General features: G+C 54.8%; 1 protein-coding gene and 1 long non-coding RNA gene across 2 annotated transcripts; one reads left to right on the forward strand and one right to left on the reverse strand.

Moving 5' to 3' along the window:
• Positions 1-19,189: 19,189 nt before the first annotated feature.
• SPTSSB (serine palmitoyltransferase small subunit B) lies at positions 19,190-41,003 on the reverse strand. The gene is made up of 2 exons (XM_068164270.1): positions 40,870-41,003; positions 19,190-21,726 (listed from the first exon to the last, which is right to left on the reverse strand). The coding sequence occupies exon 2, from the start codon at positions 21,693-21,695 to the stop codon at positions 21,453-21,455; it is 243 nt and encodes an 80-aa protein (XP_068020371.1). The 5' UTR covers positions 21,696-21,726; positions 40,870-41,003; the 3' UTR covers positions 19,190-21,452.
• Positions 41,004-41,706: 703 nt separating this feature from the next.
• On the forward strand, positions 41,707-45,467 carry LOC137454258 (uncharacterized). Its single transcript, XR_010990566.1, has 3 exons — positions 41,707-42,629; positions 43,452-43,571; positions 44,738-45,467. It is a non-coding gene; the product is annotated as an uncharacterized lncRNA (long non-coding RNA).
• The last annotated feature ends 18,796 nt before the right edge of the window (positions 45,468-64,263 follow it).

Genomic DNA, 64,263 nt, shown 5'->3' on the forward strand with positions numbered 1-64,263 from the left:
ACATCCAGACAGGGCTGGGAAGGCTCCAGAGAAGGAGACTCCACAACCTCTCTGGGCAGCCTGCTCCAGGCCTCTGGGACCCTCACAGGGAAGAAGTTCCTCCTCATGTTGAGCTGGATCCTCCTGTGCTGCAGTTTCCATCCATTGCCCCTTGTCCTATCCCAGGGTGCAGCTGAGCAGAGCCTCTCTGTGTCCCCTCCCTCCTGACCCCCAGTCTTCAGCTATTGATAGACATTGATCAGATTCTCTCTCAGCTTTCTCCTCTCCAGACTGAACAGCCCCAGGGCTCTCAGCCTCTCCTCCCCAGGCAGTGCTGCAGTCCCTTCAGCATCCTTGGAGCCCTCCCATGGACTCTCCCCAGCAGGTCTCTGTCCCTCCTGAACTGGGGAGCCCAGAGCTGGATGCAATATTCCAGGTGAGGTCTCAGCAGGGCAGAGACCATCCAGTCCAAGCCCACTGCTAAAGCAGGGGCACCCACAGCAGCTTGCCCAGGATCCCAAGGGCAGCAAGAGCTTGCAGAGGCAATTTAAAGTACCTTGGTGACTACAAAGGGCATGGTTCTGCTACTAACTGGCAGCAGACGGTGGCCGTGCCTTCAGCTGAGGCAGGGTTTGGTATGCAAACACCAAAATAAGTGCAGCTGAAAATGAATCTGCTGTGGAAACATCACTAGGATCAATTCTCCTCCCAGTGACTTCACAGAAGACCTGGCTCCCATTGCTAGCAGGCCTGCAAGGTGAGACTCCCCAGGTGAGAGCCTGGCATGCAGAGGGATTGTCTGGGTTCAGAAACCAGAGGAATCAAAGATGGAGAGATTCAGCAGGGCTTGAAAGCATAAACCACTTCCCAGCCCCTGTGCAGCAGCAGGGCTTCTGGAGAGCAGGGACATGAAACTTCAGCGTGGGGAAATGCTCTTTAAACACAATGTTTTAGCTCTTGATGGTGTGGTGGGATTTTATTTTATTTTATTTTATTTTATTTTATTTTATTTTATTTTATTTTATTTTATTTTATTTTATTTATTTTTATATTATTATTACTGTTATTATTGTTATTATTTTGGAGATTTTTCCCTTTAAAAAAAGTTATTCTTTTTCCCCTTTTTGAAAATTAATTTTCCTTTTAAAATAAACTATGTGATCTTTGGGTTTTGGTTTGGGGTTTTTTTAATTTTTTTTATATATACTCTTTTAAGTACAGGAAAGCTCTGGAGGGGCTGGAAGGTGTCCAGAGAAGGGCCACGAGGAGGAGCAGAGGGCTGGAGCTGCTCTGCTCTGGAGACAGCCTGAGAGAGTTGGGGTTGTGCAGGCTGGAGAGGAGAAGGCTCCCAGGAGACCTTCTGGTGGCCTTCCAGGATCTGCAGGGGGCTCCAAGCAAGCTGGGGAGGGACTTGTGAGAGTGTCAGGGAGGGATAGGACTGGGGGGGATGGAGCAAAACTAGAAGTGGGGAGATTGAGATTGGCTGTGAGGAAGTTGTTGGCCATGAGGGTGGTGAGAGCCTGGCCCAGGTTGCCCAGGGAGGTGGTGGAAGCCTCCTGCCTGGAGGTGTTTGCAGCCAGGCTGGCTGTGGCTGTGAGCAACCTGCTGTGGTGTGAGGTGTCCCTGGCCATGGCAGGGGGCTTGGAACTGGCTGAGCCTTGAGGTCCCTCCCAGCCCTGACAATTCATAGTATCATAGCATCAGTCAGGGTTGGAAGGGAGCACAAGGATCATCTAGTTCCAACCCCCCTGCCATGGGCAGGGACACCCCACACTAGATCAGGCTGGCCACAGCCTCGTCCAGCCTGGGCTTAAACACCTCCAGGGACAGGGCCCCAACCACCTCCCTGGACAACCCATTCCAGGGCTTCACCACTCTCATGGGGAAGAACTTCCTCCCCACCTCCAGCTTCATTCCATTCCCCCTAGTCCTGTCACTACCGGATATCCTGAGCAGTCACTCCCCAGCCTTCTTGTAGGCCCCCTTCAGATACTGGAAGGCCACAATTAGGTTGTCTCAGAGCCTTTTCTTCTCCAAACTGAACAGCCCCAACTCCCTCAGTCTGTCCTCACAGGAGAGGTGCTCCAGCCCTCTGCTCATCCTCCTGGCCCTTCTCTGGACACCTTCCAGCACCTCCAGATCCCTCTTGGAATAGGGGCTCCAGAACTGGAGGCAATACTCTGTGATTGTGTGTTCCACAGTAAGACTCCAGAGAGGTCTGCAAAGAAACTCACTTCTGAAGGAGTGCTGAGTAACAGTCTGTGAACACACAAGCAGCCCACTAAAGGAAAATGTGCCAAAGAAGTGAAAACAAGGCATACAGTTTGACAGCCTGTGATTTCCACCCCCACTCCCCTCCAGTCCCCAAAGCAACCAAACCAACTCTTCCTTTCCACCAGGATATCACCACATAACGCAAACCACGCCGGATGCCTCGATGCAGTTCAGCTCTGCTCCCCTCCGTCATAACTGTGAGCCTGCAGATGACAAATACGGATGTGCAAGCACAGCTTCACCTCCTGGCAGCTCCTCTTGCTCATAGGGAATGGGTGGGTGTAGTACACCACAGACAGAATCTAACCCAAACAGATTCAACTATTCTACTCTGCCCTGCTGAGACCTCACCTGCAATATTGCATCCAGCTCTGGGCTCCCCAGTTCAGGAGGGACAGGGATCTGCTGGAGAGAGTCCAAGGGAGGGCTCCAAGGATGCTGAAGGGACTGCAGCACTGCCTGGGGAGGAGAGGCTGAGAGCCCTGGGGCTGTTCAGTCTGGAGAGGAGAAGACTGAGAGGGATCTGATCAATGTCTATCAATAGCTGAGGGCTGGGGGTCAGGAGGGGGGTGACAGGGACAGGCTCTGCTCAGTTGCTACCTGGGATAGGACAAGGAGCAATGGATGGAAACTGCAGCACAGGAAGTTCCACCTCAGCATGAGGAGGAACTTCTTCCCTGTGAGGGTCCCAGAGGCCTGGAGCAGGCTGCCCAGAGAGGTTGTGGAGTCTCCTTCTCTGGAGCCTTCCCAGCTCTGTCTGGATGTGTTCCTGTGAGACCTGTGCTGGATTCTCTGCTCCTGCTCTGGCAGGGGGCTTGGACTGGCAGATCTCCAGAGGTCCCTTCCTACTCCTAACATCCTGTGAGACTGTGATATGTGACTCTGTGATCTCCAGAGGTCCCTTCTGACCCCCACTGTGCTGTGATTTGCATTTGATGAGCGACACTGAGCTGGTGTGAATGTTTATCCTTAGATTTGCCATTGATCTTTAGAGGAACAACTTAGGCTCCAAGCTCCCAAAGAAGAGGAAAGTGCCAGCACTCAGGGGCTGTGTGTGCTCTGTGGGGGAAGCAAGCACCCCATTTCAAACCACTTTGAACACAGGCTTGCTCGCTCTCTTACATGCAGACGAGTGGGCCCTTGAGTAAGTCGCTGCAGGAAAGCTCAAGTGCCGAGGCAAGGAAGGGCAGGAGGGGCTTTGTGCCAGCCACAGCACACAGAGCGACTGCGTTTGCAGTACACACCTGCAGAAACAGAAGCAGCTCACAGTGATGAATTGATGGCAAAGATGTTGCTGTGGTTAATGGAGCAGACACCTGAGGTCACTATTCCCTCACGGAAACTGGAGCCAGGAAAGGAGGTGACAAAGCTACCAGGGGACCTCCTGGGACCTCTCACCCACTTAGAGCTGCTCTGACCTTCCAACAAAGAGGTTTTGTTCTGCTCTGGGCTGCTGATTTCATTAGCTGTGCTGGTTTAAATGTAAACCCCTCAAGAGTTTAAGAGCAGAAGCCAGCAGGATGCTTTTCACTTGGTTTGCTTAACAGTCAGTGTAAAATAAATGTGGGATGTGGGCAGCACTGTGCACAGCTTCAGGGCCACTCACCAGCAGCCCAGAAATGCTCTCATTTAACTGTAGGAGCATTTGAACACCATTCAGCTGGATGGGAAGAGTTGTGCACTCACACTGAAGCACCTCCACGGGCTTGACTGGTGTCAGATTTAGTTTTTAACTCACAGCTTCCAAATTTGGGTCAGGATCCAGCTCCCAGCAGGGACCAGCCAACTGCTTTGCTGGCCAGGAGGTGTCTTCCCCAGTACGCATCAGGGACTCCTGCCTGCCCATTGGGTACCACTGTTGCTGGGTTGTGAGGCCCAGGAGGGAGGTCCACACATCCCCTCCGTGGGTGATTGCTCCTCCTGATGATACAGAACTGGGAGGAGTGGCTGACAGCCTGACAGGCTGTGCTACTGCTCAGGGAGAACTGGGCAGGCTGGAGAGCTGGGGAAGAGGAACCTCATGAAGCTCAGCAAGGGCAGGGGTAGGGTCCTGCACCTGGAGAGGAACAGCCTCCTCCTGTCCTGCAGCAGTACAGGTGACCTGCTGGGAAGCAGCTCCTTAGAGAAGGACCTGGGAGTGCTGGGCATCAAGAAGTTCACCATCAGCCAGCAGTGGTATCCAAGAAGACCAATGGTGTCCTGAAGAAGAGTGTGGCCAGCAGGCTGAGGGAGGTTCTTCTCTAACTGTACTCTGCCCTAGGGAAGCCAGAGTCCTAGGTGCACTTCTGGGCTCCCCAGTTCAAGAAAGACAGGGAACTGCTGGGGAGAGTCCAGGGGAGGCTGCAAAGCTGCTGAGGGGCCTGGAGCAGCTGTGGGAGGAGCAAAGGCTGAGAGCCCTGGGGCTGAGAGCCTGCAGAAGAGCAGCCCCAGAGGGCAGCTGAGCAATGCTCAGCAAGAGACAAAGGAGCTGTGGGGGGCAAGAGGCTGGGGCCAGGCTCTGCTCAGTGGTGCCTAGGGACAGGCCAAGGGGCAGTGGGCACAAAGTGGACCCCAGGAGGTTCCATGTGAAGAGGAGGAGAAAGTTGTTTGGTATGAGGGTGCTGGAGGCCTGGAGCAGGCTGCCCAGAGAGGTTGTGGAGTCTCCTGGTGTGGAGAGCTTCCAACCCCCCCTGGGCACTGTGCTGCTGGGCAAGCTGCTGTGGGTGCCCTGCTGGAGCAGGGGCTTGGACTGATGATCCCCAGAGGTCCTTTCCAACCCCTACCATCCTGTGATCTCCAGAGGTCCCTCCCAATCTGTACCATGCTGAGATTCTCTGCTGCTTCTCCCATGCAGCTTTGCATTTGCAGCCCCAGATTCCTCCCTGCCCCCTGTGAAGGTTTCATTCAGCCCTTGCCCAGTGTCCTGTGCCTTTGGCAAAGGGCTGTCCCTGCCCTTTATGGATTGCAGCCCCAGAGCTGCAAACTCACTTCACCAAAGCAGCACATGCTGAGCTGTGCTCCAGCGGAGGTACTGCTGTCTGCTGTGGTCTCAAGGTGTGATAACAATGGGAGGAACACCAATAGGTCGTTCCCCTGGGGCATGCCACACCGAGGGGCTGCTTTCTCTGAGATAATCTACCCTAAATTTACTGGGATAATGCTCCAGTTCTTTTCCAGCTCTTCAGTTCCTTGTGAGGAATCCAATTAGTAATCCAATTTATAGTACAAGCCACAAACATTATTACTGCTGAACCTCAGAGGCAGAAACAAAGGGAGCTGGGGAAAAAAAAACCACAACAAAACCCTTCCTTAAAGTAGCTTTGCAGCAGAGCCCAGCATGCTGGGGCACCTCTTGCAGCTGGTCAATGGATCCAACCTGGGCTCTGCACCAGCTGTGAGCTACAGCACAGGGCTCTGACCCAGAGAAAGGCCACGAGGAGGAGCAGAGGGCTGGAGCTGCTCTGCTCTGGAGACAGCCTGAGAGAGTTGGGGTTGTGCAGGCTGGAGAGGAGAAGGCTCCCAGGAGACCTTCTGGTGGCCTTCCAGGATCTGCAGGGGACTCCAAGAAAGCTGGGGAGGGACTTTTGAGGGTGTCAGGGAGGGATAGGACTGGGTGGGATGGAGCAAAACTAGAAGTGGGGAGATTCAGCTTGGATGTCAGGAAGAAGTTGTTGCCCGTGAGGGTGGTGAGAGCCTGGCACAGGTTGCCCAGGGAGGTGGTGGAAGCCTCCTGCCTGGAGGTGTTTGCAGCCAGGCTGGCTGTGGCTGTGAGCAACCTGCTGTGGTGTGAGGTGTCCCTGCCCATGGCAGGGGGCTTGGAACTGGCTGAGCCTTGAGGTCCCTTCCAGCCCTGACAATTCTGTGACTCTATGACTTGGGTTTCCTTTCAGCTGTGAAATACACCTGATGCTCTGCTGGTCTCCCTTCCTGAAGGAACAGCAGCTGGCAGGCAGGCTGTGCACACTGCTCAGCCTGGCAGTGTCAAAGCAGCTGGCAGTAACTGGGTGCTCAGTGTGCCAGAGATGGAGGTGCTGGTCTGGTTGTGGTGGGTTGAAATTTCCCCTCCAACATTAACTTTGCCAGAGCTGCTCAGCTGGAAGCAAGTGAAGCTGTATTTACAGGCAGAGCTGCACTCTACAGTGGAATGCAATGGATATATGCAAAATATCCAGGGGTTACAATAGCTACAGGGATTTACAAGTGATAAACAGCACAAGAACACCACTGGCCAAGGACCAGGGGAAGCTACCAGCTTCTCCCTCTCTGCCCTCCCCTTACCCCCTGTACAAAAGGGAGAAGAGACAGAAGCAGAGATGTTAACACCAAAACATAGAATCATAGAGTCATAGAATCAATAAGGTTGGAAAAGACCTCAGGGATCATCAAGTCCAACCTGTCACCCAGCACCTCATGACTACTAAACCATGGCTCCAAGTGCCACATCCAAGGCTTTTCTGAACACTTCCAGTGATGGGGACTCCACCACCTCCCTGGGCAGCACATCCCAGTGGCCAATCTCTCTTGCTGGGAGGAACTTTCTCCTCACCTCCAGCCTAAACCTCCCCTGGCACAGCTTGAGACTGTGTCCTCTTGTTCTGGGGCTGCGTGCCTGGGAGAAGAGACCAACCTCCACCTGGCTACAACCTCCCTTCAGGGAGTTGGAGAGAGCAAGAAGGTCTCCCCTGAGCCTCCTCTTCTCCAGGCTAAGCAACCCCAGCTCCCTCAGCCTCTCCTCACAGGGCTGTGCTCAAGGCCTCTCCCCAGCCTTGTTGCCCTTCTCTGGACACCTTCAAGTCTCTCAATGTCCTTCCTAACCTGAGGAGCCCAGAACTGGACACAGGACTCAAGGTGTGGCCTCAGCAGTGCTGAGCACAGGGCACAATGACCTCCCTGCTCCTGCTGGCCACACTCTTCCTGATGCAGGCCAGGATGCCCTTGGCCTTCTTGGCTCCCAGGGCACACTGCTGGCTCCTGTTCAGCTGGCTGTGCAACGCAAACAATGCAGAAGCAAGTTAGGACCTCTCCAGAGCCAAGAAGGGAGAAGAGAAGAAGAATTGCTTTGGGAACAAGAACATGTGATAGATATGTCTCCAAAGGGATTGTTTAGAATGATCTTTGTTTTCCCTTTCACACTCAAGGGTGATTTGGTTACATTTTACTACTTTTCTGCTCAAGATCTGTGAAAAAAATTTAAAGGCATAGCCCAAACCTACCACACTGGTGCAAACCCAGCCCTGCTGCTGCAGCTGCAGCCAGAGGATTCATGGTGTCATACAGGGGCTTAGGTTGGAAAAGAACCTTAGAGATCATCTGCTCCAAACCACTGCCACGGGCAGGGACACCTTCCACTAGCCCAATGCCTCCTCCAGCCTGATTCATGCAGCAGTTTGGCACTGAAAGGTCACCTCTGCTGTGGAGATTCCTGCAGCCTTTCACAAAGCACAGCTGGGGCTGTCCTGGGGGGACCAACAGGGGGACCAACAGATGATTTTTTTTCTGAGCAGCCTTTTCAAACCAAAATACCCCAAAGCACAGAGTTACTTGAACTGAGCTACTTGAACAAGGAGCCATCCTAGATTCAGGAATTAGGATCTTCTGGGGGGAGTGGCTGGCACCCCACCAGGCTGCTCAGGGAGATCTGGACAGGCTGCAGAGCTGGGCAGAGAGAGCCTCATGAAGTTCAACAAGGGCAGGGGTTGGGTCCTGCTCCTTGGGAGGAGCAACCTCAGGCACCAGTAAAGGTGAGGGGTGACCTCCTGGGAAGCAGCTGTGGGGAGAAGAACCTGGGAGGGCTGGGGGACAAGAAGTTCACCATGTGTCCTTGGGGTCAAAATGGCCAATAATGTCCTGGGTGCATGAAGAAGAGTGTGGTCAGCAGGTGGAGAGAGGTTCTTTTCCCCCTCTTCCCTGCCCTGGTAAAGCCACAGCTGGAGGACTGGGTCCAGGTCTGGGCTCCCCAGTCCAAGAGAGTCAGGGAACTGCTGGAGAGAGTCCAGGGGAGGCTGCAAAGCTGCTGAGGGGCCTGGAGCAGCTCTGTGAGGAGCAAAGGCTGAGAGCCCTGGGATTCCCTCTGAACAGGAGGAGAAATGTTTTTGGTGTGAGGGTGCTGAAGCCCTGGAGCAGGCCTCTCAGAGAGGTTGTGGAGTCTCCTTCTCTGGAGGGATTCCCTGGAGCACTTTCTGCAAACAGACCTGCTGAGCCTGCAGAAGAGCAGCCCCAGAGGGGAGCTGAGCAATGCTCAGCAAGAGACAAAGGTGTTGTGGGGGGCAAGAGGCTGGGGCCAGGCTCTGCTCAGTGGTGCCCAGGGACAGGCCAAGGGGCAGTGGGCACAAAGTGGAGCCCAGGAGGTTCCATGTGAAGAGGAGGAGAAAGTTGATTGGTGTGAGGGTGCTGGAGGCCTGGAGCAGGCTGCCCAGAGAGGTTGTGGAGTCTCCTGGTGTGGAGAGCTTCCAACCCCCCCTGGGCACTGTGCTGCTGGGCAAGCTGCTGTGGGTGCCCTACTTTGGCAGGGGCTTGGGACTGGGTGATCTCCAGAGGTCCCTTCAGCCCCCACCATGCTGAGATTTATTTATTCTGAATTACAAGGGAAGATCCTCTTCATGTCAGCTTCTGTCCTTCAGCAGCTCCTATCACCCATCCCATCTTTATCAGGCATCACAGCTTCTTGTTTCCTGATAACCACAGAAACCAAAGCTTTTACTTTCTCATCAGGGCTGCTTCAGCACCACAGCCTTTACCCTGCCTTATCAAAATGATATATTGGCAGAGAAACCCTTTGCTAATTGCTCCTCCCTTGCTTCATGATAGTTTGGGGTTCTGAGGTTGCAGATTTCTTCTCTCGGTGCTTTTCTTCTTTAAAGAGGGCTGGCAGATTTGGAATGGGATGGAATGGAATGGAATGGAATGGAATGGAATGGAATGGAATGGAATGGAATGGAATAGACCAGGTTGGAAGAGACCTTTGAGATCATCGAGTCCAACCTATCACCCAGCACCACCTAATCAACTCAACCATGGCACCAAGGGCCTCATCCAGGCTCTTCTCAAACACCTCCAGGGATGGGGACTCCACCACCTCCCTGGGCAGCACATCCCAGTGGCCAATTACTCTTTCTGGGAAGAACTTTCTCCTCACCTCCAGCCTAAACCTCCCCTGGCACAGCTTGAGACTGTGTCCTCTTGTTCTGATGCTGGCTGCCTGGGAGAAGAGACCAACCCCCACCTGGCTCCAACCTCCCTTCAGGGAGTTGGAGAGAGCAAGAAGGTCTCCCCTGAGCCTCCTCTTCTCCAGGCTAAGCAACCCCAGCTCCCTCAGCCTCTCCTCACAGGGCTGTGCTCCAGACCCCTCCCCAGCTTTCTTGCCCTTCTCTGGACACCTTCCAGCAGCTCAACATCTTTCCTAACCTGTGTCACCAGCACTTACCTGTCCCCCCTGTGCATGAAGCTCCCCCAGTTCCCACACACCCACTCACCCTGGCAGTTGATTTTACTGCATCTTTTCCTTTTTCAGTGTAAAAGATCAGGATGGGTCTTGCTATTCACTTCCTCCTTCTGCACCTGGGTTGAGGAACAGCTGTGTCAAAGATCTAATTTTAACCCAAGGCATGGCCTGGAGCCAGGAGGTGTTGGTTTGGTGCTGGTATGTTTGGTACCTGTACTGGGATGCACTGAACCTCAGCCTAAGAAATCATTCTTCTCTGAAGGTAAATATTTGCTCATCAGAACACGATAGGGATCTCAGAGGCCACTGCACAGGAGCTGTTTGCTTCCCACTTGCCTTTTGTACCCTTCCATGTCTGAGCTATAAACCTCTCATCACATTAGCTGAGACCTAGTGAGAGTGAACCAATACATGAAGACTGCATCAATGGGAAAGGCAAAGGTGGAAGGAGGAGGACAGGGAAGCCCTCCCACCCCAGGGCCCCACCAGACCACACTCCAATTGGTAGATGCCTAATGCTGGAGTGCTGAATCATAGACTCACAGAACTGCTGTGGCCAGAGAAGCCCTCTAAGATCATCCAGTCCAACCAGCAGCCCAACACCCCCATGGCCACTAAACCCTGTCCCCAAGTGCCATGGCCACAGGTTTCTGGAACACCTCCAGGGCTGGGGACTCCACCACCTCCCTGGGCAGCCTCTGCCAATCCCTGACCACTCCTGCAGGAAAGAAGTTTTTCCTAATCTCCAACCTGAACCTCTCCAGGCACAATTTCAGGCCATTTCCTCTGCTTCTATCACCTGATACGAGGGACAAGAGCCCAACTCCCACCTGCCTCCAGCCTTGTTTCAGGAAGCTGTAGAGAGCAGTGAGGTCTCCCCTCAGCCTCACAGAATCAGCCAGGTTGGAAAAGACCTCAGAGATCATCAAGTCCAACCTATGAGCTAATCCCTAACACCTCCTGACAACTAAACCATGGCTCCAAGTGCCACATCCAAGCCTTCTTTGAACACCTCCAGGGATGGGGACGCCAACACCTCCCTGGGCAGCACATCCCAGTGGCCAATCTCTCTCTCTGGGAAGAACTTTCTCCTCACCTCCAGCCTGAACTTCCTCTCCTGTTCTCCAGGCTGAACAACCCCAGGTCCCTCAGCTGCTCCTGGGAACTCCTGTTCTCTGCAAGTAGCAGGTTGGATAAATACAAGGGCAGTTGGATCTCTGCTCTCCTGTGGCTTGCATCAGCCCTTTCTGATGTTGCCTGCCTTTCCTAATTGCTCTCCCAGATGAATTCTCAGCAAGAGGTGTTGCAATGGTAGTGGGTTGAAGTTTGCCTTCCACCACTCCCATCCTGCTGGCACAGGCATGAGAGGGAGATCTGACACATGGCTATTAAAAGATGTCCCTGCAGGTGTTGCTCAGCTAGGAAGTTGCAAAAGCCTACTCTTCTCCAGGCTGCACAACCCCAGCTCCCTCAGCCTGGCCTCACAGCAGAGGGCTCCCAGCCTTCCCAGCATTGCTGTGTGACAGGCTTTAAATACCAAGGTCCTGGCTGCAGACAGCTCATTGCAAGTGGAAACTTCCAATGCTTGCAGCTCATCATTTATTTAAGAGCAGAGGCATTGCTGTAAAGGCCAACCTCAGTCATTTGAGTTTTGCTGGTGAAGGTTTCCTGGACAAACCCAGGCCAGGTGCCCAGGGCTGCTGCACTGAGATCCTTATGGCTGTGCCCAAGTCCTCAGCTCTTAGAACAGCCTACAGATGGATTTTAAAGACCACAATAATGCTGAGCAGAAAGCTGGCACTCAACTGGGTCTAGGGCTCTGAGGTGTTCTGGTGCCACCAAAATGGATCCTTGATCAGAGAATCACAGAATCTCAGAAGGGTTTGGGGCTCTGAGTTGTTTTGGTGTCACAAAAAGATACCTGGGATCAGAGAATCAGAGAATGGTTTGGGTGGGAAGGGACCGCTCAAGCTCCTCAATCCCAACCCCCCTGCAGCCAGCAGGGAGAGCTGCAGCTAGAGCAGGTTGCTCAGAGCCCCCAGCCAACCTCACCTGGGATGGTTCCAGCCAGGGGGCATCCCCCACCTCTCTGGGCACCCTGGGACAGGGTTTTACCATCCTCACTGAAAAAAACTTCTCTCATCTTCCCAGACCAAATCTCCCTCTCCCAGTTCAAACCATCCCCCCTTGTCCTGTCACATCAGGCCCTGCTCAAAAGTCTGTCCCCAGCTTTCTGCTCAGCTCCTTTCAGCACTGCAACACCACCAGAAGCTCTCCCTGGAGCCTTCTCTTCTCCAGGCTGCACAACCCCAACTCTCAGCCTGGCCTCACAGCAGAGGGCTTCCAGCCCTGCCAACATTGCTGTGGCCTCCTCTGGCCCTGCTCCACCAGGTCCCTGTCTGTGCTGAGGACTCCAGAGCTGCCCCAGCACTGCAGGGGAGGTCTCAGCAGAGGGGCAGAATCCCCTCCCTGCCCCTGCTGCCCACACTGCTCCTGAGAAAGAAGAACCTTTCAGATACCCAAATCCCCAGATTATTGGATGGCAAATGGGATGTGAAAGGCTTCTGTACAGCAAGCACTCAGCAGTTGCTGATGTTTCTCCACACCAAGCTGAGGCAGCATGGAGAGCTGGCCACAGTGCCAGCTCCCTGAGAGGAGGCTGCAGTTAGGTGGGGGTTGGTCTCCTCTCCCTAGTCTCAGGTGATAGGATGAGAGGAAATGGCCTGGAACTGTGCCAGGGGAGGCTTAGTTTGGAGATGAGGAAAAATGTCTTTGCTGGAAGAGTGGTCAGGGACTGGCAGATGCTGCCCAGGGAGGTGGTGGAGTCCCCAGCCCTGGAGGTGTTCAAGAAACCTGTGGCCATAGCACTTGGGGACAGGGTTTGGTGGCCATGGGAGTGCTGGGCTGCTGGTTGGACTGGATGATCTTAGAGGCCTTTTCCATCCAAAGCAGCTCTATGATTCCACCTAGGTGCACCTCAGCAGTGATCTAATGCTACATGAGTTCATCAAACTGTGCCTTCTGTTGTCACATGAGGAGAAATATTGGATGGGGAAGTAAAAAGTTTTCATCTGTGATGTGCAGCAGGCTTCTGGGAATCTGAGCATTCCTTACCCTGAGTGAAACACCTGGCATGGGCTGCACTTCCTCTGGGCAAGGCAGCAGGAAATGCAGAGCTGGCTGAGTCTGCTTGCTTTGCAGCATCTCTTTCCCCAGCTGTTACTCCATAGCTCAGCCTCCCTGCAGTCGGCAGCTAATTAGTGTGTGTGAGCTCGCAGGCTCCTCTCCTTGTGCAAGGGGTGGCTGTGCAGGATGCAAGGAACTGATAGAAGCTGCTTCCTCTGCCAGCCTGCTGGGTGAGGCTGTGCCTTGTCACCTTTTAATTACACTGCTGCAATCCCTTGCTGCTGTTACAGTGCCTGACTCCGAGCCTGGCCCCAGTTTGTTCTCCCATGCTCCAGGATGGACATTGCACCGCCATTCCCTGTTCCTCCTCATTTCTACTCTGACTATCCCCAGCTGAGAAGGATTCGTGGCATGTAAGTCATGCTGGAAGATGACCTTGAAATAATGAGAGATTTCTGATCCACCCCACCCTGATGAAGCAAAGAGAGGAGCAGTCAGGAAAAATAAGTGATCCAGCACCTCAGCTGATAGTGTCTGCTCCTGACACTGCCACAATTTGCCTTCCTCCCCTCCTCCCTCTTTGCTCAGTCAGGACATGACCATTTCCATGCAGATTTACTTTGCCCCACACAGTGTGGGTGGTTCCACTCTCCTCTCTGTCCTGCTGCTTGGCTTTTTTTTTCTCTCTAGCTTTAGCAGGTCTCAGCAGTAGGATCCATGTTTTCATGCAGAGCCTACTCCTGCATCTCTTTGCACTTTTAAACCTAGGCTAATGTGTCTGCTGCCCTGCTCTGAGCTGGCCCAGCAGCAGCTCTGCTCAGGCTGGGAGTGCCCAGCTCAGGCTCTGCTCACTCAGGTACTTGCTGAAGCTCAGGGCAGCTTGGCACAGCCAGGGGCTGCTGCTAGCAGGGAGAAGCTGAGGGGCAGAGCTCCTGCCAAGGCCTGGGGGGCACAGAGCCTCTGCCTCAGGCTTGCTGCTCTGCACACCAAGGGCACTGCCACAGCTCTGCCCCACCTTGGGGGACAGGAAGGCAGAGGGGGCAGCTGTGGGCAGGAGCAGACAGCAGAGGGGAGCCTCAAGTGCCCCCCAAGGCATTGCAGCCCCTGGATGGCATCTTCAGCAGCAAGCTGAGGGCTGCCCAGGCTCAAGCCTCTTCTTCCCTGGCTGCTGTCCCAGCAGGACTCTCTCCCTTCTGCCTTCCATCCCCATCCCTGTCTTCCTCACTCCAGCTCCAGAATCCAGCTCCTGAATCCGCTTCCCATCTGCTGCTGAGCCCAGGCTGGGACTTGCCCAGGGCCTGCCCCCAGCAGCAGTGGTGCCAGTGGTGCCATCCTTGCCCTCAGGGCTTGGCTTCCATCTTGCTTTGTGTCTCTGTGTCTCTATCCCATGGCATTGTTCTTCTTCCCATCCCAGCTGGGTTAGTTTCTTCCCCAGCCCATCAGCCTCTCTCCCTTCTTCCCTTTCTCTTCCCTTAGGGAAGGCAGAGGGGCTCCTGCAGAGCCTCTGGCACTCAGCTGGTGCCCAGCCCAGCCATGCTCCCTGACACAGTTGGTAATGGAAGGAGGCTATAGCTTATAGCAGGTCACATGAAGCACTTTCCACTGCCTGTTTCTCACTCAGAGCTTCTCCTTCTAGCCTAAAGGATGCCCCACTTTGGGGCTGCCTGTCCTGAAACAGCAGCATCAGCAGAGTTTATCTGCTCTTAGCTGTCCTGATGTAGCAACTACTGGAAGCAGCCTCTGAAATAAGGGTGGAGGAGAGACCATTTCTGAGTGTGAACTCTGAGAGTTAATTTTTACCTCCACCTCTGAATCACTGCCTCCCAGCTAGGGAGGTTCCTTGGCAGTCGCCTGGAGATGTTTGCATAACTTGGGCTCCTCAAATTGAAGTGAGTGTTGCTTACTCTGAGGAATAAATACCAATAAGGACAGAACTGATCAGGTCTTTATTCAGGCTGACTTTTCCTTCCTCTCTGTGAGAGCAGGGAGGAAAGAGGAGCCCATTTAATTTCATCATTTCATTTCATAATTTCATTTCATTTCATTTCATTTCATTTCATTTCATTTCATTTCATTTCATTTCATTGTTTCATTTCATTTCTCTCATCCCTCACACTTGGGATGAGCTCTGTGCTGTCACCGTGCACACAGCTTCAGCCTTTGGAGCTCAGGAGCTGTGACAGGCATCTGAGCTGCTTTGTCAGCTGACAAACACTGAGAGCTCACTGCACTGCCAATTCCCTGTCTAAGGAGGTTTATTCTACCACATTTTGGTGATTTCAACTCCCTTGAGTCCCTGGACTGCAACAGAGCTGCGTCCCCAGCCTGTGTTGATAGCAGGGAATCCCCAGACCTGCCTGTGGGGCCTTGCATTTGGACTTGTTGAACCCTGTGAGGCTGACACAGGTCTGCTTCTCAAGCTTGTCCAGATCCCTCTGAATGTTATCTCGTCCCTCAGGCTTGGCAGCTGCACCACTCAGCTTGGTGTCATTTGAGGTCTTGTGACAGAAAGAGTGAACCAGAAGAACCCAGAAACAACCCTGCTGGAGACGGAGCAGCTCATCCTGGAGGTCATCTCTATAGAATAGAATAGAATTAACCAGGTTGGAAAAGACCTCTGGATCACCAAGTCCAACCTATCACCCAGCATCATCCAATCAACTCAACCATGGCACCAAGGGCCTCATCCAGGCTCTTCTTAAACACCTCCAGGGATGGTGACTCCACCACATCCCTGGGCAGCACATCCCAGTGGCCAATCTCTCTTGCTGGGAAGAATTTCTTCCTAATAAGCAGCCTAAACCTCCCCTGGCACAGCTTGAGACTGTGTCCTCTTGTTCTGCTGCTGGCTGCCTGGGAGAAGAGACCAACCCCCACATGGCTACAACCTCTCTTCAGGGAGTTGTAGACAGCAAGAAGGTCTCCCCTGAGCCTCCTCTTCTCCAGGCTAAGCAACCCCAGCTCCCTCAGCCTCTCCTCACAGGGCTGTGCTCCAGACCCCTCCCCAGCTTTCTTGCCCTTCTCTGGACACCTTCCAGCAGCTCAACCTCCTTCCTAACCTGAGGAGCCCAGAACTGGACACAGGACTCAAGGTGTGGCCTCAGCAGTGCTGAGCACAGGGCACAAGGACTTCCCTGCTCCTGCTGGCCACCCTCTTCCTGATGCAGGCCAGGATGCCATTGGCCCTCTTGGCCTCCTGGGCACACTGCAGGCTCATGTTCAGCCTACTATCAAGCAGTACCCCCAGATGTGGTGGCCAGGCTGATCCCTACATTTCCTGTGCAAGCCAAGGGCCCTGGGAAGCTTTCTTTCCTAGTTTTGGAGGAAGGCTGCCTGCGGGGACTGCAGGGAGCACCTCTGGAGGTTCATGGTCTGGTCATGTGCATGTGCAGTCGCCCTGGGTAATGGATGTGGGAGCTGATCCATGAAATTGGGCAGCAAACCTCTGTGGCAGGAGAAATTGCTGGCTTTGATTAAAGGAAATTAAGAAAATGAATTTTTAACAGTGGAGGTATGTTGCTGGCCAGCTGAGCCCCCAGATGTCTCCATGCTTCATTAAATGATGCATTTGTACTTTCAGGGTGAATGCAGCTGGCACTGGGTCATCTCCCTTTCTGATTTGGCTTCATTTCTCACCCCTGGATTATTGCTGCCCTTTTATCACCATCCTTTCATTGAGATTTTGGGGTTTTTAGGTGTAAAAATTTCCAGCTGCTGTGCTCAGACTGAGCTACAATTAGCTTAGGGTAATAATGGAGCAATTAACTCCACTTACCCTGGAGTGATAGCGAGCTTGCCCTGCCAAGGTGGTGCATAAAGACTCATTTTGGTTGGAAAAGACCTGTTGGAGTGAGGCCAGAGGAGGCCACAGAGGTGATCCAAGGGCTGGAGCAGCTCTGCTGGGAGCACAGGCTGAGGGAGCTGGGGGTGTTCAGCCTGCAGAGGAGAAGGCTCCAGGGGCACCTCAGAGCTGCCTGCCAGGACCTGAAGGCATCCTGCAGGAAGGCTGCAGAGAGACTTTTGCTGAGGGGGTCTGGAGCCAGGCCAAGGGGCAATGGTTTGAAGCTGAGGCAGAGCAGGGTGAGAGTGGAGCTGAGGCAGAAGTTGTTGCTTGTGAGGGTGGTGAGAGTGTGGCCCAGGCTGGCCAGGGAGGCTGTGGCTGCCTCCTTGCTGGGGGTGTTTGAGGCCAGGCTGGCTGAGGCCTTGAGCAGCTGAGTGTAGCTGAGAGGTGTCCCTGGGCATGGTGGGGAGCTTGGAGCAGCTGAGCTCTGAGCTCCCTTCCAGCCTGAGCCATTCTAGGAGTCTATGATTAAAGATCATGGAGTCTAGATCATAAAGATCACACTACACCCTTCACCATGAGGTTGTTGCCCGTGTGCTCTGTGTACCAAGCTGGCTGCTGGTGGTTCTGGCAGCTCTCTCCCATGCGACCTTCCTCCTGAGGCTGGTTGCTGTTACAGCAAATGGTGCTGCCACATCAGAGTGCCAAACCCCCTCTTTCTGTCATGTGTGAACAGCTTCATCCTCAGGCAAAAGGATTTCAAGAGCTGGAGCAGAGCTCTCCTAAGCACTGGTGTGGTCTCAAGTTGCTAAATGTGGCACCCCACCTCCTCTCCCTTCCACCTCCATCTCTCCCTGATCTCCTCTGCTATGTGCCAACACTGCTGTGGACTCTCCTGCTGGAGCCCACGGATGTTGAGTATTAATTAGCTAGAGTTATCACAGCTTCTCTGCTAGGAAAAAGTGAAAAAGGTGGAAAAAATAATCAAAAAGGCTTTTTTAGCAACCAAGTCTAGATGAGAGGTGTCCCTGCCCATGGCAGGTTGGTTGGAGTAGATGATCTCTGAGGTGCCTTCCAACCTGAGCCATTCACAGACTCACATCTGGTTGGAAGAGACTTCCAAGCTCATCCAGTCCAACCATTGGCTCAGTTTAGGGTCAATCCTAAACCATGTCCCCAAGTGCCAGCTCCACAGCTGCTGGAACACCCCCAGGGATGGGGACTGCAGCACTGCCCTGGGCAGAGCATTCCAATGGCTGAGAGCCCTCTCTGGGAAGAAGTATTTCCTAGCATCCAGCCTGAACCTGCCCTGCTGCAGCCTGGAACCATTGCCTCTGCTCCTGTCCCTTGCCACCAAGGAGCAGAGGCTGTCCCCTCCTCACTCCAACCTCCTTGCAGGGAGCTGTAGAGAACAATGAGGTCTCCCTCAGCATCTTCTTCTCCAGCCTGAACACCCCCAGCTCCCTCAGCCCCTCCTCTAGCCCAGGGGCTCCGGGCCCTCCTCCAGCCTGGCTGCCCTGCTCTGGACAGGCTCCAGCCCCTCAATGTCCTTCCTGCAGGGAGGGCCCAGAGCTGAGCACAGCGCTCCAGGTGTGGCCTCCCCAGTGCTGAGCACAGGGGGATGGTCACCTCCTGGCCCTGCTGCCCACCCTGGTTCTAACACTGTGATTTCCAGCTCTCTCTTTCCCCCTGGTGAACACCTCTTGCACCAAAACTTTAACATTTAGTAGGAGCTGAAAACTGCACCACCACCACCACCACAAAGTGTTTTCATTGAAAGCAAGCTGCAGTGACCCTCCCAAAGAGAAACTAATGCTGTTTTCCTCCTTCCAAGCACCTCCCATGGAGATAAGAGGACTAATAAGGAAGGGAAGTGCTGTACAGGAATCCCACCATCAGATCCACCACTAAGAGTGGAAATTCCCTCTTCCTGGACAGAGCTGTTTGCTTGTGCTGTTTGCTTTAAAGTGAAATGTTTAAATAGCATTATCCTGGGGTGTGTGCTCCTCCAGATAGGAGACTTGCTCTTTACAGACTTCTAAGAAAGTACTTTTCCTCCTGCTCCTAAAGGCCAGCTGTGTCTGCTGCCATTGTCTGGCCCAGGCTGCCCAGGGAGGCTGTGGCTGCCTCCTTGCTGGGGGTGTTTGAGGCCAGGCTGGCTGAGGCCTTGAGCAGCTGAGTGGAGCTGAGAGGTGTCCCTGGGCATGGTGGGGAGCTTGGAGAAGATGAACTCTGAGCTCCCTTCCAGCCTCAGCCATTCTGTGATGCTATGACTCTGTTCACACAAGCACCCTTCCAAGACAAGTCTGTTGTCCCTCCAGACTAAACACCTGGACTCCGGCACAGGCTGCCCAGGGAGGCTGTGGCTGCTTCCTCCCTGGAGGTGCTCAGGGCCAGGCTGGATGAGGCCTTGAGCAACCTGGGCTGGGGGGAGGTGTCCCATGGCAGGGGGGTGGAGCTGGATGACCTTTAAGGTGTGTTCCAATCCCAAACCCTTCTATGACTCTCTGAAAACACAGGAAGAGCAGAGACAGGCACCAAAAATGTTGCTTCTGAAGAATAAAACTTTATTTTCTCTGCCCCCCCCCCCCTCCCTGCACCTCCCCCCCCCATGCACGTTCAGATCTCTTCAACCTTCAATACGTGCTGCTGCTTCCAAACAGTCTCCCTCTAAGCATGCAGGACCCCACTGCAGCTTGACAAAGAAGTTTGAATTCCTATCCCTGTGCAAACATCATGGGGAAGCTATTTACATTTTTGCACCCCTGCCTCCTAACAGCAGCAACAGCAGCTTTAAGGTTCATGCACTGGAGAGCTGTGCTTCGTGCCTTGGCTTTGGCCTCTGCTCCAGGAGCAGAGGGAAAAACCAAAGCCTGGTCCAAGAAGCTCCCCACAGGTGATTAAACCTAATTTCTGGGTTATAAAGGAGCTCTCTTCAAGCATGCTGACCTCCCTGCAGCCAGTCAGATGTCGCTTCCCCTCTGTATTCTGCGTCTTCAGCCCCTGGTGCAGATGTGCTCTGTGCTTGCCTTGGTGAGTGGGAGCAGACAGAAGCAGATGTCTTGGGTTTTATCAGGAGTGGCACTGAAGCAGAGCCAGGGCTGTTTCTGTCAGCTTCAGTGAACTGCCAGATTGCTTCCAGAATGGGTCTTTATCTTAGGTCATCTTAAAGAATACAGAAGAGAATTAACCAGGTTGGAAAAGACTTCCAAGATCACCAAGTCCAACCTATCACCCAGCACCACCCAATCAACTCAACTATGGCACTAAGGGCCTCATCCAGGCTCTTCTTAAACACCTCCAGTGATGGGGACTCTACCACCTCCCTGGGCAGCACATCCCAGTGGCCAATCTCTCTGTCTGTGAACTTCTTCCTAACATCCAGACTGAACCTCCCCTGGCACAGCTTGAGACTGTGTCCTCTTGTTCTGGTGCTGGTTGCCTGGGAGAAGAGACCAACCCCCACCTGGCTACAACCTCCTTTCAGGGAGTTGGAGAGAGCAAGAAGGTCTCCCCTGAGCCTCCTCTTCTCCAGGCTAAGCAACCCCAGCTCCCTCAGCCTCTCCTCACAGGGCTGTGCTCCAGACCCCTCCCCAGCTTTCTTGCCCTTCTCTGGACACCTTCAAGTGTCTCAATGTCCTTCTTGAACTGAGGAGCCCAGAGCTGGACACAGGACTCAAGGTGTGGCCTGAGCAGTGCTGAGCACAGGGCACAATGACCTCCCTGCTCCTGCTGGCCATCTTGGATGGACCACCTTTGGTAGGGACAATCTTTTGAGCAGGGCCTCTTGGGACAGGACAAGAGTGATTGGTTTAAACTAAACAAGGGAGATCCAGACTAGAGTGAAGAAAGAATGGTTTTATGCTGGGGGGTGGTGGCTCTGAATGAGGGACCTGGGGTTGTTCAGCCTGGAAGAAAGGAGACTGAGGGGAGTCCTTCTGGCTCTTTACAACTCCCTGAAAGGTGGGTGCAGCAGGTGGAGGTTGGTCTCTTGTCCCAAGCAACAAGTGACAGGGTGAGAGGACATGGCCTCAAGTTGTGAGAGGTTTAGGTTGGACATGTGGAACAATTTCTTCCCTCAAAGGGTTGTCAAGCCTTGGCCCAAGACCCTGGCCCAGGTTGAACACAGAGGTGGTAGAAGCCTCTTTCCTGGAACCATTTCAGGTCAGGATGGATGGGGCTGTGAGGAACCTGATGTCCCTGCTGACTACAGGGCAGTTGGACTGTATGACTTGGAAGGTCCCTTCCAACCCAAAGCATTCTGTGATTCTATGATCTAAGCTCAGATGGAGCAATCTGGATGCCGAAGACTGGCTTCAAGTTCACACTGCTGTTACTTTTGCTTCCAGTTTCTTTCCCCATCCATGAAGAGCCAGAAGTCAGTAAGAACTAGAAGTCAATAAGCAGAAGTCAATAAGCAACCAGCTACCAGCACTCAAAGCATGCTGCAATTTACTCATCTCCTTATCTTCTCTAACCTGAGTTGAAGCCATGATGCCACAGCACCCTCTGGGCAGAGCTTCTTTGTGTGTCATGAGCGTGGGACCTCTCCTCACAGCCGTCACACAAAGCCTTTGCTGTTTCATACATGCCAGTGGGATTCAATGAGGGTGCTGAAAGCAGGAGGTGGTTGAATATTAGATAAGTAGGTGGCATTCCAGGTGATGTGTTCCATTGTCAGACAGCAAAAGCTGGGCTGTGCTGAGCAGGGACTGCACAGCCAGCCGTCAGTGCTCAGCCATGGTGCAGAAGCAAGCCTGGTGCTGCAAGAGAGGATGGAGCCTCCAACCAGCTTCAGAATAAACACACCAAGCTGGAGGAGATGTTGCATTTCACAAGCTGCAAGAGCTGCTGGTGACTGCTGGGGAGAGTTCAGTCCACAATGGACCCTGTGCTCTCGGGCTGGCCTCCAAAGATCTGGGAGAAGAACTCAAAGGCCAGGCGGACGTGGATGGGGACGAAGACGTAAGCTGTGTACAGCACCATGGCGAAGACAGTCACGGTGATGGTGTGGAACATGGACCTCTCCCAGGGCTCCAGCACATAGCTGCAGGTGATCAGCAGGTACTGGAAGTACAGCCAATAGATATAGTCCTTCACACGCTTCACATCCATCGTCAGCTGCCAGGGGTGCTGAGGAGAGGACCTGTAGGGACAGAGACATCTGGGTTACAGCTGCAGTGGAAGGAGAGAATTGGAACTAAAATATGATGTGGTGGCCTTCATTTGGCAGAACCCCAGCATGGTGGGGGCTGAAGGGATCTCTGGAGATCATCCAGTCTAAGCCCCTGCTAAAGCAGGGCACCCACAGCAGCTTGCCCAGCAGCACAGTGCCTAGGGGGGGTTGGAAGCTCTCCACACCAGGAGACTCCACAACCTCTCTGGGCAGCCTGCTCCAGGCCTCTGGGACCCTCACACCAAACAACTTTCTCCTCCTCCTCACCTGGAACCTCCTGGGTTCCACTTTGTGCCCACTGCCCCTTGTCCTGTCCCTGGGGGCACCACTGAGCAGAGCCTGGCCCCAGCCTCTTGCCCCCCACAGCTCCTTTGTCTTTTGCTGAGCATTGCTCAGCTCCCCTCTGGGGCTGCTCTTCTGCAGGCTCTCAGCCCCAGGGCTCTCAGCCTTTGCTCCTCACAGAGCTGCTCCAGGCCCCTCAGCATCTCTGTAGCCTCCCCTGGACTCTCTCCAGCAGTTCCCTGTCTCTCTGGAACTGGGGAGCCCAGAAGTGAACCCAGTCATCCAACTGTGCCCTCACAGAGTAGAGGTGGGGGAGAACCTCCCTTCACCTGCTGGCCGCACTCTTCTAAGCACACTCCAAAACGACCTGGAAGGTCAGCTCACAGTACAAGGCACTACAGCAGGCTTTAGTCCTGCTGGAAAACCTTCCACCAGGTCATTTGGCTCTCCTCTTGCCCAAGATGCCAGGAACAGAGATGCTTGGGCATGTCACGTCCCTGCAGCCTTTGCTTCCCAGAGAGTTTAGGGCAAGAAATGTTTTGCCTCGAGCAACCAATACTGAAGGTAGCAGTGGAACATTTGCAGCCTGTGATTAAAATAATGAGGGGCCACTGCCCTAGGACAAATCTATTACAGGAGGCAGTGGTTTACTGCCTCTGGAGCCTGCCCAGCATCAGTCTGGAGGCATCTGGGTATGCACTGGAAGGAAGACAAATTACCAGCATAAAGGATCCCTGCTTTGCTTTGCCACAGCTTGGCTTGGCTTACTGAGGTGTACAATTCTTGCCCTGTGGATGCACTGTTAAGCACTCACACCATGGATCCTCTTTCTCCTTCTTGTTTCCTTCAGGTCACCAGAAGCAGCAGTTCAGCGTGCTGCAAATGGAGCATCCTGCCAGGGAAGATGCAGGCACTAAAAGGTGAGGCTTTGCCCCTTCTTCTTTGCAAGGCCAACCACTGCAGGGTGCCACAACTCAAGGCTCAGCAAGAGACAAAGGAGCTGTGGGGGGCAGGAGGCTGGGGCCAGGCTCTGCTCAGTGGTGCCCAGGGACAGGACAAGCGGCAGTGGGCACAAACTGGAACCCAGGAGGTTCCATGTGAAGAGGAGGAGAAAGTTGTTTGTTGTGAGGGTGCTGGAGGCCTGGAGCAGGCTGCCCAGAGAGGTTGTGGAGTCTCCTTGTGTGGAGAGCTTCCAACCCCACTTGGATGTGCTCCTGTGTGCCCTGCCCTGGGTACTCCTCCTCTGGCAGGTGGGTTGGACTGGGTGATCTCTGGAGGTCTCTTCCAACCCCTACCATTTTGTGATTCTGTGGTTGTTGAGAAGATGGCTGACTGCCTTTGCTCCCCACCTTCCTCATGCTTCTCTCCTCTGCTGCTGTTTCTCCTCCCATCCCTCAGGTTCCCCATCCAGACCTCTTTAACATCTGTTCCCCAGTAGCTCCTCAACTCTCAAGAACCCTGTGAATGCAACCTCACTCCTGGAAACCAGAGCAGTGAAACTACAGACAAAAATTGCTCTACTTGCCCCATCTTCCTCCCAGCCTTTCCTTTTCACCAGCCCCCCTGCTTCCTCCAACCATCAATACCTTCCCTAATACTTTTTCCACATTGTCCAACCATCAGTATTTTCCCTAAATACATTTCACCCCTCCTTCTCCCAAAGCTGTCTGTTTCCCTCACTTCCATCATCTCCCCAATCTACTACACCACACTTTGTAGGCCCTGCCATGGTTTTGAGGGGTGGATCATTATCATTTAACTTCTATCACAGCATGGCTCAGGCAGGAAGGGAGCTCAGAGCTCATCTGCTCCAAGCTCCCCACCATGCCCAGGGACACCTCTCAGCTACACTCAGCTGCTCAAGGCCTCAGCCAGCCTGGCCTCAAACACCCCCAGCAAGGAGGCAGCCACAGCCTCCCTGGCCAGCTTGGGCCACACTCTCACCACCCTCACAAGCAACAACTTCTGCCTCAGCTCCACTCTCACCCTGCTCTGCCTCAGCTTCAAACCATTCCCCCTTGGCCTGGCTCCAGACCCCCTCAGCAAAAGTCTCTCTGCAGCCTTCCTGCAGGATGCCTTCAGGTGCTGGCAGGCAGCTCTGAGGTGCCCCTGGAGCCTTCTCCTCTGCAGGCTGCACACCCCCAGCTCCCTCAGCCTGTGCTCCCAGCAGAGCTGCTCCAGCCCTTCGATCATCTCCGTGGCCTCCTCTGGCCTCTCTCCAGCAGCTCTGTGTCCTCCTTCTGCTGGGGACACCAGACCTGGAGGCAGGATTGGAGGTGAGGTCTGAGCAGAGCAGAGCCCAGGGGCAGAATCCCCTCCCCTGCCCTGCTGCCCACACTGCTCTGGCTGCAGCCCAGCACCCAGCTGCCTGCTGGGCTGTCAGTGACTGTCTTTACCGTAACAACTTCATTTGCAAGGCTACAGGTTGGGGACAAAGGTCCCACTGCTTTCTGTCCTGGTATGAATGGAAGTCAATTCCTTTCAGATCATTTATTTTAAGCCAGAACTGAAGGGAGGCCTTAGAGCCTTGTAAATAGTGCAAAGCCTGTAATAAAAGTGGCACAGCTGGCAATCTGTGACTCATGGGCAGCCAGAAGTGCCTCTGTCTCTGCCTGCTGCAGACAGAGCTGCATCTTTCAATGGAGAGGTTAAGCCTTTTGCTGTGCAAAGGCAAACAAGAAGGGCCCTCTCAGACTCTCCAGGATGATGGTGTTGGCACTGGGGTTATTCCTGTGCTAGGTCATCTCCCACCTTTCTTGTGTCAATACCTGCCAAGCCTGCCTGCCACATGGGGAAGTGCCAAGCTGCAGTGTTTAAGCTGCTTTGCTGCAGCTGTTTAAGGCCCCGAGGTTACCAGATGGGTGCTGCAGAGGTTTGGATGGAGAGATACAGAATACAGAATTAACCAGGTTGGAAAAGACCTCAAAGATCACCAAGTCCAACCTATCACCCAGCACCATCCAATCAACCAAACCACGGCACCAAGGGCCTCAACCAGGCTCTCCTTAAACACCTCCAGCAAAGGTGATTCCACCACCTCCCTGGGCAGCACATCCCAGTGGCCAATTACTCTTTCTGGGAAGAACTTTCTCCTCACCTCCAGCCTAAACCTCCCCTGGCACAGCCTGAGACTGTGTCCTCTTGTTCTGCTGCTGGCTGCCTGGGAGAAGAGACCAACCCCCACCTGGCTACAACCTCCCTTCAGGCAGTTGGAGAGAGCAAGAAGGTCTCCCCTGAGCCTCCACTTCTCCAGGCTAAGCAACCCCAGCTCCCTCAGCCTCTCCTCACAGGGCTGTGCTCCAGACCCCTCCCCAGCTTTCTTGCCCTTCTCTGGACACCTTCAAGTCTCTCAATGTCCTTCTTCAACTGAGGGGCCCAGAAGTGGACACAGGACTCAAGGTGTGGCCTAAGCAGTGCTGAGCACAGGGCACAATGACTTCCCTGCTCCTGCTGGCCACACTCTTCCTGATGCAGGCCAGGATGCCCTTGGCCTTCTTGGCCCCCTGGGCACACTGCTGGCTCCTGTTCAGCTGCTGTCCACCACTACCCCCAGGTCCCTCTCTGCCTGGCTGCTCTCAGCCACTCTGACCCCAGCCTGTAGCACTGCCTGGGGTTGCTGTGGCCAATGTGCAGAACTTGGCACTTGGATGTGTTCAATCTCATGCCATTGGGACCTGCCCATCTGTCCAGCCTGTCCAGGTCCCTCTGCAGAGCTCTCCTAGCCTCTAACAGATCAACTCCTGCCCCCAGCTTGGTGTCATCTGCAAACTTACTGATGATGGACTCCATCCCCTCCTCCAGATCATCAATAGATATTGAACAGGATGTGGCCCAGCACTGATCCCCAAGCCAATGTGCTAATGCTGCCCACAGTGGCACAGACACTTATGCCAATGCAGAGCTGGTTTAAAGGTAAGGAAAACGTACCCCAGGATGATTTTCCTGCTAGCAGAGCAGCCTGCCAAGCTGCAGACTCACCACTATCACTTACTAACCACTGCTGGCCTGGAGGGACACATGAATAAAGTATGAAGTAATTAAGACAAGTAGCAGACCTATTGAGGCACACCCAAGACTGTTCCCCTTGCCACCCAGCTCTGGCACCAGCAGCCAGCCTGTGCCTCCCGGGCTCTCCCAGAGGATGGCACAGGGGATAACCCCAGCCCCAGGCTCTCCACACCTCTCATGGGATGCAGGATCTCTTGGTGCAGAGGCTGTGTGGTCTCCAAATGAATAATAAAGACTGAGATAAGTAAAAGAGAGGCAAATGACAACCTCTGCCCTCATCACTAACACACTCCCAGTGCATTTAGCCTGGAGAAGAGGAGGCTCAGGGGAGATCTTACTGCTCTCTACAACTTCCTGAAAGGAGGCTGCAGCCAGGTGGGGGTTGGTCTCTTCTCCCAGGCACCCAGCAGCAGAACAAGAGGACACAGTCTCAAGCTGTGCCAGGGAAGGTTTAGAAGTGATCTGACCAGGACAGAGCAGAGGGAAAGAGAACCTCCCTCAACCTGCTGGCCACACTCTTCTCCATGCACCCAGGACACCATTGGCTTTCTTGGCCCTGAGAGCACACCAGTGGCTCAGGGTGAACTTCTTGTCCTCCAGCACTCTCAGTGTGTTCTCTGCAGAGCTGCTTCCCAGCAGGTCTCCCCTCACCTGTACTGCTGCAGGGGGCTCTGTTCCTTTCCAGGTGCAGGACCCTACCCCTGCCCTTGCTGAACTTCATCTTTGCTTCCTAACATTGAAGCACAGACAGAGGAGACAACATTTAGCACTGAGCCTTTAATCCTGAGGAAGAGGAAATGCTTCTGCACTTCCACAAGAGCAGTTTGGGAGACCTTCTTGCTCTCTACCTGAAGGGAGGTTGTAGCCAGGTGGGGGTTGGGCTCTTCTCCCAGGCACCCAGCACCAGAACAAGAGGACACAGTCTCAAGCTGTGCCAGGGGAGGTTTAGGCTGGAGGTGAGGAGAAAGTTCTTCCCAGAGAGAGTAATTGGCCACTGGGATGTGCTGCCCAGGGAGGTGGTGAAGTCATCATCCCTGGAGGTGCTCAAGAGGGGATTGGATGTGGCACTTGGAGCCATGGTTTAGTTGTCAGGAGGTGTTAGGTATTAGCTCATAGGTTGGACTTGATGATCTCTGAGGTCTTTCCCAACCTGGTTGATTCTGTGATTCCCATCTACCCAGAGGCTTCCCTTGGGAGCAGGACTGCCTTGGACATGCAGCAGAGACAGCGTGGGGTAATGCAGTTCTAGATGCATAACTTATAAAGGGAAAACATAGGAGGGAAGGGAAAAGAAAAGCCATCTAAAGGCAGCTGCACAGCCAATGAGCCACCAGAACCCACTGTGATACACATCCCTCCTCTGAAGGCACTTCATCTGCATTCCTTTAGAGCTGGTCTGAGGCACAAGCGATGCCCAAAGCTCCACAGCCCCAGGGGTCTGGGGCAGCCTCACCACAAGGCTCACTAATAATCAGAGCAGTAGGCAGCAAAGCAGTGAAGAGAAACTTGTGAAGAGAAAAAGCCTGTGTATTAAACAGGACTTAGGGGCACAGAATGGTTTGGGTGGGAAGGGACCTCTCAAGCTCCTCAATTCCAACCCCCCTGCAGCCAGCAGGGAGAGCTGCAGCTAGAGCAGGTTGCTCAGAGCCCCCAACCAACCTCACCTGGGATGGTTCCAGCCAGGGGGCATCCCCCACCTCTCTGGGCACCGTGGGACAGGGTTTTACCATCCTTTAATGCAAAAAACCCCAGGAGTTAAATTCTCTACTGACTCCTCAGTTTTTCAGGTTTGATCAGTCTGATCAGGTTTGGCTGGGAGGGAGGTGCTGATATGATCTGAATGAGGCACCTCCAATCCTGCCTCCAGGTCTGGTGTCCCCAGCAGAAGGAGGACACAGAGCTGCTGGAGAGAGGCCAGAGGAGGCCACAAAGATGATCCAAGGGCTGGAGCAGCTCTGCTGGGAGCACAGGCTGAGGGAGCTGGGGGGTGTGCAGCCTGCAGGGGAGAAGGCTCCAGGGGCACCTCAGAGCTGCCTGCCAGGACCTGAAGGCATCCTGCAGGAAGGCTGCAGAGAGACTTTTGCTGAGGGGGTCTGGAGCCAGGCCAAGGGGCAATGGTTTGAAGCTGAGGCAGGGCAGGGTGAGAGTGGAGCTGAGGCAGAAGTTGTTGCTTGTGAGGGTGGTGAGAGTGTGGCCCAGGCTGGCCAGGGAGGCTGTGGCTGCCTCCTTGCTGGGGGTGTTTGAGGCCAGGCTGGCTGAGGCCTTGAGCAGCTGAGTGGAGCTGAGAGGTGTCCCTGGGCATGGTGGGGAGCTTGGAGCAGATGAGCTCTGAGCTCTCTTCCAGCCTAAACCATTCTGTGATGCTATGATTTGAATTGAGGTACTCAGCTGGGCTGTGGAAATGCCTTCCTGTGCAGAGGCCATGGGACAACTCCAAGCAGCTATGATTCAAATGAACACAATTCAGTTTCACAGCCATTAAGCCATATTCACATTATTTTCAGGACTTTCCCCTCCAAGCAAAAAGAAGACATAAAACACCCCCCACAAAACCCAACCAAACACAACCCCCCACATCCCCAAACAACCAAAACCAAACAAAAAACCCCAACAAAACAAACCAAAAAGCCAGGAGAGAAACCTGTAAAGCAGCTTTTGTGGTTTTAAGTGGCAACTTGATTTTCTTGCTTGTTGACACTTGGATCTGATTAGGGCAACTGAAAAGATCAATCATCATCCCCCCCCCCCCCCCCCCCCCCCCCCAAAAATAGGAATAAATCCCAGGTTTCATTTAAGAGCAGGCTTGATCTTATGAAAGAGTTAAAGAATCACAGACTCACAGAATTGTCAGGGCTGGAAGGGGCCTCAAGGCTCAGCCAGTCCCAACCCCCTGCCATGGGCAGGGACACCTCACACCACAGCAGGTTGCTCACAGCCACAGCCAGCCTGGCTGCAAACACCTCCAGGCAGGAGGCTTCCACCACCTCCCTGGGCAACCTGTGCCAGGCTCTCACCACCCTCATGGCCAACAACTTCTTCCTCACAGCCAATCTCAATCTCCCCACTTCTAGTTTTGCTCCATCCCCCCCAGTCCTATCCCTCCCTGACACCCTCACAAGTCCCTCCCCAGCTTTCCTGGAGCCCCCTGCAGATCCTGGAAGGCCACCAGAAGGTCTCCTGGGAGCCTTCTCCTCTCCAGCCTGCACAACCCCAACTCTCTCAGGCTGTCTCCAGAGCAGAGCAGCTCCAGCCCTCTGCTCCTCCTCGTGGCCCTTCTCTGGACACCTTCCAGCCCCTCCAGAGCCTTCCTGGCACAGAGGCTCCAGAACTGGCCCCAGAGCTGCAGCTGTGGTCTCAGCAGAGTGGAGCAGAGGGGCAGAATCCCCTCCCTGGCCCTGCTGGCCACACTTCTCTTGCTGCAGCCCAGGCTCTGCTTGGCTCTCTGGGCTGCAAGTGCTCCCTGCTGGCTCCTGAAGAGCTTCTCCTCCCCCAGCACCCCCAAGGCCTTTCCTTGAGGGCTGCTCTGCAGCCAGTCCCTGCCCAGCCTATAGCAGTGCCTGGGATTGCCCTGCCCCAGCTGCAAGACCTTGCCCTTGGTTTTGTTGAACCTCATGAGGTTGGCTTGGGCCGAGCTCTGCAGCCTGTCCAGGTCCCTCTGGATGGATCCCTTCCCTCCAGCTGTCTGCTGCACCACACAGCTTGGTGTCATCAGCAACCCTGCTGAGGGTGCACTCAGTGCCACTGTCCATGGCACCAGCAGAGATGTTGAACAAGCCTGGTCCCAGGACTGATCCCTGAGGGACTCCACTTGTCCCTGGCCTCCACCTGGCCATGGACCCATTGCCAGCCACCCTTTGGGTGCAGGCCTGAAGCCAGTTCTGTATGCACTGAATGCTCCATCCATGGAACCCCTCCTGCCCCAGCCTGGAGCCCAGGCTGTGGTGTGGGACAGTGCCGAAGGCTTTGCTCAGCTCCAGCTCAGTGACCTCAGTTGCTCAGCCTTCATCTCTTGATGTTGTGACCTTGTCACAGAAGGCCATCAGGTTTGTCAGGCAGGACTTGCCCTTGGGGAAGCTGTGCTGATTGTGCCCAGTCACCTTTTGTCATTCCTCTGCCTCAGCAGTGCCTCCAGGAAGATCTGCACAACAACTCCATGCCTGGGGTTGTTGTGGCCTGTGTGTAGAACCTGGCTCTTGGAAGTGTTAAATCTCATGCCACACTCACATGCCAGGTTCTACACATTGGCCACAACAGCCCCAGACAGTGCTACAGGCTGGGGTCAGAGTGGCTGAGAGCAGCCACATGGAAAGGGACCTGGGGGTAGTGGTGGACAGCAGCTGAACATGAGCCAGCAGTGTGCCCAAGGGGCCAAGAAAGCCAAGGGCATCCTGGCCTGCATCAGGAAGAGTGTGGCCAGCAGGAGCAGGGAAGTCCTTGTGCCCTGTGCTCAGCACTGCTGAGGCCACACCTTGAGTCCTCTGTCCAGCTCTGGGCTCCTCAGGTTAGGAAAGATGTTTAGCTGCTGGAAGGTGAAAGAGAGATTGGCCATGGGATGTGCTGCCCAGGGAGGTGGTGGAGTCATCATCCCTGCAAGTGTTTAAGAAGAGCCTGGATGAGGCCCTTGGTGCCATGGTTTGGTTGATTGGATGGTGCTGGGTGATAGGTTGGACTTGGTGATCTCTGAGGGCTTTCCCAACCTGGTTAACTCTGTATTCTGATCTTACCACACACAGAGGTGACACTGCCTGGCCTTTATTGATAGCCTTAATTCCCACTGTTGGAGCTACTGTGTGGAGCTATCACCTGGAGATGCCAGTGTCAGGGCCCTGGCTCTCATTTATCTCTCAGGAGCAAGGTTCTGGGGGCTTTGTTCCCCTCCAGCAGCCTGCAGGTCTGACTGGTGTCTTAAAATGCACTTACAAGGAATTCCCTCTGGATAGAAACGTGCCAGCAGGGCAGGAATTTCTCACACAGAGTAAAAGGACTTCCAGCCTGCATTCAGGTCTAGATAAGCTTAACTAGGGTGGAGGAAAGCAAACCCCAGCCCTGAGATAGCCCCATGAGCATTAAACAGGGGGGCTCTGGGGCTATGAATTAAAGTTGGGCCAGGTGTTATGAATGGGGGAGGAGGGAAAACAGCAACCAATCACTCAATCCAGCCCTAAAGTCCTGGGCTACAGCAAGAGCAGTGTGGCCAGCAGGACAGGGAGGGGATTCTGCCCCTCTGCTCCGACCCCACCTGCAGCACTGCCTCCAGTTCTGGTGCCCCCAGTGAAAGACAGAACGGAGCAGGTCCAGAGGATGCCATTAAGAGGATCAGAGGGCTGCAGAACCTCCCCGATGGGGCCAGGCTGGGAGAGTTGGGGCTGTGCAGCCTGGAAAAGAGAAGGCTCCAGGAAGACTTTAGAGCAACCTTCCAGTACCTGAAGGGGCTCCAGGAGAGCTGGGGAGGGACTTGTGACAAGGGCTGGGAGTGCCAGTAAAAGGGACAAATGGCTTTGAGCTGGGAGAGGGGAGATAAGGAAGAAATTGTTTCCAGGGAGGGTGGGGAGACACTGGCACAGGCTGCCCAGGGAGGCTGTGGCTGCCTCCTGCCTGGCAGTGTTGAAGGCCAGGCTGGATGAGGCCTTGAGCAACCTGGGCTGGTGGGAGGTGTCCCTGCCCATGGCAGGGGGTTGGAACTGGATGATCTTCAAGGCCCCTTCCAACCCAAACTCTTCTATGAACCTCTATTCCAGGAAGGCTCTGGAGGGGCTGGAAGGTGTCCAGAGAAGAGCCACGAGGAGGAGCAGAGGGCTGGAGCTGCTCTGCTCTGGAGACAGCCTGAGAGAGTTGGGGTTGTGCAGGCTGGAGAGGAGAAGGCTCCCAGGAGACCTTCTGGTGGCCTTCCAGGATCTGCAGGGGGCTCCAAGCAAGCTGGAGAGGGACTTGTGAGGGTGTCAGGGAGGGATAGGACCGGGGTGGATGGAGCAAAACTAGAAGTGGGGAGATTGAGATTGGCTGTGAGGAAGAAGTTGTTGGCCATGAGGGTGGTGAGAGCCTGGCACAGGTTGCCCAGGGAGGTGGTGGAAGCCTCCTGCCTGGAGGTGTTTGCAGCCAGGCTGGCTGTGGCTGTGAGCAACCTGCTGTGGTGTGAGGTGTCCCTGCCCATGGCAGGGGGCTTGGAACTGGCTGAGCCTTGAGGTCCCTTCCAGGGCTGACAATTCCATGAGTCTCCTCCCAGCTGAGCAAACCCAGCTCCCACTACAGGGAATCAGGCACCATTAAAAATGTCTTTACACAGAGATTTTAACAAGAATCTCCTTCCTCTCAACCTGGAGTAAAAGCCCCTAGCAGCAGCAAGGCCATCTCTGATTTCTCCTCCTCAGCATCCAGCCTGCTGACTCAGCACACACTTGGCCCTCCCCCAGTGTGCCAGAGGGACTGTAAGCTCTGGAGGTAGCTGCTCCTGCCACCATCTGTGCCACCCCAGCATGAGTTTGAGAGCTGGTGAGGCTTTATTGCTGTACATGACTCAGATAGCTGGCATGTGGGGGAATGTTGGCCTGGGGGGGTGGTGCTTTATTAGGAAAATGAATCTTCTAGGAGTGGAAAAATACTTGGAGTGAAGATCTCCCCTGATGAAAGGCTGAGGGACCTGGGGCTTTTCAGCCTAGAGAAGAGCAGGCTGAGGGGAAGCTTAGCTCTGCCCGTCAATACTTGAAGGGTAGGGGTCAGGAGGATAGGGCCAGGCTGATGGACACAGTCTCAAGCTGCTCCAGGGGAAGTTTAGGCTGGAGGTGAGGAGAAAGTTCTCCCCAGAGAGAGTTGTTAGCCATTGGAATGTCCTGCCCAGGGAGGTGGTGGAGTCCCCATCCCTGGAGATGTTCAAGAGGGGATTGGATGTGGCACTTGGTGCCATGGTCTAGTCATGAGGTCTGTGGTGACAGGTTGGACTTGATGATCCTTGATGGTCCTTCCAACCTTGCTGATACTGTTGTCAGTGGTGCCCAGAGACAGGACAAGGGGTAAGAGGCATACACTGGAACAGGGAAAGCTCCACCTAAACATGAGGAGCAACTTCTTTACTTTGAGGTTGGTGGAGCCCTGGAGCAGGCTGCCCAGACAGCTTGTGGAGTCTTCTTCACTGGAGTAATTCAAATCCCACCTGGACATCATCCTGTGCAACCTGTTTGTTACATCAGAATCAATATTACTCCAGAACACAGAACTAACCAGGCTGGAAAAGACCTCAGAGATCATCCAGTCCAACCTATCACCCAGCACCATCCAATCAACTAAACCATGGCACCAAGAGCCTCATCTAGTCCCTTCATAAACACCTCCAGTGATGGTGACTCCACCACCTCCCTGGGCAGCATATCCCATGGCCAATCTCTCTGTCTGTGAAGAATTTCTTCCTGACATCAGCCCAAACCTCCCCCGGCACAGCTTGAGACTGTGTCCTCTTGTTCTGCTCTTGGTGACCCTGCTCTGCCTTGAACTGGATGATTTCCAGATGTGAAGGTAGAGCCCAGGGTCTTGTCCCCCCAAACCAGTCTGGGCCCAGTAGGGTCAGAAAGTGCTTGATAAGGGAGAGACATGGAGTGGGAATAACCAGACCAAAACCAAGGGAATTCTGGAAAATGCAAAATAAAGCTGGAAGCTGCCCAGGGACATGGCACAGAGCAGGGCTGCCAGGGGCTGCTCTGCCCTGGGACTGCAGGGAGGATCAATGGGATTGGGATGGGGACAGGGACAAGGACGCAGTCCCTGCCTGCTCTCCCAGGGGAACAGCTTCCAGGGGCTGCAGAGAAACTGCTCTGCAGCTGGAGGTTGGTGGAGCACTGGAACAGGCTGCACAGAGGTTGTGGAGCCTCCTTCAGTGGAGTCATGCAAAAGCCACCTGAGCATCACCCTCTGCAACCTGCTCTAGGTAACCTTGCTCTGGCTTGAACTAGATTATCTCCAGGGGTCCCTCCCAACCACTCCCATTCTGTGACGGAGTGGCAACAACCAGGCAGCTTTAGAATAGAATTAACCAGGTTGGAAAAGAGATTTGAGATCAACTCCAACCTATCACCCAGCACCATCCAATCAACTAAATCATGGCACCAAGGGCCTCATACAGGCTCTTCTTAAACACCTCCAGCAATGGTGACCCCACCACCTCTCTGGGCAGCACATCCCAATGACCAATGACTCTTTCTGGGAAGAATTTCTTCCTCACCTCCAGCCTAAACCTCCCCTGGCACAGCTTGAGACTGTGTCCTCTTGTTCTGCTGCTGGCTGCCTGGGAGAAGAGACAAACCCCCACCTGGCTACAACCTCCCTTCAGGGAGTTGGAGACAGCAAGAAGGTCTCCCCTGAGCCTCCTCTTCTGCAGGCTAAGCAACCCCAGCTCCCTCAGCCTCTCCTCACAGGGCTGTGCTCCAGACCCCTCCCCAGCTTTCTTGCCCTTCTCTGGACACCTTCAAGTCTCTCAATGTCCTTCTTCAACTGAGGGGCCCAGAACTGGACACAGGACTCCAGGTGTGGCCTAACCAGTGATGGGCATAGTGCACAATGACTTCCCTGCTCCTGCTGGCCACACTCTTCCTGATGCAGGCCAGGATGCCCTTGGCCTTCTTGGCCCCCTGGGCACACTGCTGGCTCATGTTCAGCTGCTGTCTATCATTACCCCCAGGTCCCTTTCTGCCTGGCTGTTCTCAGCCACTCTGACCCCAGCCTGTAGCACTGCCTGGGGTTGTTGTGGCCAAAGTGCAGCCCCTGGCACTTGGATGTGTTCAATCTCCTGCCCTTGGACTCTGCCCATCTGCCCAGCCTGGCAAGGTCCCTCTGCAGAGCTCTCCTACCCTCTAACAGATCAACTCCTGCCCCCAGCTTGGTGTCATCTGCAAATGTGCTGATGATGGACTCCATCCCCTCCTCCAGATCATCAACAAAGATACTGAACAGGATGGGGCCCAGCACTGCTCCCTGGGGGACACCACTGGTGCCTGGCTGCCAGCTGGATGTGGCACCATTCACCACCACTCTTTGGGTTTTTCAGAAACTTTTCTGCTTTACCTTGCTCAGAAGGATGAACTCCATCAGCTTCTTCATTTGCCAACACTGAGCCTCCTTCCTGCTGACCTGAGTGCTGACAGAGGTCCTATTTTGTTTCCTTTTAATAGAAAAAGTCACCTGAGCCACAGGAGACCCTAGGAGTCTAGTGAAATCCTTTTGCTGTTGATGAAATGGCTTTGGAGGGTGTCAGGTAGTGATAGGCCTGGGGGGGGATGGAGCAAAACTAGAAGTGGGGAGATAGAGATTGGCTGTGAGGAAGAAGTTGATGCCCATGAGGGTGGTGAGAGCCTGGCACAGGTTGCCCAGGGAGGTGGTGGAAGCCTCCTGCCTGGAGGTGTTTGCAGCCAGGCTGGCTGTGGCTGTGAGCAACCTGCTGTGGTGTGAGGTGTCCCTGCCCATGGCAGGGGGCTTGGAACTGCATGGTCCTTGAGGCTCCCTTCTAACACTAACAATTCAGAGATTGTATTTTACCTCCAGCAGCTTCAAAGGAGGCATCAAGATCCTCACTGACTGGCACTGCAGGAGTGGCAGAGCTGCCTGCAGCTGACCCAACCTCCCACCTCTCCATCTCTGAACACAGACCCAGGCCCCATGTGCATGTCCCTTCAGTAGCTCTTCACTAACACCATGCTCCCCAGCCCTGGTTTGCTGCTATTTTAGCTTCAGCTGGAGCTAATGGCTTCATGTCTTCTCAAGGAAGAGAAGGGTGATCTGCAGCACCCACAGGGATCTCACACAGAGAGAGGCTCCCAACCATTCCAGCAGCAGCAGAACAGCAGCTGAAAGCAGTTAACGTTTAGACCCATTTCATGCCTTAACTACTCCCTGATACTTGGGTGCTGCTCCTAGCATCCTCCAAAATCCCCTCCATCTCTCCCTGCAGCCAGGCCCTCCTGCCACTCTTCTTTCTCTAATCACTCTTCAGTGGTGCCCAGGGACAGGACAAGGGGCAGTGGGCTCAAAGAGGAACCCCAGGAGGAGAAGGTTGTCTGGTGTGAGGGTGGTGGAGGCCTGGAGCAGGCTGCCCAGAGAGGTTGTGGAGTCTCCTTGTGTGGAGAGCTTCCAACCCCCCCTGGGCATTGTGCTGCTGGGCAAGCTGCTGTGGGTGCCCTGCTTTGGCAGGGGGTTGGAGTGGGTGATCTCCAGAGGTCCCTTCCAGCCCCCATGCCTGCTGGGACTCTGGGAAGGAGAAGGTACAGCTTGTCTATGACAGCATCCTTAGAGCAGCCCTGTCCCATTTTCTTCCAAGGCCAAATTAATTTTTCAGAGACTGTTCTGAAGTTTCCTCAGTCCCTTCCTTACATAAGCACCTGCTGGCAGATTATGACAAACCCTTTCCTTTCCAGCTCTCTCTGTGCTCCAAGCCCTCCCATTATGACAGGACTAGCACCTTGGAGTAGAACAAAGGGGATAAGCTCTGCCAGAGAGGACAAGTAAATGGGTGAGGTGAAACCCCAGGGCAAGCTCTCCCTGTGGTTTGAGGGTAAGCATAGCTCAGGTACATGTTCTGAGACACAGCTGTGGTGCCCCAAGGACCTCAAGTCTGTGACTGGAGATCAGCACCAGGTTTAAATTGCAAATACTTACAGATGGAGAGTTCCTGAGGAACTCTTCCAGGAGGTATCTTAGAGGGGTTTGAGCTTTTGCTTGGAAAAGGCCTCTGAGCTCATCCAGTCCAACCACCAGCCCAACACCACCATGGCCATCAAACCAGGTCCCCAGATGCCATGGCCACACATTTCTTGAGCACTCCAGGGATGATCACCACCTCCCTGGGCAACCTGTGCCAGGCTCTCACCACCCTCATGGGGAACAACTTCTTCCCAACAACCAAGCTGAATCTCCCCACTTCTAGTTTTGCTCCATCCCCCCCCCCAGTCCTATCACTCCCTGACACCCTCCAAAGTTGTGTTAGCAACTTATCACTCTTTCCACAACAAAATTATTCCTAATATCCAACCTATTCCTCCCCTGGCACAATTTCAGGCCATTTCCTCTCATCCTCACTTGATACTACAGAGAAGAGACCAACCTCCACCTCCCCCCAACCCCCTTTCAGGGAGTTACAGAGAGCAATGAGGCCTGCCCCCAGCCCCCTCTTCTCCATTGTTCCCTCAGCTGCTCCTCCCCAGCCCTGTTCCCCAGCCCCTTCCCCAGCTTTGTTGCCCTTCTCTGGCCCCACTTGAGCCCCTCAGTGCCCTTCCTGGAGCGAGAAGCCCAAACCTGAAGCCAGGATTCAAGGTGCAGCCTCCCCAGTGCCCAGGCCAGGGGTGCTAAGCCTCAGGACACCAGCCTGAGCTCCCAAGGGAGCTTCAGCCTTTAAAGTCAAGAAGGTTGTGTAAACATCACTCCATCAGCAGCATAGCTGGGATGTTTGGGCTAAAACATAAGATTTCCTTTCAGCTGTGGCTCTTACTTTAACCTGTCTTCTTTGGCTGGCTCCGAGTCACTTGTGAAGCAGCTGAAACTGCCAGCTGCTCTCAGGTGATGTGTAATCTGAGCAGAGTTACGACAGGCATGAGTGGGAAACAGGTACCAGACTCTTGTGCAAGGGCACCTCCTTGGAGCTCTCATGAAAGGCAGCAGCGTTGCACCATGCCAGCTATTGGTCTGGCAGAAGAAAGGAAAACTGAGGTGAGAGCCTTGCACCTAGATAAGGAATGAAAGAGATGGCAGATGGACATTCTTGACACACAACACTGCAACTGCCCTCACTTCATCCCTCTGAGCAAGCTTTGAGCACACAACAACCTTCAGAGGTGAGGAGAGCAAGGCCACCTGCACTGGTGGAGAGACCACAAGGAATGCTCCTGTGAGGCAGCAGGGCAAGACAAGGCTCTTCAAATCTGCACCATGCCACTGGGCTGATTTCTCCTGACAAGAGGTAGGGCCTGGGTTATGCTGGAGCAGATGGCTCAGAGATTCTCCTCTCCCTCTGCTCTGCCCTAGTGAGGCCACAGAAGGAGTATTTTGTGCAGTTCTGGGCTCCCCAGCTCAAGAGGGGCAGGGATATACTGGAGGGAGCCCAGCAGAGGCTACAAGGATGATGAAGAGCCTGGACCATCTCTGTGCTCCAAGTTAGCCTTATCATTACTGATAAAAGAAAGGCTGAGAGCCCTGGGGGTGAGAACCTGCAGAAGAGCAGCCCCAGAGGGCAGCTGAGCAATGCTCAGCAAGAGACAAAGGAGCTGTGGGGGGCAAGAGGCTGGGGCCAGGCTCTGCTCAGTGGTGCACAGGGACGGACAAGGGGCAGTGGGCACAAACTGGAACCCAGGAGGTTCTATTTGTCCAGGAGAAGAAACTTTTTCGGTGTGAGGGTGCTGGAGGCCTGGAGCAGGCTGCCCAGAGAGGTTGTGGAGTCTCCATCTCTGGACATGTTCCTGTGTGACCTGCCCTGGGTGACCCTGCTTTGGCAGGGAGGTTGGACTTGATCTCCAGAGGTCCCTTCCAACCTCCACCATTCTATGACTGTACGGCATGGGTGAGGAGAAAAGAGGTCTTCAGAATGACCTGCTGATACCTTATCTCAGCTGCTTTGCACATACCCTGTATGCACACACAGAGGAAGCAGAGAAGTGAGCATGGGGCAAGGTGGGTGGCTCCCTTCCATGGGGACCCAGCCAAGCATTGTGTCACAGCCCAGCTGTGTGGGGTTCTCTCCTCCTGGGGTGCTGGTTTGGGGAACATCCACTCAGCTCCACATCAGGAGCACAGCCAGGCTCCAGGAGCACAGCCACTACACAAACTAGAAGCTCAGTGAAACTGGCCTGGCAGAGCATGGCACAAAGCATCCAGTGCTCTGTGCTATCAGCCAGCTGGAGCACCTGAATCTCGGTGCCATTTGCCACATCCCATGGCCTGGAGACTTTTTGGGCACAGGGCTGGCGGAGCAAGGACTCCTGCAGCCCTCAGCTGCTCTCCAAGCACCTTTTTCTCCACATCTGCCGTTACTGCTGGATGAAGAACGTCCATGTCCTCTGCAGATCTTCTCTCCATCTCTCTGCCAAAACCACAGCAGCTCGAAACCAGTCCAAGAATTGCTTTCAAGACACAAGTCCTGATGCCTTACTCATGATAGTCATGAGCAGAAGAGAAAGACCACCCTGAGTTCAGGGATCTGCTGGAGAGGGTCCAGCAGAGGGCTACAAGGATGATTAGGGGACTGAGCACTGCCTGAGGAGGAGAGGCTGAGAGACCTGGGGCTGTTCAGTCTGGAAAAGCTAAGACTGAGAGGGGATTGAATAAATGTTTATCAATGGCTGAGGGCTGGGGGTCAGGATTGAGGGGACAGGGACAGGCTCTGCTCAGCTGCACCCTGGGATAGGACAAGGAGCAATGGATGTAAGCTGCAGCACAGGAGGTTCCACCTCAACATGAGGAGGAACTTCTTCCCTGTGAGGGTCCCAGAGGCCTGGAGCAGGCTGCCCAGAGAGGTTGTGGAGTCTCCTTCTCTGGAGCCTTTCCAGCCCTGTCTGGATGTGTTCCTGTGTGACCTGTGCTGGGTTCTCTGCTCCTGCTCTGGCAGGGGGCTGGACTGGAAGATCTCCAGGGGTCCCTTCCAACCCCTGACATCCTGTGAGTTCCTAAAGCACATTAAAATACCCTAAAGCACTATGCACACTGACTAAGTGGAGGAGCAGCAGTTATCACAGAGCTTCTCCTCTCCGCTGTCTCAGCTCCATAACATGGAGGTCCTCTTGCACCTACTTCACACTAAAGAGCATCTGAAGCAACCAACAACTCTAAGATGAGCCAAACAGCAGAAATCTGCAACCAATGACCACTGCCACCACACTGCTATGAGTAGCACCTTCACCTTGCCTCTTCCTCCACTTCTCAACTATTTCAGCTTTTTAACTTGGGTTTGGTGAAGCCTTTGCTAAGTCAAACCACCTTCCCGACAGCTGCACCAGCAACCCCACCTGGGGATCTCTGAGTCTGCATCATGGAATCATTTTGGTTGGAAAAGACCTTTAAGCTCATCCAGTCAAACCATTCCCTATCTCTGCCAGGGCTGGTGCTAAGCCATGGCCCTCAGCACCACATCTCTGCCTCTTTGAAACCCCTCCAGGGACAGGGATTCAACCACCTCCCTGGGCAGTCTGTGCCAGGCTTTGAGAACCCTTTCAGGGAAGAAGTTTCTTCTCACATCCAACCTAAACCTCCCCTGGTGCAACTTGAGGCCATTTCCTCTTGTCCTTAAGACTAGAGAGGAGAGACCAACCCCCACCTGGCTGCAGCCTCCTCCTTTCAGGGAGTTGGAGAGAGCCAGAAGATCTCCCTCAGTTTCTTTTTCTCCAGGCTGAACACCCACAGCTCCCTCAGCTGCTCCTCACCAGCCCTGCTCCCCAGACCCTTCCCCAGCTCTGTCGCTCTTCTCTGGACCCACTCCAGCCTCTAAATGACCTTCGTGGAAGGAGGGGCCCAAACCTGAACCCAGGATTCAAGATGCAGTCCCACCAGAGGTGAGCTGCAGACTGCAGCTCTACAGCAACAAGTCCAGAGGGACCCTGCTGGAGGCTGCAGGTGCTTCTGCCCTGCCACCGGCCAGCAGCATCCCTTCAGGAAGCCTGGCAGGAGGATTCCCTGCTGCCATCCCTCCTCCAAGGCCTTCACTGCAGCGCTTCCCCCCCCCAGGTGCTGCCCAAGGTCACCGTCCCCTCGCTGCGGACAAGCCTCGGGACGATGCCCTTGGGCGAGCCGAGCCGGGGGGCTGCCCGCCGGGGACCGACCGACCCGCCCGCTCGCTCGCACGGGGACGCGCACCGCCCTCACCTCCGCTCCACAGCTCTCCGCGCACCTCCACCGCCCGGCACGGCACCGCCCGCTGCACCGCCTTTAAATACCCATGGCCCGCTCCGCTCCGCGCCCCTCCGCGCCCCGCCGGCCGCGGCCGCGCCGGGGGCCGCTCCCCGCCACCCCGCCCCTCCCCGCCCCACGCCGCCGCTGCTGCCGCCGGGCCGGGGCTGGCGGCGGGACCGGGGCTGGCTGTCACCCGGGGGTGGGTGGCACCGCGGGCTGGCTGTCACCCGGGGGTGGCTGTCACGGCCGGCTGGCTGTCACCGGCGAGCCTGGCGCCCTCCCCCGAGCTCCCGGCGGCTTCCCCGCGGTGCTGCGGTAGAGCTGGCATCTGTGCAATGCTCTTGCGTAACGCTCTCGGTCGGCTGCGGGATGCAGGGACACTAAAGGCTGGGTCCTGCCCCTGGGTCACAGCAACCCCAAGAACGCCAAAGGTTTGGGGTAGAGTGGCTGGAAACTGATCCCTGGAAAAGGGCTTGAGGTGGGGGTGGGAGTGGGGGGTTGGCTGATAGCAGCTGGAGGTGAGCCAGGGGGTGCCCAGGTGGCCAAGAAGGCCACCAGCATCCTGGCCTGGATCAGCAATGGTGTGGGCAGCAGGAGCAGGGCAGGGGCTGTGCCCCTGGACTGGGCACTGGGGAGGCTGTACCTTGAATCCTGGTTCAGTTCTGGGCCTCTCACTCCAAGAAGGACACTGAGGGGCTGGAGCAGGTCCAAAGAAGAGCAATGAAGCTGGAGAAGGGTCTAGTGAACAGGGCTGGTGAGGAGTAGCTGAGGAAGCTGGGCTTGATCAGCCTGGAGAGAAATAGGCTGAGGAGAGACCTCCTGGCTCTCCGCAACTCCCTGAAAGGAGGTTGGAGCCAGGGTGGGGGTTGGTCTCTTCTCTGTAGCAACAAGCAATTGGACTAGAGAAAATGGTCTCAAGTTGCATCAGGGGAGGTTTAGGTTGGATATTAGGAATAATTTTGTTGTGGAAAGAGTGATCAGTTACCGGAACAGGCTGCCCAGGGAGGTGGTGGAGTCCCCATCCCTGGCAGTGTTCAGAGAGGTGGAACATGGTTTAGTGGCCATGGTGGTGTTGGGTTACAGTTGAAGTTGATGATCTTAGGGAGATCCTTTCTGGTGCTAATGATTCTATGAGGCTCTGGGGAACCAGATACCAGCTGGGCCAACCTTCCCCTGGACATCTGGAGCCCACCTGGCTTGTAGCTGGAGTTAATGCTTTTATTATACAGATACCTTGTGGTTTATCAGCTGGTTGTCTGGTTTGGAACACACCTGGGGAAGGCACTGGCGTGCTGGCAGCTGCCTGGGAGCTCTCCAGCTCAAATAGGAAAGAGCTGAGCATTGCAGTGTGCTAGAGCATGGCTGGGAGAAACCAGTCTTAGAAGAGGAAAGTGGTGAGAGTGCAGAAATGAGATGTGGAGGGACAAGTGCTTACAAGTGCTTTATCTGATGCTGCTAACCATGGGGCTTCAGTTCCCTTAATTTATTCTGCCCCTGGTATCAAAACAGAGCCACAAAAGAGCTACCCAAGACCTTAACTTTGCTGTTTCAGTGAGAAATAAGAGTAAGAGAAACTCTTTGTGCACTGCTTTCTCCTCAGGCAGCAGGATTCCAGATGCAGTCTGGCCCAGACAGACCTGCTCCTGACAGCCTGATCCCATTTCTCAGCCTTCAAAAGTGTTGCTATGTGACACTGCTGAAGGGATAAGTTAATGGCATGAAGAAAGGGAGAGGTTTGTTCTGTGCTCTTTCATTTAATGCAGTGGGTTTTGCTGCTGGGCTCTGCCTTGAGCTTTGGGACAGATGGGTAGCACCACCTGTGATGAGGGTGATCCCTCCAAAGTTACTTTTGCAGTGGCTGGAGAGCAGCCAAGCAGAAAGGGATCTGGGGGTAGTGGTGGACAGCAGATGAACATGAGCCAGCAGTGTGCCCAGGTGGCCAAGAAGGCCAAGGGCATCCTGGCCTGCATCAGGAAGAGTGTGGCCAGCAGGAGCAGGGAAGTCATTGTGCCCTGTGCCCAGCACTGGTTAGGCCACACCTTGAGTCCTGTGTCCAGTTCTGGGCTCCTCAGGTTAGGAAAGATGTTGAGCTGCTGGAAGGTGTCCAGAGAAGGGCAACAAGGCTGGGGAGGGGTCTGGAGCACAGCCCTGTGAGGAGAGGCTGAGGGAGCTGGGGTTGCTTAGCCTGGAGAAGAGGAGGCTCAGAGGAGACCTTCTTGCTCTCTGCAACTCCCTGAAGGGAGGTTGTAGCCAGGTGGGGGTTGGTCTCTTCTCCCAGGCACCCAGCCCCAGAACAAGAGGACACAGTCTCAAGCTGTGCCAGGGGAGGTTCAGTCTGGATGTTAGGAAGAAGTTCACAGACAGAGAGATTGACCACTAGGATGTGCTGCCCAGGAGGTGGTGGAGTCCCCATCACTGGAGGTGTTTAAGAAGAGCCTGGATGAGGCCCTTGGTGCCAGGGTTGAGTTGATCAGATGGTGCTGGGTGATAGGTTGGACTTGGTGATCTTGAAGGTCTTTTCCAACCTGGTTAATTCTATCCTATTCTATTCATAGTGCCTGAACCCAAACCCTGCAGCTGGTACTGGAGCACAGTGACCAGCTCATGAAGAAAGAGCAAACTCCTTGCTGGGCTGCTGGGTAGGAGCCAGCATCCCCTTGAAAAGGACACAGCAGGTGAGACTCAGAGGGTGTGCTGGTTCCCAGTTCGGGTGGGCTGACATTTTCCCCCCCACCATTAACTTTGCCAGAGCTGCTCAGCTGGAAGCAAGTGAAGGTGTATTTACAGGCAGAGCTACACTCTGCAGTGGAATGCAATGGATGTGTGCAAAATATCCAGGGGTTACAATAACTACAGGGATTTACAAGTGATAAACAGCACAAGAACAACACTGGTCAAGGACCAGGGGAAGCTACCAGCTTCTCCTTCTCTGCTCCCCCCTTACCCTCCTGTACAAAAGGGAGAAGAGACAGAAGCAGAGGAGTTAATACCAAACCAGTGCAGCCAAGGTCAAGCAGAAGCAAGGCAGTATCTCTCCAGAGCCAAGAAGTCAGAAGAGAGGAGAAATTGTTTTGGTACAACCAGTAGAAGTCCCTTATCTCTCCAATGGGATTGTTTAGAGTTACCTTTATTTCCCCTTTTCACGCCCAAGAGTGATTTAGTTACATCTTACTATTTTTCTGTTCAAGATCTGTGAAGATATTTAAAGGCATAGCCCAAAACTACCACAGCAGTGCAGTGGGACAGGCTCAGTGCATGGGAGCAGGGAGCAGGGAGGCTCCCTCTGCTGCTCTGCAGGGCTGCTTGGATGTGCTGCCAGCCCACAGCTGAATTTCTGCAGAGCTGGCAACAGCTGTTTGTCCTGCTGATTGTCCTGCTCTGCCTTGAGCTGCTGAAGGACCATCAGAGCAGCTGCTGGAGGAAGGCTTCCTGTGAAAGCTGCCAAGGCCAGGCATGCCTGGGCACAGGGACGTGTTGTGACTTGGGTGTGCAGCAGGAGCTGCAGGGAAACTCCTCTTGCCTTTCAGGGCAAAAATCCTTCACTTTGGCCTCCTGAGTATGGAAATCGTAGAATCACAGAATGGTTTTGGTTGGAAGAGACCCTTTAAGCTCACCAAATCCAACCATAAACCCAGCACTGCTGAGTTCACTTCTAAACCATGTCCTTCAGCACCACATCTTCACAGCTTTGAAATCTCTCCAGGGATGGGCACTCCAGCCTGGGCAGCCTGGGTTAGGTTTTGACAACCCTTTTGGGGAAGAAACCATTCCTCATGTCCAGCCTAAACCTCCCCTGAGGCAACTTCAGGCTGTTTCCCCTTGTCCTCTCACTTGTTCCTAGGGAGAAGAGACCAACCCTCATCTGGCTCCAACCTCTTTTCAGGGAGTTGTAGAGAACCAGGAGGTCTCCCCTCAGCCTCTTCTCCAACTCCAGGTCCCTCAGCTGCTCCTCACCAGACTTGTGCTCTAAACCCTGTACCAGTTTCCTTGCCCTTCTCTGGACCTGCTGCAGCACCTCCCAAAGGCAGCAGGTACTGCAGTGACCCTGGAGGCTGGAGATGGCCATGAGGTGGTTGCCCTTACACTGCTGAGTAGAACGGCTTTCTACCCCTGGGTGGGAGCTGCGAGTCAGGGAGAGCTGGTGTGGATTCTTTGCCTGCTTTCCCCTGCAGCAAGCTGCCTCTCAGAGGTGAGTTGAAGTATGCATGTTCTCTGCAGCCATGCAGGGCTTAGCTCAGCTCATGGCTTCACACACACATGGAATCACAGAATCACAGAATCAACCAAGTTGGAAAAGACCTCAGAGATCACCAAGTCCAACCTATCACCCAGCACCATCTGATCAACTAAACCATGGCACCAAGTGCCTCATCCAGGCTCTTCTTAAACACCTCCAGTGATGGTGATTCCACCACCTCCCTGGGCAGCACATCCCAGTGGCCAATCTCTCTGTCTGGGAAGAATTTCTTCTTAACATCAGCCTAAACCTTCCCTGGTGCAGCTTGAGACTGTGTCCTCTTGTTCTGCTGCTGGCTGCCTGGGAGAAGAGACCAACCCCCACCTGGCTACAACCTCCCTTCAGGGAGTTGGAGAGAGCAAGAAGGTCTCCCCTGAGCCTCCTCCTCTGCAGGCTAAGCAACCCCAGCTCCCTCAGCCTCTCCTCACAGGGCTGTGCTCCAGACCCCTCCCCAGCTTTCTTGCCCTTCTCTGGACACCTTCCAGCAGCTCAACATCTTTCCTAACCTGAGGAGCCCAGAACTGGACACAGGACTCAAGGTGTGGCCTCAGCAGTGCTGAGCACAGGGCACAAGGACTTCCCTGCTCCTGCTGGCCACACTCTTCCTGCTGCAGGCCAGGATGCCATTGACCTTCTTGGCCATGCCTGTGCTCCCCAGTCTGTACCTGAAGCCACTGTGGGGATCTCCCTGCAGAGAGGGGGGTGGCTTGTCCCAGGCATGTGGCTGTGGGAGCTGGGGGTCACCTCCAGCACAGTGGGGCCAGCACAGAGCTTGCTCTGGCACCGTGTGCTGTCTTATGAACCTCAGAAGGCCACAAAGGAATGCAGACTGCTTCAAGGGCCAGATGTAGCTGCTGTTATTAAAGCTGTTCCTTTAATATTTGAACATGATTTAATGGTGCTTTAAACATGCTCTTTCCCCCATTAATATCTTTAAAAGGCTCTTACACAAACAAAGCTGCCCAGGCCGCGCTGGGGCAGCCAGGATGTGAGGCTCCCTGTCCCAGCTCACACCAGCACAACGGTTGCCTCTTGCTGCTGCTGCTGCTGCTGCTTTTATGGCTGTTGACTGCAGAACTCAGGCTGGCTTGGGCTTAAGAAAATTAACAAAATCCTTCTGCAAAGGCTGAGTTTTAAATCTACAAACAGCTGTGGCCCTCTCTAGCTCCCAGCAGAGCTCCCAGCAGTCCGGGAGCACCACAGGAGCCCACCCTGCATCTGGTCATGCAGCCCAGACCTGATGCTAGGGCAGATGGAGCTTGGCCTGGCCAGTTTGTGCCAGTGGTACAGCAATGGGTGGGTAGCACCAGCCCCATAAAAATGCCTGCAAAAGCATTCTTGGTATCCACAGCACTCACTCCACTGCTTCAGCTCTCCTGGGAGGGAATGTTTCCAGAAGGAGTTTCCAAGGAGCTTTCCCACACTCTCATTATCTCCCCAATGATCTCTTACTGGCTTGCTTCACTTGGTCCTGGTGGTGGTTACTGGCAAGGGTCAGGGCTGGGCTGACCATCAGACAGGTGCCAGAAGCTCTCCATGAACCCCTCTGCCTTCCCTAAGGGAAGAGAAAGGGAAGAAGGGAGAGAGGCTGATGGGCTGGGGAAGAAACTAACCCAGCTGGGATGGGAAGAAGAACAATGCCATGGGATAGAGACACAGAGACATAAAGGAAGATGGAAGCCAAGCTCTGAGGGCAAGGATGGCACCACTGGCACCACTGCTGCTGGGGGCAGGCCCTGGGCAAGTCCCAGCCTGGGCTCAGCAGCAGATGGGAAGCAGATTCTGGAGCTGGATTCTGGAGCTGGAGTGAGGAAGACAGGGCTGGGGATGGAAGGCAGAAGGGAGAGAGTCCTGCTGGGACAGCAGCCAGGGAAGAAGAGGCTTGAGCCTGGGCAGCCCTCAGCTTGCTGCTGAAGATGCCATCCAGGGGCTGCAATGCCTTGGGGGGCACTTGAGGCTCCCCTGAGCTGTCTGCTCCTGCCCACAGCTGCCCCCTCTGCCTTCCTGCCCCCCAAGGTGGGGCAGAGCTGTGGCAGTGCCCTTGGTGTGCAGAGCAGCAAGCCTGAGGCAGAGGCTCTGTGCCCCCCAGGCCTTGGCAGGAGCTCTGCCCCTCAGCTTCTCCCTGCTAGCAGCAGCCCCTGGCTGTGCCAAGCTGCCCTGAGCTTCAGCAAGTGCCTGAGTGAGCAGAGCCTGAGCTGGGCACTCCCAGCCTGAGCAGAGCTGCTGCTGGGCCAGCTCAGAGCAGGACACCTTGCAAAAGCATTCTTGTTTATCCAAGCTCTTGCTCCGTGGGTGTTTTCCAAGGAGCCTACACGTGGCTTTCTCACAGTCTCATTATCGCCCTGCTGATCTGTTCCTCTCTTGCTTCACTCCATCCCACTGCTGTTGCATGAGGCCTTTGCAGAAGCCGGCAGCTCCCCGCGCATCCGAATGCCTCCCTCCTGCCTCTCGGCAGGCAGCGCCTGCTCACAGGCAGGATTTGCCTGACAAAGGCCGGGCAGATTTGCTGATAATTGAGCGCGGTTTGCCTCCAGACAAGACAGGGCTGCGGGGCCCCTGCCAGCCCGGCCCTGCTCGCCTTTCCAGCGGGAGGAACCACGCCAGCGAGGACGCCGAGAGCTCCTTCCTGATTGAATTCAGGGTTAATAGCTGCTGCCTGAGAAGCAGGGCAGGATTTCATCGCCGGGAAGCTGTGGTTTGGTTTGTCGTGTGTGGCTGCTGAGGGAGGGGAAGGCTCTTCCCCTTCACCTGCCCGTTCTCCCGGAGCTGTCTGCTCCTGTCTCCTGACCCGAGCTCTCCTGGGGTTCCTCCCCTCCCTGCCCCAGAAGAGTCGTGGCTTGCACCTTGGAGGAAATGAAAAGCAAAGCAATAAAGCAGGAGCAGAAAGCAAGTGAGCAAATACGAGGGAACGAAAAGGTCGCGTTGCTACTGGAGCAGCCAGGGTTGGGAAGGGAGAGACCTCTCGTGGGCAAAGAATTACATCTCAAAAGGCATCCAAGCCCCCTTGCAGCAGCAGGAGGTGAGGCCAGGGAGAAGGTGCTGATGAGCTAGGTCTGGGCAGTCTCTCTCCCATGTGCTTGCCCCTGTGATGGAACATCTGAGGAAAGCCTTGGGGTTATTTTGCCTGGAAGGAGCAGCCTGAGAGGGGATCTAATCCATAAGTATCCGGAGGGTGGGTGGTTAGAAGGGGCCAGGCACTTTTCAGTGGTGTTCTGTGATAGGACAAGGGGCAATAGGCACTAACTGTAGCCCTGGAAGTTCCACCTCAACATAAGGAAAAACTTCTTTGGTGTGAGGGTGCTGGAGGCCTGGAGCAGGCTGCCCAGAGAGGTTGTGGAGACTTTCAAGACTCACCTGGATGTGTTCCTGGGTGATCCTGCTCTGGTAGGAGGGTTGGACTTGATCTCTGGAGGTGCCTTCCAACCCCTACCAGGCCAGGCTGAGATGTGCATACCCCCTCTCATCATCCCTTGCATCTACCAGCACAACCCCTGCTATAGGATCATAGAATCATAGAACTGTCAGGGCTGGAAGGGACCTCAAGGCTCAGCCAGTTCCAAGCCCCCTGCCATGGGCAGGGACACCTCACACCACAGCAGGTTGCTCACAGCCACAGCCAGCCTGGCTGCAAACACCTCCAGGCAGGAGGCTTCCACCACCTGCCTGGGCAACCTGTGCCAGGCTCTCACCACCCTCATGGCCAACAACTTCTTCCTCACAGCCAATCTCAATCTCCCCACTTCTACTTTTGCTCCATCCACCCCAGTCCTATCCCTCCCTGACACCCTCAAAAGTCCCTCCTCAGCTTTCCTGGAGCCCCCTGCAGATCCTGGAAGGCCACCAGAAGGTCTCCTGGGAGCCTTCTCCTCTCCAGCCTGCACAACCCCAACTCTCTCAGGCTGTCTCCAGAGCAGAGCAGCTCCAGCCCTCTGCTCCTCCTCGTGGCCCTTCTCTGGACACCTTCCAGCCCCTCCAGATCCTTCCTGGCACAGAGGCTCCAGAAGTGGCCCCAGAGCTGCAGCTGTGGTCTCAGCAGAGTGGAGCAGAGGGGCAGAATCCCCTCCCTGGCCCTGCTGGCCACACTTCTCTTGCTGCAGCCCAGGCTCTGCTTGGCTCTCTGGGCTGCAAGTCCTCACTGATGCACACAGTGGCCTGTGGAGACCCTTCTGCCCTGAGCAAAGGAGACAAAATCCTCTCAGTGCCTTAAAAGTAGGCCTGTACAATGAAAGAAGAGTGAATAGCATTAAGTTAGGCTTAGCCATCACCTTCCCTGGGGTTGCCAACTGCTTGCTTCAAACCTGCTTGAACCTCAGGCTTCTCCAGGAGCCTTGAGCTTCTCATGGCAAAAATCATTCCAAAGCTGCTACTTGGTATATAAAAATCTGGGAGTTTGTGCCCTTGTCTCCTGGGGGTTGGTGCTGTGGAACATCTGCTCCCATCCTTGTGTTCCCACTGGAGCTTTACAGAATACAGAATTAACCAGGTTGGAAAAGACCTCCAAGATCACCAAGTCAAACCTATCACCCATCACCATCCAATCAACTAACCCATGGCACCAAGGGCCTCATACAGTTTAAAACACCTCCAGTGATGGTGACTCCACCAACTCCCTGGGCAGCACATCCCAGTGGCCAATCTCTCTGTGAAGAATTTCTTCCTAACCTCCAGCCTAAACCTCCCCTGGCACAGCTTGAGACTGTGTCCTCTTGTTCTGCTGCTGGCTGCCTGGGAGAAGAGACCAACCCCCACCTGGCTACAACCTCCCTTCAGGGAGTTGGAGAGAGCAAGAAGGTCTCCCCTGAGCCTCCTCTTCTCCAGGCTAAGCAACCCCAGCTCCCTCAGCCGCTCAGCTGTTGCTGGGGATTTGAGTGTCAGCTTTTGCTCCTGCAGGAAACATCCAGATTACCGCCCCGGGACAGGAGAAAGGTCACTTGCCTGCTGTCAGCACAGCACCGACCACGTCAAAACTGTAGGCTTGGTATATTTCACGAGGCTCTGGCACTCCCTGCTGTGAGATGCTTGCCGACAGGCAGCTTTTCTGCCCGGCTGTGCCCAGGGGGGCCTGGGTGGCACATCAGGGCAGGCTCAATCTCTGTAGGAGGGCTCCAAGGATGCTGAAGGGCCTGGAGTACTGCCTGGGGAGGAGAGGCTGAGAGCCCTGGGGCTGTTCAGTCTGCAGAGGAGAAGGCTGAGAGGGATCTGATCAATGTCTATCAATAGCTGAGGGCTGGGGGTCAGGAGGGAAGGGACAGGGACAAGCTCTGCTCAGTTGTGCCCTGGGATAGGACAAGGAGCAATGGATGGAAACTGCAGCACAGGAGGTTCCAGCTCAGCATGAGGAGGAACTTCTTCCCTGTGAGGGTCCCAGAGGCCTGGAGCAGGCTGCCCAGAGAGGTTGTGGAGTCTCCTTCTCTGGAGCCTTTCCAGCCCTGTCTGGATGTGTTCCTGTGTGACCTGTGCTGGATTCTCTGCTCCTGCTCTGGCAGGAGGGCTGGACTGGAAGATCTCCAGGGGTCCCTTCCAACCCCTGACATCCAGTGAGCTGTGATCCTGTGATCTCCATCCTATGTCCCTCTGTGAGCTCCTGCAGCTTCCCTTTACCCACATGGCTTGGATTCACCACATGGATGCTGGATCTGAGCAGGAGCTTAGGTGAGCAGCTGCTTTCTTGCCAGGGAGCACATTCTGCACCCAGCCCTGGTTGCTGCACCTTGGCTTTGCTGTGGCCTGGGGTCTCATTTGGCTCCACGGTGCCCCTGCCCCTTGTCTTCTGGAGCTTATCACATGTGCAGCCTTCATCCATCCCCCAAAAAGGCAAACACTGGGCTGTGAGGCTGCTCCTTAGGGATTTAGAGGACTCTTGCAGAGTAGAAAGGGATGAGTGTTCTAAAAATAAAGACCTTCAGTTGTTAGCTGTCTGCACTGCTGCCACCCCCAGTGTGTGCTCTGGGTGTTTGCTAGCCTTGAATGTCAAATAATTGCTAACTCATCCCAAAGAGCCAGGATGATGCTTTTATTAACTCCACCTGGCCATGGTAGATCTTTCTTGGTCTCTGCAGCAGGCTCTGAAACATCACTTCCACTCCAAATGCAGCAGAAAAAGAGCTGCAGGCTCCTCTGCAGGGCCTGGTTACCTGAGCAGATCTAAGGATGTTGCTGCAGACCTAGAAAAGGAACAAGCCCAAACTCTTTTCTGTTACACAATGTGATGCCTGCAGGTCATTTTGCTTCCTGCCCAGCTGGGCAGGCTGTCTGCATTCATGGAAAGGAAACTTCCAGACCAGAGCTAAAGCTCTGGGGATTTAATAAATGTTTATCAATAGCTGAGGGCTGCGAGTCAGGAGGGACAGGGACAGGCTCTGATCACTTGCTCCCTGGGGTAGGACAAGGAGCAATGGATGGAAACTGCAGCACAGGAGGTTCCAGCTCACCATGAGGAGGAACTTCTGCACTGTGAGGGTCCCAGAGCCCTGGAGCAGGCTGCCCAGAGAGGTTGTGGAGTCTTCTTCCTTTCCAGCCTTGTCTGGGTGTGTTCCTATGTGACCTGGGTGCTATGGTCCTGCTCTGGCAGGGGGCTTGGACTGGATTATCAATTTGGGTCCCTTCAACCCCGACACCCTGTGAGCCTGTGAAAGCAGGTTTGTCTGATTTTTGCAGAGCATTGCTATGAAACAGGGAATGCTGGGCAGAGGGGATGCTCTGGCTGAACCTCTGATCATTGTCCTAAGCTGATGTTGCCATTCACTGTGGTCCTGTGGGTAGCCGCAGCCTGATCTGATCAAACTGCATTTGAAGTCACCTTGGCAAATTAGAGGACAACCTTTTTTCCCCCTCTTCCCCCCCTGCCTAGTTACAGGGCAGATGAGATAAAGCAATGATCTCAGTGGGATGTGGGTGACAACCACTTGTGGGTGATTATCTCTTCACTTGCTTTAGCTGAGCACCACATTGGTCTAGAACTGTGGGAGTTGGTGTTAGTAAGGTTGTGTCAGTCCAAAGGTGGCTGTAAGGCAGGAAAGGCTGCACAGGGCACCAGGCAAATGTGGAGCCTGGAGAAGAGCAGCCCCAGTGGGCAGCTGAGCAATGCTCAGCGAGAGACAAAGGAGCTGTGGGGGGCAAGAGGCTGGGGCCAGGCTCTGCTCAGTGGTGCCCAGGGACAGGCCAAGGGGCAGTGGGCACAAAGTGGAGCCCAGGAGGTTCCATGTGAAGAGGAGGAGAAAGTTGTTTGGTGTGAGGGTGCTGGAGGCCTGGAGCAGGCTGCCCAGAGAGGTTGTGGAGTCTCCTGGTGTGGAGACTTTCCAGCCCCACCTGGATGTGTTCCTGTGTGCCCTGCCCTGGGTGCTCCTGCTCTGGCAGGGGGGTTGGACTGGCTGATCTCTGAAGGTCCCTTCCAACCCCTGACATCCTGTGATTCTGTGATATTTGCTGGATTCCTTCCCTGCAGCTTTCTGGCCTCCTGCAGAACAAACTCTTGTGCCCTTCTCTGGAGAGATTCCCTGCAACACATTCTGTAACCAGCCCTGGTTGCTGTACCACAGCTTTGCTGCTGCCTGTGGGCACAGAGAGCTCCACAGTTCCTCTGCCCCTTGTCTTCTGATGGGTAGCACATGTGCAGGCTTCATCCACCCCAAAAGGGAAACCCCTGGGCTGTGAGGGATTAAGGTGACCTGGCCATTGTGCTGCTGGGCAAGCTGCTGTGGGTGCCCTGCTTGAGCAAGGGGTTGGACTGGGTGAGCTCCAGAGGTCCCTTCCAACCTCTGCCAGTCTATGACTCTATGAACCTATGAATTTGTGATTATTTCTAAGCAGCCAATCACTAATCCTCATGATTATCAATATGAAACCAATACCAATACAACTATCCTCATCAATATCAATGCTAATATTGGTATTTATGTCTGTGCCCCAGCTAGAGGAGGGGCTGGGTGGCATTCTGGGAGGTACCACAAGTAATTAGAAGGTAAAGGATTAATCAGCTATGAGTGCAAGGGTTGGGCAAGATCTGTAGTGCTGCATGAGTCAGCTCTTCCCATCCCTCCCTGCTCCTGAATTGTCCCTTTGAAGATGTGAAATGGCTACAGCCAGCCCATGAGCTCCTCTTGGAGCTGCAGTCTTCTTACTGACCTGGAGAAGACCTGAACATGGCCATGCTCACATCCCCCACAGGACAGCAGCTGGAGGTATTGGTGTTCCGGGATCAAAAATCACAGGCTCACAGAATGTTAGGGGCTGGAAGGGACCCCCAAAGCTCAGCCAGTCCTTCCCCCCTGACAGAGCAGGGTCACCCAGAGCAGAGCACACAGGAACTCAACCAGGGACATCTTGAATCTCTCCAGAGAGGGAGACTCCACAACCCCCTGGGCAGCCTGCTCCAGGCCTCTGTCACCCTCACAGGGAAATAATTCTTCCTCCTGTTTCCATGGCACTTCCTCTGCCTCAGCTTCCACCACTGCCCCTTGTGCTGGCATTGGGCATCCCCCAGCAGAGCCTGGCTCCAGCCCCTGGGCACTCCCCCTGCACAGCTTTAGCAGCAGCAAGGAGCTCACCCTCAGGCTCCTCCTCTCCAAGCTCCAGAGCCCTCAGCTCCCTCAGGCTCTCCTCATCAGGAAGATCTTCCACTGCCTGCAGCAGCTTTGTGGCTCTGTGCTGGATTCTTTGAGGCACTTCCCTGAGGTCCTTCTTGACCTGAAGGGCCCAGAACTGGACACAAGATTCCAGATGCAGCCTCACCAGGGCAGAGTAGAGGGGGAGAACCTCTCTCAACCCACACCTTGAGTCCTGTGTCCAATTCTGGGCTCCTCAGGTTAGGAAAGATGTTGAGCTGCTGGAAGGTGTCCAGAGAAGGGCAAGAAAGCTGGGGAGGGGTCTGGAGCACAGCCCTGTGAGGAGAGGCTGAGGGAGCTGGGGTTGCTTAGCCTGCAGAAGAGGAGGCTCAGGGGAGACCTTCTTGCCCTCTGCAACTCCCTGAAGGGAGGTTGTAGCCACGTGGGGGTTGGTCTCTTCTCCCAGGTACCCAGCATCAGAACAAGAGGACACAGTCTCAAGCTGTGCCAGGGGAGGTTTAGGCTGGAGGTGAGGAGAAAGTTCTTCCCAGCAAGAGAGATTGGCCACTGGGATGTGCTGCCCAGGGAGGTGGTGGAATCACCATCCCTGGAGGTGTTTAGGGAGAGCCTGGATGAGGCCCTTGGTGCCATGGTTAATTGATCAGATGGAGCTGGGTGACAGGCTGGACTTGATGATCTCAAAGGTCTTTTCCAACCTGGTTAATTCTATTCTATACCACAGCCCTTCTAATCCACCCCAGGATGCCCTTGGCCTTCCTGGCCACCAGAGCACATTGCTGGCTCATGGTCATCCTTCCATCCACCAGGACCCCCAGGTCCCCTTCCCCTTCACTGCTCTCCAGCAGTCCATCCCCAACCTATCCTGGTGCATGGAGTTGTTCCTTCCCAGGTGCAAGGCTGTCCCCTTGCCCTTGTTGAAGCTCCTTACTGGAGCTCTTTTTGGTAATGGTGCTGCAAGATTTGTCTCAGTGCCATTCCTGCTTACTCCAGCCCAGGGGCAGGAGTGACTGTGAGTCAGAGCAGCACTGGGTTAGTGCTGGATTCTTTAGTTCTTCTTAGCAGAGAAGCTACGAGATCTTGATTTCTGATAGGCCAAGCTGCTCACCCAGGGATGCTCATAGCTCCAAGACACTGCCCTGGCCATCTTGAGTACTGTGTTCAGCTCTGGGCTCCCCAGTTCAAGAGGGACAGGGATCTGCTGGAGAGGGTCCAGCAGAGGGCTACGAGGATGATTAGGGGACTGAGCACTGCCTGGGGAGGAGAGGCTGAGAGACCTGGGGCTGTTCAGTCTGGAGATGAGAAGGCTGAGGGGGATCTGATCAATGTCTATAATAGCTGAGGCCTGGGGGTCAAGAAGGATGGGACAGGGACAGGCTCTGCTCAGCTGTGCCCTGGGATAGGACAAGGAGCAATGGATGGAAACTGCAGCACAGGAGGTTCCACCTCAGCATGAGGAGGAACTTCTTCCCTGTGAGGGTCCCAGAGGCCTGGAGCAGGCTGCCCAGAGAGGTTGTGGAGTCTCCTTCTCTGGAGCCTTCCCAGCCCTGTCTGGATGTGTTCCTGTGTGACCTGTGCTGGATTCTCTGCTCCTGCTCTGGCAGGGGGCTTGGACTGGAAGATCTCTTTGGGTCCCTTCCAACTCCTGACTTCCTGTGAGCTGTGTTCCTGTGACATAAACCATTCCTCTGCCCACATCTGCTGGATGACTTGCACTGGTACCAAGTTTCATGGAGAACCTAGCCTCTGGTTTGCTCCTAGAACTGCTTCCTAGAGAAAACTGAAGGTGCTTTGGATGTCCAAAGTTTCACAGAGTCACAGCTTGCATTGGGTTGGAAGAGAACCTCAAAGGTCATCTTGTCTAACCTCCTGCAGGCAGCAGGGACACCTCCAAACAAAGCAGGCTGCACAGGAACACAGCCAGGCTGAGCTTGAATGTCTCCAGGGACAGGGCTTCAACCACCTCCTCGGGCAACTTCTTCCAGTGTTTGACCACCCTCACAGTGCAGAACTTCCTCCTGCTGTCCTAACTCTGCCCTGCTCCAGTTTCAAACCACTGCCCCTCAGCCTATCCCCACAGCCCCTTCTGAACAGTCCATCTGCAGCCTTCCTGCAGGGCCCCTTCAGATACTGGAATGCAGCTCTGAGGTCTCCTTGGAGCCTTCTCTTCTCCAGGCTGAACAGCCCCAGTTCTGTCAGCCTGGCTTCATAGCAGAGGTTCTCCAGCCCTCTGGTCATCTTGGTGGCCTCTTCTGGCCCCACACCATCAGGTCCATGTCTCTCTTGTGTTGGGAGTCCCAGAGCTGGACATGGTCTCCCTCTAGAAAAGGTCTGGAGGGAACTGCCCATGGAACAGCAGTGCCAGCCTCTTTTGCAGCTGCTCTGGGTCGCACCCAGCTGCAGGAGAAAGCTTTCACCTTCATTTCAAACCCACACAATTCCATCCACTATCTGTTTCATCTCTGGCTTGTGCTCTTTCACAACACTGCATGAGCACAGCCAGCCCTGGGATTACTCCTCCTCATCCTGGTCCCAGTTTGCTCTGGGAAGCGTTCTTGAGATCAGCACTTCTCACCAACAGGGATTTTGGGGTTGGTTTGTTAGGTTTGGTTTTGTTTCCCCTCTCCTCTCTGACCACACAGATGCAGCCTCCCCTGCTGCTCTCACTGGAAACCAGTTTGAAAAGGGCAGGGCTCACAGAGAGCTGATTTTACATCTTTGATCTAATCACATATGCTTGGTGGTTAAACAGCTTGGTCTGGAGGCTTCTGCCCCTCTACTCCACACTGAAGTGCTGGGGGCAGCTCTGGAGTCCTCAGCAAAAGAAAGACAGGGACCTGCTGGAGCAGGGCCAGAGGAGGCCATGCAGAGCTTGAACTATTAGACACTGGAATAACCTCCCAAGGGAGGTGTTGGATTCCCTACATTAGACAGTTTCAAGGCCCAGCCTGACAGGGTCCTGGGCCAGCTCATTTAATCTACATTCTTACCCAGGTGGTGTGTCCAGCTCTGGAGCCCCTGGTACAGTCCCCCTGGGAGTGCAGGTGCATGGAGGCTGTGCTCTTGGCCAGGCAGTGCTTGTCTGGAGCCCCTGGTACAGTCCCCCTGAGAGTGCAGCTGCATGGAGGCTGTGCTCTTGGCCAGGCAGTGCTTGTCTGGAGCCCCTGGTACAGTCCCCTGGGAGTGCAGGTGCATGGAGGCTGTGCTCTTGGCCAGGCAGTGCTTGTCTGGAGCCCCTGGTACAGTCCCCCTGGGAGTGCAGCTGCATGGAGGCTGTGCTCTTGGCCAGGCAGTGCTTGTCTGGAGCCCCTGGTACAGTCCCCTGGGAGTGCAGGTGCATGGAGGCTGTGCTCTTGGCCAGGCAGTGCTTGTCTGGAGCCCCTGGTACAGTCCCCCTGGGAGTGCAGGTGCATGGAGGCTGTGCTCTTGCCCAGGCAGTGCTTGTCCTGCTCTGCACAAGGGCAGTGTGCCCAGGCTTGGCCCCCAGCCCTGCAGGGAAGCTGCTCCAAGGGCGGCTCCTGGGGTGCCAGGGAAATGGGGTGAAGACTGACAAGCTTCTGGGGTGGGATTTATCCAGGGGTTGTGTTAGTGAGTGGGTGAAATGGGCTTGTCCAGGGAACAGGCCAGGCGAGAGCAGAGTGTGGCTCCTGCCTGGTCCCCAGCCTGGCTTGGGATGACACAGGGGCACTCCCCCTCCATTGCACCTCCTGAACAAAGAGGTTCCACCTTACCTTGGCGCTGACCTTCTGCACATTTAGTGCCTGGGCAAGCCTAGGGCAAAGGGAAAGGGGAGGCTGGACCAGTCCCACTTGGAGACAGATCCCCCACACCGCTGCCCTGCCTCAGTTTCCCCATCTGTGGGTTACAACTCACTTCCAAAGGGCTAAAGCCACTACAGCCGCTGCGTGGGCATCCCCCTGGGTGCAAAGCAAGCTCCCCTTATGCAGCACCTGCTCACTGCTTCAGGCAGGGTGTGTAGGAGCCCTTGTCCTTCTCAATGATGCAGACTATCAGGGTGATGAGCTGTGAGAGACTAAATCTTGTCTCTCTTGATGAGACTCAACACAGACAAAACCACCTTTGTGCTGGCCCAGGCAATAGCTGATGGGTACTGGGCAGACACCACTGGATAAGGACTCTCTGGCAGGTGCATAGATAAAGCTGGCTCCCCAGACTGCAGCTGCCCTGCCAGTCATGGGCAGAGGCCTCTGCTATCCATACCCTCTGGAATATCACAGTGTCACAGTATCACCAAGGTAGGAAGAGGCCTCAAAGATCATTGAGCCCAACCTGTCACCACAGACCTCATGACAAGACCATGGCACCAAGTGCCACATCCAATCCCCTCTTGAACACCTCCAGGCATGGGGACTCCACCAACTCCCTGGGCAGCACATCCCAATGGCCAATGACTCCCTTGGTGAAGAACTTTCTCCTCACCTCGAGTCTAAACCTCCCCTGGCACAGCTTGAGACTGTGTCCTCTTGTTCTGCTGCTGGCTGCCTGGGAGAAGAGACCAACCCCCACCTGGCTACAACCTCCCTTCAGGGAGTTGCAGAGAGCAATGAGGTCTCCCCTGAGCCTCCTCTTCTCCAGGCTAAGCAACCCCAGCTCCCTCAGCCTCTCCTCACAGGGCTGTGCTCCAGACCCCTCCCCAGCCTTGTTGCCCTTCTCTGGACACCTTCAAGTCTCTCAATGTCCTTACTAAACTGAGGGGCCCAGAACTGGACACAGGACTCAAGGTGTGGCCTAACCAAAGCAGAGCACAGGGCACAATGACTTCCCTGCTCCTGCTGGCCACACTATTCCTGATGCAGGCCAGGATGCCCTTGGCCTTCTTGGCCCCCTGGGCACACTGCTGGCTCATGTTCAGGCAGCAGTCAATCAGCACCCCCAGGTCCCTCTCTGTTTGGCAGCTCTCAGCCACTCTGACCCCAGCCTGTAGCTCTGCCTGGGGTTGCTGTGGCCAAAGTGCAGCCCCTGGCACTTGGACTTGTTGAATGCCATCCTGTTGGCCTCTGCCCATCTGTCCAGTCGGTCGAGGTCCCTCTGCAGAGCCCTTCTGTCCTCTAACTGACCAACATCTGCTCCCAGCTTGGTGTCAGCTGCAAATGTGCTGATGCCTGACTCAATCCCCTCCTCCAGCTCATCAATGAAGATGTTAAAGAGGATGGGGCCCAGCACTGATCCCTGGGGGGTGCCACTGGTGCCTGGCTGCCAGCTGGATGTGGCACCATTCACCACCACTCTCTGGACTCTTTCCAAAAGAACTGTATAAAAGATCTGAGCAACTCCTGGCTTGGGAGAAGGAAGGCAGAGAGGAGGAAAAGCCCTGGGCAATGCTGCTCTGCAGAAAACCAGAGAGAACACCAGGAGAGACAAATGCCAGAGACATCAGCATGGAGCCTGGGAGAAGCAGGCCAAGAGGAAGCCTCTCTCCATGCCCTAAGTTCTGCCTGCTACAACTCCTGGAGCTGAAGAGGCTGCTCAGAGGACATCACAGCCAACAAGGGCAACATCTAGATACCAAAGCTGCAGCAGCCTTCCTCCACAGACCCAAACTGTCTTGGGGGGTGAGGGGTGTGGTAATAGAATTCCTTTCCTCTTCTCTCTCTCACTCTGTTTTCTCTCTCTCCCCTTCTGTTCCATCCACTTTATTCTGGTAATAAATAGCCTCTAGGGCTGTTATATTTTGGCCTCCTTTGTGCCTCTGATTGTGGCCAGCAGGAGCTGGGAAGTCCTTGTGCCCTGTGCTCAGCACTGCTTAGGCCACACCTTGAGTTCTGTGTCCAGCTCTGGGCCCTTCAGTTTAGGAAGGACATTGAGAGACTTGAAGGTGTCCAGAGAAGGGCAACAAGGCTGGGGAGAGGCCCTGAGCACAGCCCTGTGAGGAGAGGCTGAGGGAGCTGGGGTTGCTTAGCCTGGAGAAGAGGAGGCTCAGGGGAGACCTTCTTGCTCTCTCCAACTCCCTGAAGGGAGGTTGTAGCCAGGTGGGGGTTGGTCTCTTCTCCCAGGCAGCCAGCAGCAGAACAAGAGGACACAGTCTCAAGCTGTGTCAGGGGAGGTTTAGGCTGGAGGTGAAGAGAAAGTTCTTCCCAGAGAGAGTTGTTAGCCATTGGACTGTGCTGCCCAGGGAGGTGGTGGAGTCCCCATGCCTGGAGGTGTTCAAGAGGGGATTGGATGTGGCACTTGGTGCCATGCTCTAGTCATGAGGTCTGTGGTGACAGGTTGGACTGGATGATCTTTGAGGTCTCTTCCAACCTTGGTGATACTGTGCCACTGTGTGATACTTGGTGCCATTATACTTGGTGCCGTTATAAGGTGTTGGGTGACAGGTTGGACTTGATGATCATTGAGGTCTCTTCCAACCTTACTGACTCTATGATTCCATGATTCTAAAGAACTGAGGCTCTTTCCCTTTCTGGACCAAGACACCTACCCCGGATTTTCTCTCAACACAGAGCTCAAATCAAACCCAAGCTATCAGGGCCACCCAGTTCTTTTGCCTGGTGCTTGCCTGTGGTTCCAGCCTGGGTGCATTAAACCAGGAGTTAGTTACAGCCCTTACTATGATTTTCTGTGCTTAACCAGACCTGTAAAACACACTGGCAGAAGAATGGGACTGGGATTCACATTGTGCCCAGAACTGTCCTGCACTAACAAGTGACTGAACAACTGCAGGGCTGTCACATGAACCTTCTCCTTCGTTCTTCTGTGCTCTTGCTGAGCTTTGGCTCCTTGAGCTGTGACACTGTGCTGCCCAGGCTGCCTTCTCCTGAGCTGTGGAGTCTTGTTCAGCAGCAAGGCACCTCTCTGTGAGCCCCAGCTGGGGCTCTTGAGCTTGGAGCAGTGCAGCCTGAGGGCTGCCCTCATTGCTGGGGATCAAGATGTGCAGGGCTGGAGCCAGGCTCTGCTCAGGGATGGCCAAGGACAGCACAAGGGGCAGTGGGGGCAAGCTGGAGCAGAGGATGTCCCACGGGAACAGAAGGGAAACCTTTGTCCCTGTGAGGGACAGAGCCTGGAGCAGGCTACCCAGAGAAGTTGTGGAGTCTCCTGCTCTGGAGGCTTCCAGAATAGAATAGAATAGAATAGAATAGAATAGAATAGAATAGAATAGAATAGAATAGAATAGAATAGAATAGAATTAACCAGGTTTGAAGAGACCTTCAAAATCATTGAGTCCAACCCACCACCCAGCACCATCTAATCAACTAAACCATGGCACCAAGCACCCCATCCAGTCTTTTCCCAACCACCTCCAGGGATGGTGACTCCACCACCTCCCTGGGCAGCACACTCCAATGGCCAATCTCTCTGCCTGTGAAGAACTACTTCCTCACAGCTTGAGACTGTGTCCTCTTGTTCTGCTGCTGCTTGCCTGGGAGAAAAGACCAACCCCCACCTGGCTACAACCTCCCTTCAGGGAGTTGGAGAGAGCAAGAAGGTCTCCCCTGAGCCTCCTCTTTTCTTCTCCTCTTCTCCAGGCTAAGCAATCCCAGCTCCCTCAGCCTCCCTCAGGCTGGGGCCCAGCACTGATCCCTGGGGGACACCACTGGTGCCTGGCTGCCAGCTGGCTGTGGCACCATTCACCACCCAAGGTTTGCTGTGTCCCATTGTGCTTGTGCTGGCTGGAGCAGGATGCTCAGGATGCCAGCAGGGCTGTGTGGGGGTGATGGAGGCTCAGGGCTGGGATGTTTGTGCTTCAGCTTCCAGCAGTGAGAGCTGGGAGCTGTTGGGAGCTCTTGGAGTGCCCTCTTGTGCTCAGCTTCTGGCTGAAGCTCCAGTTCTCCACATAGAATCACAGAATTGTTAAGGTTGGAAGGGACCTCAAGGCTCAGCCAGTTCCAACCCCCAGCCACGGGCAGGGACACCTCACACTGCAGCAGGTTGCTCACAGCCACCTCCAGCCTGGCTGCAAACACCTCCAGGCAGGAGGCTTCCACCACCTCCCTGGGCAACCTGTGCCAGGCTCTCACCACCCTCATGGCCAACAACTTCTTCCTCACAGCCAATCTCAATCTCCCCACTTCTAGTTTTGCTCCATCCCCCCCAGTCCTATCCCTCCCTGACACCCTCAAAAGTCCCTCTCCAGCTTTTTCTGTAACTCTTGGTGTTATCCTTCTCCATCCCACCTTCTACCCCCTTATTCCTGTCTCTTCACAGCTGTGCTTGCCAGCACAGGCCCCCACATCCTCTGTGTGCCTCTCAGCTGTGCCCCTACCAATATGCTGCTTTTTTGCCCAGGGGGCCAAGAAGGCCAAGGGCATCCTGGACTGCATCAGGAAGAGTGTGGCCAGCAGGAGCAGGGAGGTCATTGTGCCCTGGGCTCAGCACTGCTGAGGCCACACCTTGAGTCCTGTGTCCAGTTCTGGGCTCCTCAGGTTAGGAAAGATGTTGAGCTGCTGGAAGGTGTCCAGAGAAGGGCAAGAAAGCTGGGGAGGGGTCTGGAGCACAGCCCTGTGAGGAGAGGCTGAGGGAGCTGGGGTTGCTTAGCCTGGAGAAGAGGAGGCTCAGGGGAGACCTTCTTGCTCTCTGCAACTCCCTGAAGGGAGGTTGTAGCCAGGTGGGGGTTGGTCTCCTCTCCCAGGCAGCCAGCAGCAGAACAAGAGGACACAGTCTCAGGCTGTGCCAGGGGAGGTTTAGGCTGGAGGTGAGGAGAAAGTTCTTCCCAGAGAGAGTGATTGCTCATTGGGATGTGCTGCCCAGGGAGGTGGTGGAGTCCCCATCCCTGGAGGTGTTCAAGCGGGGATTGGATGTGGCACTTGGAGCCATGGTTTAGTTGTCAGGAGGTGTTGGGTGCCAGGTTGGACTTGATGATCTCTGAGGTCTTTTCCAACCTCACTGATTGTATGATTCTATGATTTCCTCAGCAGGGCTGCATGTGGCAGGGCTTGGCACTGCCTTTGGGTGCAGCCCAGGCTCTGTCACCTTGCACAGAGAAATCCTTCCCACTGCAGCACCTTTGGCTCTTTCTCCCCATTCAAGGCCTGCAGTGAGAGATGGAAAGGAAGGAAGTTACTCTGCTCCTGCCCTAGTCAGGAGGTTTAACATCTGCACTATATTTTATAATTCAAAGTGATGCTGGTGATTATTGTATATTCTCTTGCTCTGGGAGATACATTCCCTGCCTCTGCTGCTGGGTGAGGGGCAGAGGATCACAGCTCACAGCTCACAGGATGCTAGGGGCTGGAAAGGACCCAAAGAGATCACCCAGTCCAAGCCCCCTGCCAGAGCAGGAGCAGAGCACCCAGCACAGGTCACACAGGAACACATCCAGACAGGGCTGGGAAGGCTCCAGAGAAGGAGACTCCACAACCTCTCTGGGCAGCCTGCTCCAGGCCTCTGGGACCCTCACAGGGAAGAAGTTCCTCCTCATGGTGAGCTGGAACCTCCTGTGCTGGAGTTTTCATCCATTGCTCCTTCTCCTATCCCAGGGCACAACTGAGCAGAGCCTGTCCCTGTCACCACCCTCCTGACCCCCAGCCCTCAGCTATTGATAGACATTGATCAGATCCCTCTCAGCCTTCTCCCCTCCAGACTGAACACCCCCAGGGCTCTCAGCCTCTCCTCCCCAGGCAGTGCTTCAGTCCCTTCAGCATCCTTGGAGCCCTCCCTCAGACTCTCTCCAGCAGATCCCTGTCCCTCCTGAACTGGGCAGCCCAGAGCTGGATGCAATATTGCAGGGGAGGTCTCAGCAGGGCAGAGCAGAGGGGGAGGAGAACCTCCCTGGCTGTGCTGGCCACACTCCTCTGAATGCATCCCAGGACCCCCTTGGCCTTCTTGGCCCCCAGGGCACATTGCTGTCCCATGCAGAACTTGTTGTCCAGCAGCACTCCCAGCTCCTTCTCCTTGGGGCTGCTCTCCAGCAGATCCCCTCCCAGCTGCTGCAGTTCATTCTTCCTGCCCAGCTGCAGGACTCTGCTCTCATCCTTCTTGACCCTCATAACAGAATAGAATAGAATAGAATAGAATAGAATAGAATAGAATAGAACAGAATAGAACAGAATAGACCAGACCAGGTTGGAAGAGACCTTCAAGATCATTGCATCCAACCCATCTACCAATCCAACACCACCTAATCAACTAACCCATGGCACCAAGCACCCTGTCAATTCTCCTCCTGAACACCTCCAGGGATGGGGACTCCACCACATCCCTGGGCAGCACATTCCAGTGGGCAATCACTCTCTCTGTGTAGAACTTCTTCCTAACCTCCAGCCTGAACCTCCTCTGGCACAGCTTGAGACTGCGTCCTCTTGTTCTGGTGCTGGGTGCCTGGGAGAAGAGACCAACCCCCACCTGGCTACAACCTCCCTTCAGGGAGTTGCAGAGAGCAAGAAGGTCTCCCCTGAGCCTCCTCTTCTCCAGGCTAAGCAACCCCAGCTCCCTCAGCCTCTCCTCACAGGGCTGTGCTCCAGACCCCTCCCCAGCTTTCTTGCCCTTCTCTGGATGTGTTCAAGTCTCTCAATGTCCTTCTTCAACTGAGGGGCCCAGAACTGGACACAGGACTCAAGGTGTGGCCTAACCAGTGCAGTGTACAGGGGCACAATGACCTCCCTGCTCCTGCTG

The sequence above is a fragment of the Melanerpes formicivorus genome, unplaced genomic scaffold (genome assembly GCF_026170545.1).
Source record: "Melanerpes formicivorus ecotype bairdi unplaced genomic scaffold, bMelFor1.0.p_v2 SCAF_78, whole genome shotgun sequence".
NCBI classification, from domain to species: Eukaryota; Metazoa; Chordata; class Aves; order Piciformes; family Picidae; genus Melanerpes; species Melanerpes formicivorus.

Bases quoted from the DNA above. Each gene is read 5' to 3' on its own strand.
- SPTSSB (XM_068164270.1), bottom strand. From the start codon at position 21,695: ATGGATGTGAAGCGTGTGAAGGACTATATCTATTGGCTGTACTTCCAG.